The sequence below is a fragment of the Solea solea genome, chromosome 6 (genome assembly GCF_958295425.1).
Source record: "Solea solea chromosome 6, fSolSol10.1, whole genome shotgun sequence".
In the NCBI taxonomy this organism is placed as follows: domain Eukaryota; kingdom Metazoa; phylum Chordata; class Actinopteri; order Pleuronectiformes; family Soleidae; genus Solea; species Solea solea.
The window spans coordinates 21831547-21902437 of NC_081139.1; the positions used below are offsets into that span (position 1 = coordinate 21831547).

Here is a 70891-nt window from a genome sequence, read left to right on the forward strand (position 1 = left end):
CAGTATATATATATATATATATATATATATATATATATATATATTACATATTTAATTAAGTGAATTGTTTCTTTTGGGAACAGATTTTTTAGTTATTTTTATTTCTAAATTGTTCAAGAGAGATAAAGGCAATAAATTAGACACTGATGGCACTGCACTGTGTTTTGCCTTCTTTTTCCCAATCCAAAAGTGCTTGGAATAAATATTTTTTATATATTCATGGCTTCCTCTTTGCATAATACAGTTTCAAGTTGCAGTTTACTAATTGGGCAGGGATTTCCAAAGTACTCCTGAACTCCATCACAGTAGCATGTGTCCATCACAGTAGCATGACTGTTTCTCACATAATCTGCTGAGGGCTCAATGTTCATGCATATTCAGCAACAGTCTCCAATCTTGCAATTTGTCCCAAGAAACATCTTTGAACTGACAGTCAATTATCTGTCTCTTATTCTGTTGCTATCCTTTGTGCTGCTGTGCCAATTAGAATTTCTGCTGCTGTGCTGTGGTAAATCTTTGACACAACATATATATCTTCAATAGCTAAATAACCAACATGTATATCAGTATTATGGGACCTTAGGTGTGAGTGTTCGTCTCTAAATGTTGACCCTGTCATGGACTGCTGACCTGTCCAGGATATACCTCTCCTTTCACCCTATGTCAGCTAGGATTGGCACCAACAGCCCTGCAACCCTCATGTGGAGGATAAACAGTGTTAACAGTTGGCCCAATACACTGCCCTTTCACCTGTTCAAAGCCGGCCCAAGGCACAAGTGGACCTAAGCAGTTGCTCGGGGCCCCTAATAGTGTGTGAAGGAAACATTTTTTGTGAACATAATAAAGAAATCTGGATATCTTTAGATTTATTTAGATATTAGATTTAAAAACCAAAGTCATTAACTGTGTTTACTTGTTCAATTCAAGTTCAGTATCACCACACATAGTGCTTCGCTGTGAATACAAAGTGCAAACTTTACTGCCCTTAAAGGTTAAAAATAAAGTAAGTGACACTGGTTAGGCGTAATTAACACAACTATAATTAATGCAATTTGTAGTGTTACATTTATATCAATAATAGTGAAGAAGCATCGGCTACTCCGAGGTGGTGGGAGGCCCTAAATCACATTAAGCTTAGGGCCCCATAAAGGCTAGAGTCGGTCCTGAGTTTACTTTACATCTTCTCTTCCCTTATTGTTAAACTTAGTTTGTTTTGCCTGATACATTAATAAGTATAGCACATCATTTGTCTGTTTGTTATTATTATTATTATTATTATTATTATTATAATAATAATAGAAGAGGTAGTAGTCTGCATTGCATATCATATTTGTTCATTATGGATCAGATGAACTGTTTCACAGACTGTAACAAACCTTCAGTTTATTATCTTCCTTTGTTTCGCTTTCCTTCTCTTTGCCTATAAATAATTAAACAGAGCAACACCGTTTGCTGTGCTCAGGAATTTTGATGGACGTTACGCAAGCGCATCACCAGCACAGCACCAGCGCCCACACGCACGAAGGCAGTCTACAAACAGCCAGGTAGGGGTAACGTAACACTCAACTCCATTGGTCCACGCAGTCACATGACTGGACTCCTCCACTCCCACGACACCCACCTCCATTCTGCTCACCCACCCCGCCTCCGTCTCTCCAGGTCCAACAATACACCGGCGGGCGGTGGCGCAGTGTCAGCAGCAGCCAGTGTCAGGTGTCTCTCCGGGGTTTCACAGAAAGAGTGAGTCAACGGAAGTTCGCACAGGTAAGACAAGACTCAAGCAAGGGCATGGGAGAATATGTCAAAGACTTTCTGTATTTTGCTCAGAAAGTAGGTGTTTTTGAAAATTCGTTTGTTTGAACTGAGGTGTTATGATTACGCACGTGCGTAAAAAGCGAACTCGACGTCCTTTGGGAGAAAACAGGTGACAGAGTCCTGTAGCTGCTGATAGATCTGTGTCCAGCTCGGGTTGGTATTTTATATCACATCTCAAGACATAAATGCAACGTTGTGGAAGTATGTTTTGTCGCGATAGTTTGAAACCATATTGAAGTCTCAGACGCTCTGAACCAATCATTCACAGTGTTATACACCTGTAATTAAAGTTCGTCAAATAACATGTTGGCCCCTCAGCAGGGAAGCCAGTGTTCACCACAGTTACAGTTTAAGTCTCTGTGTTGCAATGTCTCAGTACTGATCCTCCAGCTCAAACTCTAGCACATTTTCTTCTCACCACTTTTTGACTTTTGTGCCTTAACATGCCTCAGGGTTTTTACACACACAGTGTCAATGGTGCAGAGCAATTTACCACAAATCACATGGTCTGTTTAATTTGAGCTGACAGCCACAACTTTGAAACAAGACAAACAGACTCTCAAACAACAACTGGGAGAGGAACATACGTATATATAAAAACTCTGATATAAAAAGGAAGAGAAAGTTAAAAACTATAACACAGTTGCCTAACTGGTGTATAAAAAGTAGGCTCCTGGGCTTTGTTAAAGATAACATGCTCATATCTGGTGGCAAACTTGATTTGCCTCTACTTCAAGATTATATAAAACATCCCACACCCATTGACGGTAAGATGGCGGAGTAGCCAAATTCCAATTCCACAAAATATGCTGTTGACATGGGAGAGCAGTGAGTGCAACACAGTCACTATTTAGATGTTTTTCTGCCTCGCATGAGCACAATTGATATATGAAAGATATAAAAGATATATGAAAAGCATTTACACATTTGTTGTCCCCCCAAAGAAATTATACCAAAACATGTGAGAAAGAGAGGCTGATTCTGGTTTACATCAAGGATAAATTGGATCAGAATCAGGGAAAACACTGGACCTGTGTCTCCAATGTTCTCTTATAAACAGGATTAGATGGAGCCTATGGATGAAGAATGAATTCCACTTATGATTATGCTATTTTTTCTTTGTTCTCAGTCATTCTCCCAGAGAGATTGTGAAGGTTCTGTGGGCGAGATAAAGGCATTATTAATTCTGAAGATGCTACCTATAGTGTACGGATATAAAATGTCCTCAAGCATAGTTTTAGTTGGGAGAAGTGTGTTTGTTTTTAAATGACACAAGCTGACTTCTCCTTATTTATTTATGACTCATTCCATTTCCAGCTGTGTTTTGGTAACTTCACTTGTTGTTAAGGAGAACTTGACTTAAAGTGTGGGGGTTAAAGGTCGGTACGTACCCTCCTTTCTGCTGATAGCGAGTGATGGGTGAACAAGCTGATGGCGGCGCTTAGGTAATCATTTTTCACATTTCCTGTGATGATTTTAGACTCCACTATTAACGTTTCACACACAGAAGGACACAGTTATGACCTGTAGACTGTGTACAGTGTGTTTTATTAACAAAGACCTAATGAACCAATTATAGTTTAATGCAAACCTCTGTGTTGTTGGACGGTGCAAGCCATTATATGCATTTACTTTAAAGTTGAATCAGTAATTTGTACAGTTTTATTTAATTTTGATGTTTCACAATGAGCGCAGGTGATCCTGTCTCTCCTAAATCAGGCAATATTTGCTTCTAGTGCAATTCTGTGAGGAGGCGTTTTGATCGTTCACTCTCTCACGCTAACGAGGTCATGCAAAAGACAGAGAATGAGAATCTAAAGCATTTGGCCCCACCCTGTTATTCTTTAAAATGAGCTACATTTTCTGATGTTGTTCTCTTGTTACAGCAGCTACTTTTCTTTGTGCACTTGAAGCCAGAAGGGTTTAAAAGTTATTTGGCGAGGACCTCAGGAGTTTCTTCAACTGTCTGTGGTTTGAGGATATGCAAAAAAGACGAGGACTGGTGATTTGTTTGCTCCGTGACACATCGGTGATCTTCACGCGGCGCTCGCAGGGAGAGGCTCTAGGTCTTTGATATTCTGTGACAGGATTAACAGGGTGGAAGGCAAAACTAAATAACGAGGCGTGTTCTCAGTGTCCGTCAGGTTGAAGTGTTTTCGTGCTTCAAAGCTGGTACCTGTTCACTTGTAACTATACACAACAAACAACTGATTAATTGGCAAGGTTAACTAACTGGCCTTTCAGGCTACAGAACCTGTAGCAACAGTGAATAGCCCTGAGCTATTCAGGGACAAGAATAATAATAAAAAAATCCCGTATATGAGTGGATCATCCTTCATATCATTGTGCTGTCTAGTCATTTTGTTAACCTCTTCCTTTTGCCTGTCTTGAAACTCAAAACGTTGCCCAACAGTAAGGGAGCGTAATCACATGTTGTTTGTCTATAATTATGTATGATTAATGTGCAATATGTGTAACTAATTTTATATTAATTTAAAGCTGTCTGTAGGGAATGTTACCATTGTGTTTGACGGTATTTATTGAAGCATCAGGGTTATGTTGAAATGCAGTGTTGGTCCAAAGTCCTTGTGCTACTTGTCGCCAGTATCGCCCTGCAACTCACTGATGATGTAATCGGCACGATAGTGAGAGAAATGATGATTGTCTGACAACTGTGTGCACAGTGGTTTTTTTTCTTCTTCAATCTATTGGTCCTTAAACGTTATCTGTGCACTTATACAGAGATTCATGTTCCGACATTATGATAAATAATCCCTCCACGCACAGGAACTGCATCACAGGCTGATCGTCTCTCAGTAGGACTTTCTGAATAAGTCTTGGGGCTGCACTGTATGTTATGGGATATCGCTGGTCCTCTGTGAACGTTGCCCATAGCGTGTCATCCTCCGATAACGCGCTCACTCTCAGCTCAGCGGTTTCGCAGATTGTGTTTCCATCTCGCAGTCAAGCGACACAAACTTGGAGCACAAGTTGGAGCACGTCGACTTGCGCCTTTGCATGCGTAACCGTATGAGCTCACGTATAGTTTGTGCATGCAGTCATGTCAGGTAGTGGGTGTGTGTCGCTATATAAACTGAAGGGCACATTATAAACTTGTAAATCAGTAATCTTAGACAGCAGCAGACACATACTGTATTCTTCACACACACACACACACACACACACACACACACCTGGACTCTGGCACCAACCGTAGATAGATGTTAGACTTGTTTACTTTTTTAAACAAGGGCTTTATTGTCTGTGTCATTATTGTCTATCAGCTGGGTGGTCTCTATTGTCTAAAGCAGTTATTCCCAGAGACTGGCTCAGGACGCACAGATGGCTTACAGGAATTTCTGTTGGGTCGGCAAATATAATTTCTCAATGTTTGTCGGCATAGTGTTTGGATCTCCTGTTGCCCAGCAACATTCTTGTGCTGCACACAGGAAGTATTTATGTCAAGAAGACAGACGGAGGTAACAGTAATACTGTGCGGGTAAAGCGAGATGATGTGTACATGTTGGAATATGACTGGAAACACAAAGAAGTGTTGAATTCTACAGAAAGTTCAGCAGTTTAATAAGATGAGCACTTCTTATCTCCACCCGCCTCTGCGCTGCAGGTGTACACACACAAGTGTTCCCTCAGTCAGGCCTGATCATATTTGACATGTTTTCAGATGAACGTTACATCAAAGCTTTGCCATTCATACAGTGCAACTACATGCAGTGCGTTTTTTTTTTTTATCACATATCGTTGATACACATTCACACGCTGCCGACACAGTCGTCTGGAGCAATGTGGGGTTCAGTGTTTTGCCGAAGGACACGCTGGCATGTAGAACAGGAGCACTGGGAGTCAAACCCTTGACATTCCAGTTCAAAGACAATTTGCAGAGAAAAAAATCATCAAAAAGTCATCATGGTTTCTGCCATAATAATAATCCACGATTCACACAAGAAATTCATGCTCGGCTCATTAAAGTAGGCTAAACCTAACTAATCTGTACAGAAAGTTAGCATGAGAATGAATCGACTTTTTTTATTACATTAGCAAGGTGTAAGTAAAGTTTATATGCTCCAGATATTCATTTAAATGCATTTATTTGGTCTCCTTCCTGCAGTATTTAGCTTGTATATGTTTCCATATGAATACAATTATGTTGTTATTGATTTATTAAAACATTTCTTGGTTTACCTATTAAAAATGATATTAGGTGGTTAAAGAAATAGCATAAAGAAAGAGTCAGATATTTGCTCTTGTTGGGCCACGGTGGTGTATCATCTTAAAAACAACCTCTCTTACACCACAGTTATATACAGTACCTACGGTGTATATATACACACACCTGTATACATACCGGGGCTTATTGTGAGTGTGTCTGTGTTTCAGGTGCTCAGGGAGCTGCAGAGATGGAGAGCGGTCCATTCAGCCGTCGGTCCTGGGCGACGCAGTCTCTGCGCGTCACCGCCAAGGAGCTGTCACTGGTCAGCGGCCGAGGCAAAAAGACCGCCATCGCTGAACGCTTTTCCAAGTGAGTAACACCTGCTTTTCAGAAATGTTCAGTTATTTGCTACACAAGAAATGTAGTAGTAGAAGAAGAAGAAGCTTCACTTCCTCCTCTGTTGTAAACAAACGCCTTTGTCCCCTGCGTGTCCTCAGATATTTCTCCTTTCCTCGTCTCCTCGTCCTCGTGTACCATCTCCCTCTTGTCCTTTCTCTCCCCCCTCCCCTTTCTGTCCTCCACCTCTCCTCTGTCCCCGATTTTCCTTTCACCCCAACCGGTCGAGGCAGATGACTGCACATTTCTGAGCCTGGTTCTGCCAGAGATTTCTTCCTGTTAAGAGGGAGTTTTTTCTCTCCACTGATGCCTAGTGCTTGCTCATTGTGTGAACTGTTGGGGTTCTCTGCTCTCTTTGATGTTGTCTATGTGCAGTGCCCTGAGATAATGTATGTTATGATTTGGCGCTATACAAATAAAATTGAATTGAATTGAATTGAATTTCATTTCCCTCCTCCCTTGTGTCTGTGTCTTTACTTTCTGTTCTTTCTGTTCTGACCTGCATTGTGTTCCTCAAACTAAATTGTACTTTCTTCTGTTCTCCATAATGAAGCTAACCGTTATGAACGGTTGAGCCTGTCTTCATAAAAAGAGGTGTTCCCACCGAGTGGAACAGTTCGGTTTGGTATAGTAGGGTGCGTTTACTTTTTTTAAATTTCCATTGGGAATAGTACCAAAATAACCAGCTCCAACCATTCCATTCTTTGGCACCCTTCCTTTTGGGGTACCAGAGTAAAATAGTGGTACAATCCAGCTCCACCCACGACAGTCAGCTGATTGAGTGATAGGAAACTTAACTCCCTTGCGACTGGTGTACATGGAAATTGAGGCAAACGCCTACAGTTTCTTCTCATACAAAGCTTGACGTCTTTTTGAGACATAACAGCCACTAACCGAGGTGCTGGATGTCCTCCACTGTTGTCTGCGTGACTGACTCATTTCTAGTATAAAGACTATAACCAAAAATAACACATTGAAACAAGCTAAAAGATACAATTTGATCTAGAATAAAGCATTTCAAATAGTTGTGCATGTTCATAGTGTATGTCCTTGAACACCTCACTAATTTCTGTTCAGTAAAAAAGTGTTGAGTCACTAGAGGTCAGTGTTGTTTCCCTGTGTTCCAGGTACCAAAAAGCTGCTGAGGTTTCCAGTGCAGACAAGAAAAAGGGAGTAAGTATTTCTGTTTCTAGCTTCTGAAAAAACATTTAATTTCCCCGTCTCTTGAGTTTAGAGACATCCCTAACTCTGTGATTATGAAACACTTAAGTACAGCTGTGAGGTTTCTATATGTGAAACGTGAATCCATGATACACCACGAGAAACAGGTGATTAAGCGCAAGTGTAAGTATGTGTTGTACGTCCTGCTTCATTTGCTCAGTCGTTGCCAGTCGTGCTGAACTAATTGCTACATGTTGAGACACACACACACACACACACACACACACAGACTCACCATGCTAACACACACACACACACACACACACACACTGTCTGAACCAAGTGTCTTGTCCTGGCTGACCCTCTCATTGGCCACTTGTTGCAGTGGGCAGACTATCAAAACCATAATCCCACTCGAGTGTAATCCCCTCGCGATGCTCTCTGTGCTTCCAACTGCACGTTAGCTGCTTTGTCCGTGTGAAAGACTGATGAACAAACATTAGTGATCAGATAATACCATGAAGAAACATGAGGTAATGTTGCTGTGGGTGTGTGTAATGTCATCATTTACGCGCATGTGTGTGTGTGTATAGATGTTATGATAGTGTATGGGTATCTCAAACTTAGAATGTGAGGACCAGTCAAATGTCCTCTCTCCCTGTGGATTCTCTCTCCCATTAAAATGGCTTTTTGAGGGTTAAGACTTTTTTTAGGGTTAGGGTTGGAATTGGGTTAAGGTTAAGGTAAGGGTAAGGGTTGAGGTTAGGCATTTAGTTGTGATGGTGATGATTAAAGTTAGGGTAAGGGGCCAGGGAATGTGTTATGTCTATGTCTGTGTGTGTGTGTGTGTGTGTGTGTGTGTGTGTTTTAATCTTTATTTATCCAACCTCTATTTTCATTTTACTCAGCCTTTAAAGCAAAATAGGACTGCAACTTACAGTTATTTTTGTTAATTGATGAATCTGTTGATTATTTTCTCGATTAATCGAGTAGATCCAGAAAATGTCAGAAAATGTTGAAAAGTGTTGTTTTTGTTTCAGTTTTAGTGATTTATTTGTCAAATGGAGCAATGAAACCTGAAAATGTTCACATTTAAGCAGCTGAAAAATCAGAAAGCTTGTTTTAAATATAAAAAAACCCCTTTGAAACCAAATCATTGATTATCAAATTAGTTGACGATTAATATAGTCATCGATTAATAACTGAATAATCGTACAGCAAAGTCACCGTACAATTCAATTTTAATCACATGGCACATGGCAGCTCGTCTGTGTCACTCATATGAAATGTATCATATATTCAACCAGAACTGTCGTCTGTCTGACCACAGTTTGTGTGTTCAGTGAAGAAAATTGTGTCCTAGTTGCAATAAATGTTATTATCACGACATTTTAAGCAAATACTTTTTATTTATATATTTATTAATTTAATAATTTCTATTTAACCACATAGTTAATTATGCTTTTGATATCAATGTTATTGTGCATTGGTGACTTTAGTAACACAGCCCTCCCTCCCTGTATTTTAACATTCTGTAAAAGAAGAAATAAAAACTTATAAAAGTTAGTTTTTTTTGAATTCCCTCAGTATTTTTTCCAAAATTCTTGTCTTGAATTTCAGATTTAGGGTCTTTTAATGAATCCTTGGTTCAGACCAGCAGTATGCAGCTTCAGTGTTAAACAGTATTGTGTGATTCAAGTGTGGAAAAATGTCACAGTCACCACAGCAAACAAAGAGTTAACTTTTCCCTGAATGTATCATTTCCTGCTCTGTTTCCTGGGTTCTCTCTCTCTCTCTCTCTCTCTCTCTCTCTCTCTCTCTCTCTCTCTCTCTCTCTCTCTTTGTCTCTCTCTCTCTCTGTCATTCACTGCCCTGGTGTAAGAGGTTGAGCTAAACTCTTACAAGTAGAGTTTGTGTGGCTGCTGCTGTCTGGGAGAGCGTTACTACCCCTCACACAGTCTCTCGGCTCACTGACCTGTGGAGAAGGACTCTCACTTTCCTTTGACTTTAGTTTTACTTTGTTTTTTCTCTCCATCGCATTCGCTGAGGATTTTTTTTTGTTACATTGGTTAAAAAAAACGAGGAACAATCTTCGTCACTGTCCAGTTCTCTGTCCACCCTGGACTTGCTCCACAAAGACCGTAATTGTGCCTTCTTTTTTTTTTGTCCACTTTGGGGTTTTGTCCCTTTTGTTCAGTCATGTTGTCTTGTGTTATTTGTTTGTGAGTTATGTCATTGTTCCGATAGTTTTGTCACCGAATGGCTGTATTAGTTTCTGTATCTCAAAGTTAAATTTCAAACCTGTTTTGATTTAAATTTGTTATAATCGTATATTTTCCCTGTCCTCAACCAGAAAGCGTTTACACAGATGTATTAGTCGATTAGTTTGCGTAGATGTGTTCTGGTGTCCAGATCCTCTTTCTGTTAACGTGTCATTCCTCTTTTATGATTGAAGGAAGTTCCTGCAGGTCACTCTGCATCACTGTCCCTCCTGTGTTTCTGCGGTTGCTTTCTGCTGCTCCAGCATGTTTCATCATGAATGGTGTGGTACTTTTTTGGTGGAAAAGAGAAGTTTTCTTGTGGCTGAAGAATGCGGCTGCATGCTCAGCTCTGTATCTCCGTCTTTAGCCAGTTGTTGCAAATCAGCAGTGCCAGCAAGGCATCTATTTCTTGGACCAGCTTTGAACAGCTGTTCACCAAATCTGTCACTGAAGACTTATTCAGACTCTGGCACTTCCTTTAGTCCATTGTTCGTGGTATTAGGATTTAAAGCTTGAGTCCATCATCTTTGTTTATTAATCACTTTTTAATGTTATTAGTTGAAATCCTCTCCATGTCTGGATCGTCATCAGTACATAAAGTTATCTAAAAAAAATAGGGTGTAGTAGGAGTCAGTAAAAGGTTGCAATAACAGGCGATGCTGCAATCATTTTTCATCAAAGCTCCGCCCTCAAAACACACTGAACTAACAGTCAGTACGTTTACATGCACTTTAATCGAGCTAAGGAGGAAAAAAAAAAATGATTTATTGGGTGTCTACATCTGACTCTGCCTCCATAGGTGGCGCTGTAGCTCTCTATAAGCTAGTGCATATTCAGTCAGTTTCCTGTTGACGTCACAGAAAACCAAAGAGCGACCAGCGAGAGATGGACTGGGGGGTTTGGACCGTGCTGGGGTTCTGTGTGTTCCATACCTGCTGTACATGTTAATCATGATGCAAATTAGATGGAGCATGGCTCTTGTGGTTGCTGGGTTTTACCAAAAAAAGACACAGCAGCCGCAGTTTGTACGTCGTCTCCTTCTACTTCCGGGTCAAAGACCAGGGAGGACAATTTGGGTGCATGCGCAGAACACCAAGTCCGACTCCAGTCCGACTAAGCGTATACATGCAGGAGTAATCGGACTATGAATCGCATTCTCTCTAGATACAGTATGTTAGCCTGACTAAGACTAGCTCGATTTTAATCGGACTAACGTGTTTACATGACATTAAGAAAACTGAATTATTGTCTTAGTCTACAAGACTACATTTATTCTTTTAACTTTTTATTGATAGAAACAGTGTTTTAGAAACCAGTCACAGGAGTGAATTCCACTGCTCAAAAAACCTGGTAATTTAGCAAATTGATGGGATAAACGCGTATTGTCCCTGCCCCTACTCAGCTGCTGTATACACACAAATGCTCCCTCAGTCAGGTCTGATAGTATTGCGTGACGGAGCCTGTTTTCAGAAGAAGGAAGCAGCATACAAATAACGTCACTTTTCCGTTCACAAAGACCAAAAGTTGCTTACTGCAGCTTTAAGCTGTGTGTTTGGTGCAATTTATGTTTTACCGCTAAACGGAACTACTTTCATGATTTAATATGTATGGAGAATGAAAATATTATATTACTGTATACAGCGTTTGTTATATAATTCAAGTTTTGTTTGAAATGTTTTTGCATGCTCTCAGTTTGAAGTTTTATTTTTCTTCCTCACAGGAAAGTAAGACAGCGTCCCTGCGGTCCGGCAACCTGAGTGCTCTGAAGAAACGCTGGGAGCAAGCTCAGAACCGCGAAGACAAGACTCCTCCCTCTGGCCCACCTGCAAGTGACAGCGGCTCTCACCGTCGACCCCCTGCCCTCACCAGGCTTCCGTCCATCAGGGAGAAACCCCCTCCAGTGAAGAGCCCTGACCTGCTGACCGCTCAGGGAGGACCACAGTCCACAGCCAGTCGCGTCCAGACGTCCACAGCAGCTCCACAGGCGTCCAAATCTGAAGAGCTGACAGGGATGGATAGGGATGAGGTGACAAACGGCAAAATACCTGAAAAGCTTGAAGAGCAAGTTCCGACCAGCCCCCGTGCCTATTATGAGAAACCCAGCGTGCCACTGAACAACCTGAAGATGAGGTTTGAAAGAGGAGAGGACGCCACAGGCAAGGTAAAACATTCAGCTCCTGCAGGGATATTCTATTTTATGGAAATGGTGTTAAATGACAGTTAAAGACGGACATGGTTTAGAGGAGCATGTGATTTATTTTAAATGATCTTTTTATGAGGGAAAAATTGTTTAATGACATTAGTGGAAAAAAGTGCTTAGTACCAAGAGTTCTAGGTTAAAAAAAAGACATCATGGTGATTCCATTCCAGCGGTTTTATTGTCCTTTCATTATTAATTAATCATTAATAATACAGAAACACATGTAGCTGAACCGTTTGCGTCCAGAGAAAAGGAAACGGGTGAGTAAAGGAGAAAATAGGATTGGATGTTCCTTCAATTCACTTTCCTGACAAAATCATGTCTGAAAGGTCTAATAAACCATAGCCATCTTTCCCCAGCACTTTGTGAAATACCCGTCTTTAGGTTTAGAGAGAATGTAATATTTAGCATTAAATATAGATCTATTGTTACGTTCATACAACTAGGATAATTAGTTTTCTGGTGTACTTGAGAAACCATCTGAGGAACACTTGGAAAAGCTTCAATTTCCATTGATATAGTGTATATACATTTAAAATGAAATATTGGTTTTTTTGTAGCTGGAGAATAAGACCTTCATATGTACTTTGGACAAACCAGCCTCTCCCCTGCGTGTGTTTTGCATTTTCGCAGACATCGTGGAATGACTTCTTTTCTGGTATGTGAAGGCCACCGTAGTTCCTTGACACACATGGGAGTCTGCAGTGTCACCAGGAGACTCGTCACTTATTCTTACATGCTGAGAAGCTTTTAGTATTTTCTTAATTCTTGCTCTGACAGTCGTTGAGCAGCATCCATGTTGATGCTGCGGTTTATTTTACTCGTCAGCCTTGTGAAATATTTTCCAAACCCCTCTCAAAAACAGTGGTTTGTTTGAGCTCATGTGGCTAAGTCCAAACTTTCCTAACCACCATTAACTTGCAGATCGAAAAGGAAACCACTTGGATTGTAACTTACAAAAGCCATGACTACGTGCCTTAGAGCACGAAGTCATTTGGTATCTACCATATCCATATCTGTCCCACTTCTTGACTCTGAGGTGTCACTCTCATAGGTGTGCAGGGTTCAAGATTCTCCCCCACTCACTCCCTCACGTCTCTCTCTGTCTCTCTCTGTGTCTTCATCCCTCTCGGCCCCCAAACAACAGACACTCCACTCTTCACCTTCCACCAAAGAGGAATGCAGCAACATTCCTGACCTGTGGCTGTTTCATTCTTCAGAGGATCACCTCTCGAGAGTGACTGTCTTTATCTCACGTTTCATTAGACACAGTGTGTATCCAACTGTTCTGACCTTTATCATGTCATGCAGCAGTACTCGTTGTATGACTAACACCATGAAGTCACCAACAAGGAAGAAAAAAAGTAAAAAAATGTGCTGGTGAAGATTTATAGGCCAGACTCTGAGCTTTATAACACTTGGCGGAGGAAGATGGAGGCACAACGGGACTTGACAGAGAAATGGGCTGTTTTCACTGGCCAAGAACTCTTTTCCATCCGTGTGTGTGTGTGTGTGCGTGCGAGTGCTGGGTAATTGTAGAGAGGAACTGTCTGGTTTCCTCATTAGTGTTGGTGACACGTGGGCACGCACACTCACTCTGTATGTATGAAGCTCCCTTTTTGCAGTACAATGCACTGGAACAGTTCTAGTTCTCATGACTTCAGGTCAAAGGCATGTTGGTGTTTGTCCAGCTCATACTAACAGGTATGAAGTGACTGGAATGGAAATCAACTTCACTTTTGCTGCTCCTCTTCATCTCTCCCTCTCTCTCTTATGCACTTATTATTTAATGCTGAGCTATTTTCCCTGTGTGACTTTGTGAAAAAACAACCACAACAGTGCCTGTCCCATGTTCTGCCAACGTCTCGTTTTTTTTAACGCGACCTCAAACGACTCGTTTCCACTCCCGTGTCACGCAGGCACGGGAAATCGTTCAGGTTAGGCCTGCAGAATTAATCACAAAATAATCGAAATAGCAAAACGACCTTTGACAGTGAGAGACACTGATATATGATGAAGATAAAATGTGTGATGAAATCTTGCAGCGCTGCAGGAATTCAACTGACCTAGAATCTGTCTCTTCAGATGAGAAAATGTGTTTTGTTGACATTTTGGAGCACTTTTTTATTGAAAAATGACAGTTAAGATGGAAAATGATAACTCGCGCTGATGATGAATCTTATCGCAATCAAATTAATATTTTCTTTTTTTGTTTAGCTCTAATTCAGGCTGTGGCAACTTTATCATATGCAACTATAGTGTAAAGCAGGTCCTGCAATTCAAATTAAAGGCCCATTTCTATTTCTATTTCATTGTGTACATCAGAGAGAGACAGGCGTGACAGAGCAATACCATTGGAAATCATGGGGGGGGGCAGTACAGAGTCAATAGTCTCATTTGAATTGCAGGAAAACAACGGAAAATAGTCTATACTGGCAGTTTTTCAAAGAGCGCCTCTGCAGGATGGTGCAGAATTACATCCATCTATATGATGTTATCGAGATGACTTACATTCAGTGGTCACCGCTTGTGTTTGTGTCTATTTCAAATCAAGCACAATAAAATAACCTCTTTAATGGATCGCCATGTTTGTTGATGCCTGATGACATGTCGCTCAACGCTGCCCTCTAGAAGAAGACGTGCAAAAGACGCATGGGGTGGGAATCGCAGGGTATCTCACAATACGATATGCGATACATGGTCAGCGATACCAAAAATATCACGATACGAACAGAATTTATAGGCTGTAAATGAAATTTGAAATTGTGAATGAACTTTTTCTCTGACGCTGATGACATCTCACGGTCATTTGACAAATTAGCACAATACATGTCTTACAACATGGCTGATGGGAGTGAACTCTGGTCATCTTTGTGTCACAGGGCGGCCGGACGATGCTGCGCAGTACGTCATCAGACGACATGGATCAGCAAAAGGGTAAAGAGAAACACACTCATGCTCACACACACACAGACGGACAGACACACACGTTCAGGAGTTTATCAGCTACTGAGATGGTAAAATACAGACATTAACTTTCAACTCTTAGCCTTATTGTCTCAGAAGCACTTGTTTATTGGATCACTAATAAAACTTTGAACTGTTTTCATTTGGTTTTAATGCAGCTGAATCAAACGGTGAACTTGCCTCTTTCTCTCTCTTTAGGTCCATCTGTGTCCGACCGGGTGTTAGAGTCGTCATCACTGAGGGAGAAGATGGCAAAATACCAGGCTGCTGTTTCTAAACAAGGCGTAAGTAAAACAAAAAAGTTAAATCCGACGTTCAGTGTGTTCAGTTTAGCTGAAATCATTTGTGTCTGGCAGAAATTGAAGAAAAAGAATTACACTTGATTACCTCGACTGTTTTAAATATAAATATTTTATATTTACATCATACACTTCATCCTATGTTTAAAGGAAGTGTTTTGTTAGATCCGAATGTTTCAAAGATTCTAAATCTGTCTGTAGCAGTTTAATTCAATGATGACTCTTAACTTGATTGTAATCACAGTTTAAAACCAAAGTCATTTGTTGTCCATGAACATTTACATTTAAGCTAAATGCTTCAATAAATAAAAATTGCATATTACATTGTTTAGTCATTGAATGACTGCATTTTAGTAGTTTTAAGTACCTTTTACACGTTTATAAATGTCTTCAAAGAAACTTCCAGAGGCTGAATAAAATGAATGAACATCACAAATAATACATAGTTTAAACAAAGGTAATAATCAACACAGTTGAAAGTGTAAGACTGTTCAACAATGGCCTACAATAAACTAAATACATTTTTGCTCTCTTCTGTCTTCTAGCGTTTATCTCTCCCTTCCTACTAACTCCACATATCCTATATATAGAGAGAGAAATCCATTCTGGTTTATTATGTAACTGCCAGTTTACATAAGGATTTGTGTTTGTGTTTTTCTCTTGTGTCTTTGCTTCAGGATGAAGCCCCGAAGGCTCCTGCACCTCACAAACACACACCTACACCTGAGTGCAACGGTGAGACTTAAGCGGATAATTGATATACAATTATTTACTTTTCAAGCCCAACATACAGTATGCTCTTATGACATTAATATGGCAACACAAATGTCCACGTTGTGTGTCTTGTGTATTTTAGGTGAGAGCAACGAGTCGTCCAAAGCATCCAGGGTGAGTCAGTCGTGGACACTCAGTCATCAGTAGAAAGTTAAATTAACTCCCTTGTGATGATGGACTAATGTGACTTTTTTTAATGGGTCTGTTTAGAAGTTCTGCCCACCAGCGAGGGAGACATGTGTGGCTTGTTCGAAGACTGTTTACCCCCTGGAGAGACTCATGGCTCAACAGCACGTCTACCACAAAAGCTGCTTCAAATGTACTTTCTGCAACACGAGGCTCAGGTCAGTCTCTTACTGCCAATGTCTTGACCCCTGAACCTTGACCACTGGACTTGACTGATTTATTCACTTTGGGCTTCGATTGTGGTGTTTGGTTTTCTTTGACTGTGGGTTTTCAGTTCAGTTGCACTTTGTTCCCATTTTTTTTGTATCTGTCAGTTTTGTATTTTATTTCTTCCTAGTTTCTACCTGCTGGGTTGGGTTTTACTTCCTGTGTTTGTCCTGTTCGTGCTTCACCTGTGTGCAGTTATCCCTGCCTCCATAGTGATACAGTATAGCATCCATTAGGAATAGTACAAAAAAACCCAGCCCCAACCGTTCAATTCTTTGTCCCCCTGTCCTCTGGGCTACTAGATTAAAACGGTAAGGCAAGGCCAGGATGGAGCTAGACCGACTCCATCCTCGAGCTGTCATTGCACCGGTACGGTGTCACAGTAAAGGTACAGTCTGGTTCCCTGTTCCTGCTTTTCTTTAGGTATTTTTGGAATTTCCATTTTCACCTGTAGGCCTGGGTCAAACTTTCTGTATTTTCACGTCCACACCGGGGTCAGTGTGACACAAGTTCCACGCATTTCTGCAGTCTGGTCTGCATGGACCACAGGGGTTAGGGTAGAAAGAGGAGCGACTGAGTGGGGTTGCTGTGAGAAATGAATGTTTTTCCTTGTATTCACCTTAAAGGTGACAGATTAAGTTTAAATAGCAAAGAACACAACAAAAGCCTTTGTAACAGTTGATGACCTTCCTTGATAAACGTTTACATTCATGAATGTCTGCAGATCATGTAACAACATTTATGTGTAGTACGACAAGGGTAAAAAAAAACAAAACACATTATATTAACTGACTAGTGTAATGCATAGCATCCAACGCTAAATAAGCATTTTAGTAAAAGGAAGCAGCGCCCGCTACCTGGTTTAGGAATAAACCATGGACCCTATCCAGACAAACACAAGCACCACCTGTAGTTTGTACATGCTGACTGCACATAGTCCCTGTAGCACAACACTTTCCAGTCCAGTAGGTAGCGTGCTCAAAAAAAGACAACAAAGACGACGGTAACCATGGAAACTTGGTACCCACACATGAACAACTCGGCTCTCAAAGAATACAAGGAAATACGGAAGAGGGCGTTGAGAAATCACTGCCACTGGAACGGAATGCAAGATCAAGTACACATGGGAACAACACCAGACTGACATAGACCCTTGATTAGTATGAAGTGAAGTGCAGGCGTGTACGAGCAGGCAGCTGAATGCAGAAACAATGACCTTTACCTCTCCTGCTGCTTTGGTCTGCGTTTGCCTTATGTGTTTGTTTTAAACATAATGCATTTGTCGTTTATCATTCTTATTTGGCATTTCATGATTTGATGATGTGTATATTATAATCTTCTCCTGAGGCAAAAAAATAACGTGTCTCTCTCTGTTTCTAGCCTGGGGACCTTTGCCTCTCTGCATGGGAACGTCTACTGCAAGCCCCATTTCAGCCAGCTGTTCAAAACCAAGGGCAACTATGACGAGGGCTTCGGCCACCGTCCTCACAAAGAGCAGTGGGAACCTCGAGTAAATGGAGGAGAAGAAGAAGAAGAAAAAGAAGAACGAGCAGGTGAAGAAGTGGCAAAGCCCAAAGAACGAGAGCAACCACAACTCCAAGTGATGCGTTCAACTGAGGACACCTCAGACACGGAGCCCGCCCCGGATGTGGAACCGTCCTCACAGCTGAAGGTTACAGATGTGGCTGCCCTACTGGAGACACGCGCGCAGACGCACGCCACCTCCGCCGAGAAACAATCTACAGAGAAGCCAGCTGAGATGCGCAGGCTGAGGATCGCATGGCCTCCTCCTGCTGGTGAGGGCCAGGCTGTGAAGGGACCACTGAGTCCACTTACAGAGGAGGTGGCTTCAATCCGACCAGGAAGAGCCAAGTGGCCCCCAGACGACGAGGAGGCATCGTCCTTCCAGAGCTCAGAGCGGGTTGAACTGAAGAGTCTGAGGAGGAGCCATTCTCTAAAGGAGCGCAGTAGGCCTTTCACTCTCGTGGCTAAGTCCAACCCTGCGCCCAGTCTGGGGCCCAGGGAGCGTCGACGCCCCCTCAAGTCCCTTCTGGATTGGAGAGCGTCATTTGAGGAAAAAAACCCATCCGATAAAGAAAATAAACCAGAGGAGCAGCAGGAGAAGAAGAAAGAGCATGTGATGCCTAGTAAAGACGCAGCACATGAGAGGAAGAGCGTCTCAGAGGACGAGGCCACTGTGTCCAAGCAGCAGGAAGACGGAGACGAACAAGAACACAAAGAAAGTGTTGCAGCAGCAGCAGCAGCAGAGGACGCCTCTCTGAGGAGCAGCAGCTCTCCAGACCTCTCTCCCTCCTCTTCTCCACCTTTGCAGCCAAAAGAGAACCGCGCCTCCCAGGATGTGGGCTTCTGGGAGGAGGAGAAAGAAGGAAGTGACAACGAGGAGCCAAGTGCCGAGGATATAATCAAGAGGAACCGCTACTATGACGAGGAGGATTCTGACTCATAGGAACAAGTCAATGTCTTACTGTCACGCACACTCACCATTGTTAGTCTTTTCAGGTCTTCGTAGCCCACAAATGTAGTTATGCCACTTTGCAAATATGTGTAATCGGTGCGTGTGCAAATTTTTTTGACGATTGCCTTTAATCACCAAAATAAAACCTTTTTTTTTTTTTTTTTTTACATTTTAATTATATACTGAAAAACATCTTTTATATCTGATTATACTGGAAGATGGAATTCTATTAAAGTCAATCAGTGCATTTGTGCATCTCATGTTCTGATAATTATATGTATTATCAGTGCTGGTATCAAAGCATCACTTAACTGTATAAGTGCTTTCTAATCACAGACACAAGGAGACTGCGTCAAGAAAAACAGTCATTATGTGTATTTTGCTCCCAGTAGAACAAAGAATGAGCATAAATATGCTGTAAACCAAAGAGCAAACATCGGCACTGTGTTTTTAAGATGTTAATATGTGCTGTATATTTTTAGGTTTGTCCCTGACTACAAATTGTAATTTGAATAAAAAGACAAAAGCCACATGAGTTTGTTCTGGATTAGGATCCAAACACACTGTACATACTCTTCTCTCATGGTTGAAGACCTTATTACATGCACACTTACTTCCCTCTGCTTCACCTGTGTCACTGAACCTTTACTAAGATCCAGCACACAGAGTCTTTACCTTTTCTTAGCAGCTAAATAATAACACACACAAACAACAAGCAGTACTTTTCCATAAAGGCTTGACATTACAGTTCCATTACATTTTTATCTCATCATCTCTTTCGGGTCTTTGTGTTTTTCATGTTCAAATGTGATCTGAATTATATTACAGGTAAAACCCGCTTATACTCTGTAATGTGCCATGGAATAAATTAATATTTTTAATCCTATTTTATAAGAAAATCAGATTTGATTGAAATATCTCATTTCGATTTGAGAAATGGAAAACCAGGACCCACATTTAGTCAAAGATTTTCACTCTCAACTTGACATATGGCTAAATAATGGTTCTCAAACTATGGTACGCAAGCTTCCTCTGGTGGCACTTAGAGGAAAATCAGAATTACTGTTCGACTGTATATACCAGGGTATGTGATCGGAGTGGAGCTGAGGAATTTTGATTGCGTAGAAAATTAAACAAATAACAAAAAATGTATAATAAATTAAAGAATTAGAGTCACCTTATCTCTCGCTCCTTCTTAATCTAATGTCACTATACCAGTGTGTGAAGTATATGTGAGGAAGAGGAGGATGATGAGAGAGTAAATTATCTTATTGGGAATAAATCTGCCTCCTGTATAAAGTCTGTAGCTGACTTTGCTCGACCTATTTACACCACTGTATTTTAACGTTGGTGATAACGGTTTGACTTTGAGAGCTCAATATTTTCTCAGGTGGTTCTTGTTTAACTGTCTTAGACACTCTGTATTGTATTCCCAGATTATGCAGTGCTTACTGTTAATTTGCAAGTCATTATATTGTAGTTAAAACTGTTTAAATAAACACAATGTTGACGACAAAGATCTCAATAAACCAAAAATGATGAAATAAATCACATTTGTCTCAGAGCATAAATAAAGAGCTTAGACTTTCCTGCACTTAAAAAAACAACAACTTTTTCCACTGTTAAATTCATCAAACTGGTGAAAGTAGAGTCAGACGTGCAATAAATGTGAATATTCTTTTAATTATATTTGGCATGTTTTTTGTGTTTCTTTCTTTCTGATTGCTCCGAAAGTAAAGAGGCAGAATGAAAAGGAGAAGAAACAATAAAAACAAAAACATACAAGACATTTATGTGCAAGACCAGGAGCTGATTCAAGATCCCAATTATTTTGTATTTGATTTATGATTAACACCAACTGGATGATGTGTGATCACCAAAAACTGGACAATGAAAACAGTTTTGCTACACAGGGACATTTCATGGATATAATTCAACCTTATTCATATCCATGTTGGATCTATTTCTTAGATTTTTAATCTTTTCAGTGATCTGCAGTGTACAGACATGTGACATGAACACTTCCCTCACCTACCTGGAGCCTACTAATGGTGCATTATTTAATAAAGTGCAAAATATGAACTGTTTTTGGAAATAAAACAAAACACACAGACACACATATGGGTAGCTCAGCATAGAAACCAGTTGTAAGTGTGGCCTGCACTGATGCCAGAGCAGCATTGTGTGAAAAAAATTGGTGTCACAAAACAAAAGGGGGAACTCAAACGTTTTAAATGGACTGATATTAAAAAGACAAAAAAGAACAATAGCTAGGTTTGCAGAAACAAAATCCTGACAGGTCAGCAACAACAATGCCTGAATCTGATGTACAGAACAAAAAAAAGATGTTAGACAAGACAACGTGAATATGATTTTCAAATATGTTCATTTACAACATTCAGACCTTAAATAAAATATTCAGACATTTCTGACCAAAATGTGTAGCCATTAACTGTTCTTGTCCTGAGAGTGTGATACTGGTTATTTTCCCTTTTATGTAAAGAACTTACAGTGTCTTTTGTGTTGTTTGTTTTTCAGATCATTAACAGGATTCATATTCAGACAGCATGTGAAGCATTAATCATTACAGTTTGTTTGTTTTCTGACATGGATTTGGTTTTTCTTCACAAATCAACAAACATATATTTCTTTATGACAGATCAGTAAAATAAATATTAAAATCATACTCAATTGGGGAAAAAAGCGAGTTATAAACGTAAAAAAAAAAATCTATTTTGAATTGTGATTTTGCTTTAAAAAATAAGAAGAGAGTCAAAAAAAGATGGTCTGGATTATATTCATGCAGCAATATCTCCATGTCAGAACAAGCATCTACACTCATACAGGTGACTGAGCTGGTTTAACAGTGGAGTAAACCTACGGTTAATTCAGTGGACTACTGTTTTCTTTGGAAGACTCATAACTGAGCGTGTTCTCTTCACTTCTCACTCTCACCACTGGGTGTCAGTAAAACACCATCCACAGGCTAAAGCGCAGTATGGCTGGCTGCAGGCTGAGAGAGAGCGGTGCTACATGTTTGCTGATCATATGGACAAACGAGCTGGCACACTTCCTGATTGTTTCTCTAAATTAAATATGATGGCAAGACACTTTTTGGCATTTTTCTTTTAAACTTTACAGAGTGCAGTTAATACTCAATGATAGTGTTTTACCCTTCAAACTCTTGTTTTACAGTATTAAAAAAAAAATCTATATCTTTATAAAGTGATTTAAAGGCACATGTGTCATTTTAAAGCTGCCGTCAGTGATATTGTCTTTTGGCTTGTGGTTCTCTAACACTAACCCCTCCTCCCTACATCACCTCATGAACCTGTTGGTGGACGTTTATTAACTCACGGGCAGAGAGGACTTCCTCTTTGTCCAGTTCTTACGTGTTGTAGAATACTGGAAAGGCTTCTCCTACTTTTACTGTCAGACCCCGGAGACGGAGAGAAACCACGTCACCGACCACACACTCTAGTACAGTGATAGCTGTCAGAGGAGAGAAGAGGGCTGTCACTTTTTCCAAAGATCAAGTTCAAACATGAATTATGTGACACACTACTCCTTCAAAGATATTGAGATATTCCCCCTGCCCACCCATCCATCCGCACGCACACACACACACACGTGAATATATTGTTTGTTATTTCTCTTGCTGTTAGTCATGCAAGGTTAAGCACTTGTTGCCCTGCCCATCTGTGATCCAGTGGGGGGGTTTTCCCGTGCAGGTTCACAGATTTGAAAAGTGAAGCACAGTAAGTAGGACGGAAGTAGTAGCATTTAGCCACCAGGGGGCGACTCCATTTGAACGGAGGTCTATGTATAATAAGACCTTACTTTTCACTTGATTTATAACGTCAGTAAACATTTTCCTGAGGGGTCTCAATCTCAAGTTTCTGATCTTCTTCAATAGAACATGAGATTTTGAGGAAAAAGACAAACCACAGCTCAAAACAGGAGTTTGTTTGGCAACCAGGAGACGACGTCCAATTTTGTGCAGTCTATGAGTAGACCCTGAAATACTTGAGCTTGTGTCCACGATTTTCACAGCAAAACAACATACGGTCACAATTGTTTTCCTGGTTTTTAGTTTGAACTACACCCACTGGAAGATTAAATGGAGAAAAAAAAAAAGTGACAGCCCTATTAAGGCACTACTAAATGTGTCATTTGACACAATTATTTCACTGACAGCAGCTTCAACAAACATTATTATTGATAAATCTTAATAAAGTAAAATCTACCAGCATGTTAAATAATCCTTACAGCTTGAGGGAGCCACAGTGAACCTCTACACTGAATATGATATCTGAATAACAGCGTAGAACCTGCGAATATGGAGGTAATATTTATTGTCTGTTCTCCAAAATGTACCTGAGCTCAATAAGTCGTCCTTTGCTCTGATTTCATTACTTCACCATTTTTTTTAATTTCCTCCACTCTGCTCAACCACTGAGGGGGTGCAGGTCCACTTTGACCTTCTCCCCAGCACTCATCATGCCAATAGTGGGGTAGAATCCTCCAACCGGTAAGGGCACTTCTCTCCGCCCCACCACCTTTCCATTTCGTGTGAAGAACACCTTTCAAACCCAAGACGACAGCACATAGATTATTTAACTGCTTGCCACCACACTTAAAGAGTTTTATATTCATAGACTCTGAGAGCAACTCACTGTGACCTTCCTGCCCTCCAAATCCTCTCCTTCATCCTCATCTTCATCTTCATTGTTTGCATACAAGGCATTCTGAACCTCGCAGGGCTTCGGAAGGACGTCGAGGTCCCAGTCGTCAACGTCATCTGAAAGAATCCACACACAGATTAAGAAGACGAGACACTTGGAGGCTGCGCCATAAAAGAGAGAGACAACATGAAAGATGTTCACCTCCAGTATCAGGGTTAAAGTCGCGTGGAAACATGATGCCGCAGCCCATAATGTCGCCTTCAAAGCAGCGTGGCCCAAATGCATCACCGACACCGCTGCCCTGAAACAGCTTTCCATCATCTATAAAGAACAACAGAGGGAAACCCATTACTGCTTTATGGCTGCGTTCAGATTACAAGGCTGAAGTGACTCATACCCGATTTTTTCGGCTGATGTGATTTAACGTGACAAATAATGTTTTAAAAAGTTCCACATTTCTACAATAGCATCCATGTCATGTCACCCACAGACTCAAACAAGGCGGGGACAAAGCCAAAAGACCCTGGTAAGGGGCATCAGAGGAGAGGAGATTACACCATCATTAATAGAGAATCTTATTGGGGCAAATGACATGGAAACTATTGAAAAAGAAAACCTGCAGACTCCAAAACCAAATTGTATTACTCTTCTAGACGTACAGGACACCTTTCACACCTCAGCCTGAACATTATTAGCCAGTACTCACCTGCGTGATAAGCTATTGACCCTCTGCTCCAACCTGGATGTCTGTTTTTTGGGTAGTCCTGTGAATCGAGACAGAGAGTGAGGGAGGGAGAGAGAGAGAGTGTAATTTTTAGAGTACATCACAATTACTGTCCAGTTCACAATGAGATGGCGATCAGCCAAATCACCTCTTAACTGCAGATACCTTCACTGAAAGGAGGCATTCTTGAAATAGATTTCAGACAATAAAGCAGACGTAATTCTACGAGTTTTAATGTGAGGACGGCCACAGCAACAGGTGGGAAACCGACGCCTGTTGAGGGGAAAGCATGACAAAATAAGACAGAGAGAGCGAGAGAGAGATATGCACCTTTGTTTTGATTTGAGTAGAGGTTATGATGTTATGGTTCCCATCATCAGACTGATGTGTCTTGCAGGAGATGACGGGGGTTGGAACAAAACCTCAGTAATGACCGGTTAATGGATTTATAATGCTCATTCAAAACCACAGACATGCTGAGGAAAACAATTCCGGGAAAACAACAGTGAAATGACAGACGTCTGTTCTCCACACAGGTCTAACCTGAGGGTGCAACATGCCCACACAGTAACTGATAGGAGGAGGAGTCAATGGGGGGAGAATGAAGTTGAGGATGAAAGCAAAACTGAACAGCCCACCTCACAGTCAATGGTCACAGCTGGCAAAACAGCAGCACGATTAGTCTGACACTCGATCATTTCACTTCCAGTAAAACAGTGATCACCAGCAGAAAACAACAATATCGGAACCACACTTCATTTCAGATCTGTCACTTAAATGACACAATGACTGTGGCCTCAGCAATTACAACTCTGCTGTATTATATTAAACAGGATGTACAGGATTTCATTTGAGGCCAATGGCAGCTGATTGTGTCTGATGTATGAACATCCAACAAGCCTTTCAGACCAAACTTTATCTACAAAATATGGATCACTACTTGCTGTCATTCTGATTAGATGCTACCTAAGAAATTAAGAATATCAAACTTAATTGCTTAGCCTGAGCACTGAGACACACATGCATTTGTGCAGTTAACATGATAGGTTAGCATGTATCTGGAACCTGCTTTCTATGGAAACTCAGACGTTGGGTAAAATGAAACAATATTTTTTCTGTTAGCTTTTCCTCTTTTGGTCATCCATCACTTAGACTGGAAACAGTGAGAGCAGTGGTGTGTAGGAGGAATTGGGCTGACAAGGTGCGACAGCATTGAAAGACAAGTTTACTCTAAGTAACATGGCCTCTCAATGACAATGGCATGTGATCATTACAGCGATGACTAAAACAAGGAGGCCCTCACCCTGCGTGCCAGACCCAGGGCGATGTAACACTTCTCTCCAGCATCTGTGATTTCCAGCTCATAGTAGTGGAAACGTGTGTTGAGAGGCCGACGGGCCTGAGCCAAGCCCACGTCCACAATGCTCTTCCCTTTGCCCACGTACTCCAGCAGCTGAGGAAAAGACACACATGCACCTGTTATGAGTGTATTAATATTTAAATCAGTGTTAAGCTTGTCAAATTTAATCACTCAAAAAAAAAGGATCAGTGATGAACAGAACATTATTTCCAACTAGTGTAAAACACAGCATGTAAAATCCTGATTTAAAGCTTTAATCAGCTAATTATAATTAAAGCTGCACTAATCAATATCTTTGACATTAATGACATTAAGGCTGTGTTCACCCTTGGATGCATGAGCAGTGCGTCTGCAGCACAAAATGCATCACTTTTGATTTTAGAACGAGAGAGAGAGAGCCTCAACAGACGCATGGCTCAAGTGCAAGTGAGCCGCACTTTTACATACTTACTGTGGCGTTTTAATTACCTGAACCATTATTGCGAAATATGTTCATGATCGATGGATGCACGACTTCTTACTAAGTAAGTCCTGGAATTTTAGTTGAGTACAAGTATTTTTGTATGATTTTCAAAGGCAAAACGTATGTAAAGTTGACTCCACAGCAGCTCCAATAAGCTCTGCTGTCCTTCATGCATTGCACCCATATCCAGCCTAAGACTCACTTGTCACTTTAAAAGGTAATCTTGTTAGCACAAATCTCTAATCAGCCAATCAAATGGCAGGAAACAAATGATTTTAGGCATGTTAACATGGTTCAGACAACAGCTTAAAAAAATCGAGCATCAGAATGGAGAAGAAAGGTGATTTAAGTGACTTTGGACATGGCTGAGCATGGTTGTTGGTGCCAGACAGACTAATCTGAGTACTTCAGAGACTGCTGTTCTACTTGGATTTTCACACACAACCATCTCTATGATTTACTGAGAATGGTAAAGAGAAAATATCCAGGGAGCTGCAGTTTTTTGGGCTTTAATGCAAGAGGTCAAAGAAGAATGACCAGACTGGTTTGAGACAAAAAAAAATGTAAAACCTGGTCAAATCTGATATGACCAGTTGTTTTAAGTGGCTAATGTAAGATAAATATACTGTATAATATACTGTCTGTACTCACAAAACAATTACACCTTTAGCTTCCATTATGACACATACTGACTGTGGCATTATTGTGGTAATGCCAAAACATTTACCTCAACTACTACTTTGCATCAATCTTTTACAAAGATCTTGTACTTGAGGTGGATCGCTGTGTTAGGTTCGGCACAGTCAAAGGATTCTTGACTCTGATTCAACTCTGTTGTGAAAATGATGCATCATGTTCCTGGAATCACTCACTCACTCAATCTCATTTTGCCAGATGAATCCTGGCTTTGTTATCTTGGTATATAAAAGCTGGTCATTCAGTATATTTAGGTCAGCTGATCTCACTTTTGGGCACATAACGTTGCCGAACCTTGACCTGAAGCAAAACCAGATTGTAACACAAACTACAGTAGGTACCAAATAAATATTATGGTATGTGCCCTTTTTTTAACTGGACAATTTTTAATAGAACATTACCGAGTAAGTTAGCGGAATTTATGAGTCTTCACTACTGCGCTACTGTTTTAGCATTTAACGAGAACCCTTTATTATCTCTTCGCTGTAGCTACAGTGGCTGACATTTTGGAACATTACACAGGCTCACTACAAGCAGCTTTGCTGGCCCATAGAAAACCCAATGTCCTGCCCCATTTCCAAAGTAGCTTCAGTTCCACTAGCCTTCAATTTGATTTTCCAACAGAATGCAGAGGCTAAGGAGGCTTCAATTAGACGTTCTGTAATACTGACGGATTAATTCCATTCTATTGCATTTTAGCAGGTGATTAGACTTACTGTATTTAGGCGTGTTAGGTTCACTAATCATGAGTCAACAACATAATACTTCTTAAAAACAGAGCACATTTCAATGCTAGTGAGAGCATGTCAGGTCTTTGTACCGACATGGCTGCTCCGTCCCCAAGTCGAGACAGTCAAGACTCCAACAAGATGAGAGGGCATGTTTTATTCACACGTTACCCTATTAGAGTTGTTAGGTAATGAGATGGAAAAATTGCTTCCAAGCAACATCATGTAGTTTTTCTTTCTAGAAAAATAGGAAAAGGTCTGGCTTCATCAATCCTGCACCACGCTGTCTGGGAACCAAATGCAACAACATCACTGTTTATGACATACAGCAAAGGGAATGATCAATGCCAAAACAGAATCCTCTCCAGAGTTACTACCACAAAAGTGACATGATCATAACTTCACCATCTGAACATGAATACATTAAACAACAAACTGCTATGATTTTTAGTATTTAATGAGTTCCCAAGCTGCCAATTTTAAATTGATTAAATTTTCTGAAATGACTGGAGGTTCTAAAAGTAGACCAATGGTGTTTGTGCGTGATTGATTACCACATTAAACCCAACCACTGTCACTTCAACATGTAAGATACACATTTACATCCACAGAATTCTGATGTCATATTTAAAACTCTACGAAGTTAAGTGTTTTTTTCATTCAAACCATTGTCAAACAAGTTCACATGATGCTGATTAAGCCTGTCAGCTCCATGCGACAGTGTTTCTCAGTATAGCAGTGTTTAAATCAGTGACATTCCCATGTTGCACACAGGAAGCGATTCCTTTTATGGAGTATGTAAACACAAATAAGCACTCCAAAAAATGGTCGTTCAACAGTTTGCATAATACAAGTACATTGTTTCTGTTATAGGCAAAATAATAACAAGAAAAAACAGCAAAAGCTACACACTGCAGCTTTAATTCCCCTTTTAGGCTGATTTATTTCTGTTCTGGTCGACTTGAATTGTATGAGAGCAGACAGTGAATCACTAAATAAATAATATCTGAACAGCTGCGCCAGTTCTTGTTAATTAACTTGAAATGTAATATTGCCTAAAAATAGTGATTACCACACCTGCATGACCTGCATAACCTTTCAGGTTTTGTTTTTTCCAAGTCAGTATGTACAATAGCAAAGGACACACGTGTTATGTGTTGAGATGCAGTGTGTTCAGACTGTGGTCTGTGGTTCCTGCCTTCACACAGGACAGAGCCAGATTTGTGCAAATAAAGGATAACTAAATGTGCATGTGGCATGCACTTTATCTGTTCCAGCCTGAGGGCTGCTCAGCAGTGATCTCCTCCCATTCCTTTTTTTCAGTTCGGGTTTTCGTGTGCATCAGCCCTGAGTCACACACACACAAACACTGCAGCACTGCTGTCACAGGGAGGTTGTTAGAGACCCAAACAGATGCAGAGGTGGAGCTGATCAATGACCAACTCAGAGAAATCTCTCCCTCTATCTTTAATTTTTTAACAGCAGCTAAAATTTACAGTGTGTGATTATCTGTATCAGCTATCAAGACCTGGTTTACAAGCGGGACAGCACACAGCTTTGTTTCGAATTTGACACAGATCCACTAAATCCAAAGAAACAACATCCATAAAATAACTGAGAAGTTTGAGGTCCTACCGAAAGTGTCATGGATATGAGTAATCCACATAGTCTGCTTTTCTTAAAAATAAAAATGCAGCAGAAGTAGAAATTGATTCTTTTTTATTACACACTTTCTTAGCAACAAAAAAAAGCCATCAGCTTTACCCACAATGCAACGGTTAACAGCCAGCAGCAGTTTGATATGAGTGATGGAGGGACACAAGGAGTCAGTGAGCAGCCAACCTTAATTAAACCTCTCTGAAGTATTCTGGTTCAATAACCTGGCATGTGCAATTTTTCATTTCCTCCCAATGATGCCAGTCATTACACAGCATGAACTTTTATGAGGAAGACAACCTTTTAAATTGTATGTTTGCTTTATTTGCAGTTAAAAAATTAATAGGACTTACCATCCCAGTCACCTTGACATCATGGAGACGGCTCCAGTCCTCTTCATGACTGTCCACAATCATCTGTCCATCATCCTCCTCCATCCCCCATTCAGCATTCAGATCCAGCAGAACTTCCTCCCCCAAAGAGTGCATTCCCACAGCGGGGTAGAGTGCTTCCGGAGAACCTGGGATTTCTACGCTGCCCACCTGAGCACACGTTCACAAACACAACGTTTACGCAAACCATAAAAAGATACGCAACATTGAGCTGGTTTAAAATATTCTGTGTCATGCAAAACAAGGACACTGGAAAACTTACTTCTTTACCATTCTTGGTAAAAAACACAGACAGCTGTCCATCGTCAGATTCAAGGGATATTCCACAGCCGATTCTGTCACCTCTGCAACACTTGGAACCAAACTGCTGTCCCACAGTGTTTCCATTAAACAGCCTGAAAAAGAGATATGTTCAAGCGACTGAAAGGCTGATCATGATCATTGTCACAGTTAGCAGGAATACTTCAAAGGACACTGATAAAAGTATTAAATGGTGCATAATCCGCCTCTACCGATAACAGGCATGTCCAAAGTCCGGCCGAAGGACCAATCCTACTCAGTATTCACATAACAATATATTATTCATGGCCAGTAAGGGACTGGGACAGAAAACCGGCCTTGGAATTTTGGCATTTTTCTACACATAATCATGCACACAGATTTTAAACACCACTATAACAAGAGGAATGCACTGTCCTCATTAGCTCAGCTGGTAATGAGTTGCGCTCTAAAACCACAGTGGAGATTCTGACAGCAAAATTGTTTTTGCGTTTAAGTACTTTGACCTGCAGATAAAGAACTGCAAACTGTGATTAAGAACTTCAAACTGAGGAGGGCAGCAGTGCACCTCTGAGTGTAAAAGCCTGCTGGAAATTATTAGAAGAAGAAAATAAAATATGTTTGTGTTTGCAAAACCTGGGGTTTGCGCTGCATCATATTTTGACCTCGACGTTTGTATAATTTAATTCTTAGTCAGCTTTATCACACTGATAAATTCCAGATTTCTAAATAAAAATCTCAATTATTGAAAGCGGCCTGGTGACCTAAGGGCGTTAAGGTTTGATGTAATTTCCACTGTCTAAGTTCTAATGAAGGCATAAAAAATAATCACCCTAAACTTCATTACACTTGAAACCTACAGCACTTGTGTGATATTAGTTTCCAGGACTGTGTGACCTTTTCAAGGGGAAGTTGTACAGTGTTGTAATGGATTTGCATCAATATACAGCAGAGTAAAGTGGGTCATTCTGGCACAAAAGAGTCAGCCTACAAAACTACAGAGGGTTACCGAAACATCTGACTAAGTATTATATTCTGACATGAGAGAAAATGCTTTTTAAAAAGCCGTACATGGTCTCTGACAACTGAACATTAAATACTGTAAAATTGTGCTCTATGTCACACTTTCACAAATTTGTCTCAGTATTTGACTGACCTCTTCATATAGACAAAACTCTTCTCTCAGTTCCTTCATCTATACAGTCTATCTACACCACTTATATAGGTGGAAGTGTTCTGTGGGGGTTGTGTGTGAAACCTACAGGATATAGATAAAAATGTACATGTCATAAGAACATGTTCAGAAATTCATCAGCAGTGACACATACTTTCCATCATCAGCATGAAAAGCCACAGAATGAGGAAGCCAGCCTGGCTGATGGTCCAGTTTGTAGAGCTGAGGCACCAAACCAACCGCAATCGTCCCCCTCACCCCCGTATCAACGATGGTCACCTGCACACACCAGACACATTTGTGGTCAACAAACAGCAAAGGTTAAAATCCCCTTCCTTTTGAATGAACTCTTTGGGTTTTGAAAGTGCTCCTACCATGAAAACCTTCTTTCAATGTAGAACACTTATTTCACCAGACTTTGACTGGTCAAAATATTTATATCTATAGCTTTTGGCTATCAGTTATTTAGACAAGATAAGTTAAAAGACACCCAAAAGCAACATTCTACATAATCTGAAGGGGGATGTGTAGTAAAGACAGAATAAGGGAGTGCGTATTTTTTGTGGTGGATGTTGTCAGAAAAGGGTGAGTCAGTTAGGTTAATGTACACTATCACCAAGTTACGTTCACAAATAAATAGGCTTCAAGAAAGAAACATGTATACAACCTCTTTAAGTTGCATAATGACGTCAGCCATGTAGCATTAAAAAGAGGTGAGGCTCTTGGGACTAATTTTGGTTTTATATGTTTTTAAGTACTGGAAAAAAATACAGTGTTTATGGCAGCAGCGGTGCACATGCTGGTGGATCACTGTAGTCAGAGAGATTTATATTTTGTGACCCTGGCCATGAGATAACTCAGTCTGGAGCAAAATGGTGGACTGTAATGTACCCCCTTGTTATGAGTTTTACAGATTTGATGGCAGGAAAATCAGGCTCCACCCTTAATTTTAATATGCCATTACAGTGTATTTTGCTTTTGGGTTGCCACAGCTCCTTTATTCACTTCACGGAGTTTCCAAACCAACCTGGAACTTCACAGTATCACTTTTGTACAACACCACATGATGGTTTAAAGTGAAAACCCCCGAAGCAACGAGCTGGCCTGCACCACTGTTATCATAACTGAATACTGAACTTATGACATCATCCCCGGGGAGCCGTAGATGGACACGCTGCAACTGGAGCACTGCTGGCAAATCCAGGGCAAGGAGGAGGACATTTTCAAGTTCTTTCCCATGACCTCAACCTTGGTCTCTTGAGAAGAAATCCCCCCCCCCCCATGAGTGCATAACCTGTAAAATATACCGTCACATCTACAAGCAGCATTCACATCAGTGTCACGTATTAGCTCATATGTCCATTTTACGTAAATTGCTTCCTCCCTACCCCCTTCATGACTCCCACAAAAATGAGTCACGAGGATGAAGCACACATGAATATAAAGGTTGAGAGTGTTAGTTACCGTTTGACTGCAGGTCAGACCAAAGCATGATTGTGTGCGTTATGCAAGTTTGAACATGGCTTCCTCTAAGGAACAGTTACTGTGCTGAGATGCTTGTGCACATCAGAGTCTACATCACTGAGAGTGAGAGGATAAACAAACCGGCACATTTGTAATGAGCAATGACTTCCTCTGTGAAATCAATCTGTCAGGGGCAGGATGAGAAAACTCCTTGTAACAAAACTGCATCTGCAGACACACACAGATTAAAAAACACCAGTGTGACTCAACCAGTGTCTGTGTCTGTGTGTGCTGCAGCTGTTATAGGTCCAGTGTGTAACAATTAGGATGTATTGGCAGATAATGTGTATACTAACAATTAGTATGTTTGCATACATATAATTTTAAGATAAAAATTGTGAAGTTTTCATAGGGAGTACTTTAAGCAGGAGCCTTGCTTTGTGGAGGTTACCATCTTATGCCACCATGTTTCTAAAGCAGCCAGAACGGACAAACCAGCCAGACTGTGCATATTGTGTTTTGAAGCTTAAACCCAAATAAATACAAACAGCTCTGTCCATATTAACCCAATGAATAAACCAACAAAAACAATGGAGAGAACGACCGAAAGAGTGGAAGAGAGAGTTTTCACCCTTCCAGTTATATCAGGCCCACAGCTGTTCCCTGACATGCTTGGGAAAGGTAGGGATGATTGAAGGAGTCCTCTGTTTTTTTACAATCTGCAGCAGTTTGACGTTCACGTTTTGTTCCATTTCTGTTTGGATATGGCCTTAGTGGTCTCAATCATTAAGCTCTTCTCAGCGCATGATTATAACCCTAACCCATTAATCGATTAATGGATTATTTATGGACTACTTAATTGATTGTCAAGTATTTTGATGATCAATTAATCGGTTTGCAGCTTTTTTCATGATTAAAACAAGATTTCTGATTGTTTTAGCGTCTTAAGTGAATATTTTCTTAATTTCTTTGCTCCATACAACAAATAAATCATTAAAAGTGAATCATATTAGTTTGTAGACAAAACAAGACATTTGAGAACATCATAATTTCCAGGTTTGACAAACACGGATCAACATTGTTTTCTGATATTTTATGGACCAAACGATTACTCGATTAATCGTGAAAATAATCGACAGATGAATCCATTATGAAAATAATCATTAGTTGCAGCTCTACACATGATGTCAGTTTTGTAAATAACCAATAAAGCACAGCTCGTATAGTGGACACTGTTTGACAGTTGGTATCCCCAAACCTATTATACATACACAGTTTATGTGACGGCCTCTGGCTGAAGCAATTCCAAAAAAAAGGGTCAGAAACTAGGCCCATTTTTGTCAACAGTAAAGTCTGTGCATTGATTGTGGGTAAGTAGGTACCAACATTTTAATTGTTTCCTAGTTCCAGACTGAACAGGGAAAACCCCTAATGTTTGCATGTAGCATGGCTGTACTGCTTCACTCTTGTTGATTACTTTCATTGTGGTACATAAAGGAAAATCCAGCAGAGGAGGGACTGAAGCTCAGATAGTGTGGGCCAAGCAAATGATGCAGAGTCAAACAGTTAAGCCAGGAAACTTTCATGAAAACCAAATCATCAAATCATTACTATAGTCGTGACCTTTTGTGATTTTTTTTTTCTACTGTCACTTCTTTGTGAAATTATGAGACGAAAATAATGAACACTTACTTCAAAGTAGCGATTTCTTCTTGATAATGGCCTGGCCGCCACATAACAGCCAACTTCATCTGAATTCCCATGATACCTACAAAAAAGATCCAAAAAGAAACACAAGAATATAACAATCATAATAACCTGCCAGATGCAAACAAAAGAAGGGCTCTGGTATCAGGTATAAAATGATGTAATTATCCACAGGACTAATGACTTGGCATTGCTACTACGCGTTACCTGAGAATGTCGCCATCTCTGAGCATCCTCTTGAGGCGCTCCTTGTATCGCACAGCTCGCACCTCACGAATTTCTCGGATGCGCCTCCTCCAGTTCAGAAAGCGATAATGAAGGTTTATGTCTTCCATGTCTAAAAATCATTACAAACTGGGGAAAACAGGGAAACATGTAAAAAAAACAATTTGAGAACATTGCCATTAAAAACAGGCCAACTAACATTAATCATATATTCACATTCTCATTTTTGTACCTCATTTGTACCTGATGACTCTAATGATTATCCGGGCAAGCGTGATTTAAAGCAAAAGAAAATCCATTAGTTAAACTGTATTGCACAAGATGCACTCTAATAAATCTGTTTTTTTCTTCAGCGATGCCTCCATTGTTGACACACACAGCGAGCACAGCAACCGTGATAAACAACTCGAGAACAATTAAATGTTAGTGCGGTCATAAAAGCCGTAAGCAGAGGGAGAGCAAACATCTCTGACCTCAACATGATTACCACTGTTGGGTTTGATCCCTTAGGCCAAACTCTTCTCCTTTTGTGTGTTTGTATTTTTCCATTTACACTAAATCCCACATTCCACAGACAAGCAAAGGCCTGGACAGTGACTGAACGCTGCCCAAAGGCGTGAACGCAAATCCCATATTTGTGGTAGCCCTATGATGGTCAGGTGCCTCCCATGGGTTCCTTCCAAGGTTCAAGACTCAAGAAGACTTAATTGTCACGGTACTGCAGTGCACACGCAACAAAAACAGGTAAGCATCTCCAAGTTTTCAAACAATAGATAAACACAACACAGACGAGGAAGAAACAATGCTTGAGATACCAGATCTCAAAAGGAGAGCTAATCTAAGGACATTTAGATTGGATCCTCATTTGAGATCAGAGTACAGGCGACACTCAGACTGTGCTGTATATTTCAAGTCTTTATAGTCCAAAGCTAAATACCTACATTGAAGACCTCACCGACATGAGGCTGCAAGTAATTACTATCTTCACTGATTATGATAATTATTTAATGATGAAGTTCAGCCGCAGACTCAGACTTCACAGCTGGAGGGAAAGTTAAGCAAAAACCTAAATGACAAACTAGTTAATGCCTCACCACTGATTAAAACTCATTTCCAGATTAGTAGAAATCATTATTTGCGCAAGGGAAAAAGTAAAGGTCAGTCTTTTTCCTCCATCCAGATCACATTGGACCAACCAGTGTACCTGGACTTGCCAACCCAGATTTGGCATTAAACCAGATAGACAGACTTGTTGACACTGATTCATATTTCTGGTTTTATTTACAAACAGTGGATTTTAAACTGTACCTTCTTGGATGTTTGATAGAGGAAAAATAAAACTAAGTAATACTTTTTAAAACTAATAACTAATAAGTTTTTTGGTTAATTTTGTTCATATTTGACAGGTAAATTTGTCAGATAAAAAACAATAAAAAAAAACATTAAAAGGCCTAATGAAACTAGCATGCCACAAGAAAAGACCCGTTTAGGTCATCTTATTCAAAAGGATCATTGCTGCAGGGATGAAGCTGTTCACGTAGAGCTTTGTCTTTGACCTCAAGACTTTAAATCTCCGACCAGAAGGAAAGTGCTGAAATTCACTAAATAAGGGATGGGAGTCATCATTACAGATGAAGCTGGCTAGCCGCTGTAACTGTCTGGTATACAGTGACTCCGGGCACAGCTGTGACACAGCTCCCTAATCAGCCAACTGGACCATTTGACAATCTGGTTCAGTGTGTTCTTGTCTCTTTAAGGCAGGTTTCCAAACCATGACACAAGGCAGAAAGCTAAGACCGATTCAATAAAAGCATGGTAAAAAAGTGTCATCATGGTTCTGTGTATATGGAATTGGGACAACTTCCGAAGACAGAACAGACACTGGTGTCCCTTCCTTTACACAGCTTTGCAATTTTCCTTAAAATTGAGTGCAGAATCAATAATGGTCCAGAGTCTGTTAACTGATAAATATTTATCTTCATCAAGGAGGTTAGGCATTTGAGGGTACGTTATAGGCCAAACAAAAATATTTTAGATTTTGGTGGTTTGTGTTTTCCTTTTTACATTTAATAAAAAATATAATTTTGCTTAAAACAATACAAAACAATTATTAACATAAATACATATTTACTGAGCAACACTCAGTTGTGTATATTTGTATATTTCTATATTTCCACTCATTCATAGATTATTAATAAAACGTGAGGTATAAACACATTATTAAAAACATGAAAGGGGTAAACAAAAACCTCTCTTTCAACTACATTTTTGATAAATATAACATTTTACAGAACTTTTATTAAGCATTAATTAAGTTTGAAAATTCTGCAAAGTAATAGTATAAAGGCAAACGTGAAGGTGAGTTATATGTTAGATTTCTCTTTTTTGTTTTTGATTTGATGGATATGCATTTACTTTTTCCATTTGTAATTAAAAATACTTTCACTTTAAAACTGAAAACATGGCTCTTACGTATGGCAAAGTCTGGCAGTATATGTTTTTTTTTTTAATAAAGTAAAAGACTACTGTTTTTTTCACCATTGTGTCTCTTCCTGTCAGGCGGTGAATACGCCAAGTGACTCAGGTGAACGCACCTTTAGTTGCCAAAGGTAAAAGTTAGTCAATTCAGTTGAAATCCATCATTCAGCACTTGACGATATTACTGGTTGGTGTTTTTATTCCACTGGCTCAATGGTGGATCGATCATTACTGTGGTACGGAGTCGTTTTGGTATCACACAGACTCAAGAGGTACAAAATAAACATTCCGTTTCAAGTGACATAAAAAGTTCCCCTTAGGCAGCGAAAGGAAAATATTCGTTCACGTTAGCAGCCCGAATGCGACTGAATAAATGGCTTAGTGAATAAAGAACATGGATACAAACTTAAGCAAACAAAATAAGCGAGCTTTCGTCTGAAATGGTTGTTTATTTCGTCTTTAGTTGTAAAGTGTACGAGCCGATATTAAACGCAGCACCACGTTTCCCATACAGACAGGACTCGACTGGCCGGCTAGCTGCTTTCAGCGGCTTAACGTCGCCCCGCTGTTTGACGAAGAAGACAAACATAAATGTGAGTAAAGCTCAGGTTACACCCATATTATTCAAAGCCCTTTTGTCTTACGTTGATTCCTTACTGTTTTTAAACTTGTAACGCGGTGTCCTTCGCTTTTTCTTCCAAGTTTTAGGAGGTGAAGTCTGTCACTTAACGTCCAACCTACGCTACCGGAAGTCCCGTCCTCTCAGCCTTCAGCCAATCACGTGAGAGGATGAATACAGCAACCTGTGCGCGCGTGTGTGCGTGCATGTGGGTGTGCATGTGTGTGTTCTTTGGGTACTTTTCTGGCATACACATTAGAAACTGAAAAAAACTAAATGTACTTTAAAAAAAACAACCCACTATTATTTCAGCTTGATGGTTTGCTTTAGTAAAAAAATGAGGCTGTTTGGTATTACATTATGTTGTAATGTTACAAAAAGATATTACTAATGCTAGTAAAAAACATTATGTTACCAACATTTTTTTTTTTCCAAAATGTTGTAATGTTCCCACAATATAAGGATACATATTTTGAAATTACATTTTTATGTGAAGAATGAGAAATTTAATATAAGTTCTTACTGTATGTTGAGATGAGGGGGCATTTTCAAGTCAGTCACGCGAAATATGAATGAGTCACAATTATCCTGATGATGGAAATGTACCACTATCAGCTTACGGTCAGTGCTTTGTCATTGTGATGCACATTCATTTCCTATATTGCCCCATCCCTACAGGAGAATACATGTACAGTCCCTAAATATATGCATAGTAATACATGTGTATCAACTAAATTATCATCACTGTTGGTGACTATGCCAATCAATTTCTTAATTAATCTCTAAATATTATTATTATTTCAACTTTAAGACATATTAACATTTAGTAAATTGTGCACAAGTGAAAAAATGTATTTGCTTCCTGTGAAAAATCATGGTACTGCCATTTGATCACTAAACTATATTATCAGACCTGACACAATACACTGGCTGTGAGTGATAATAAGTGAAGTCACATACTATGAGTATAACTGAATGTGCTTGCATTAGATGTTCTTATACCTGCTTGTGACAGTGAGGCTCTTTTCAGATAGTGTATTCTCACAGGCTTTATCTGAGACGAAGTGGCAGCCTGGATATTAATGATATATCAAGTTCGAAGACAAGCTGCCAGATTTTTTGTCATCCTGTCTCCTAATTTAATGTGTCCGTGACTCACACGTGGAATTTACAGGGTGGGAGTTTCTGCCCGTGGCTATTAATGTATTAGTCATCCAGCTTTGAGTGGCACACCTTCAGCCTCTTATTGTCAGCCAATTCATGTGAATCTCCAGCCCTGCAGTTACAGAGTGTGCAGGCATTCTTTTAACAAAGTTCACCGGTTACCATTTAAGAAAAGTCCGACTGTCATAAACAAGGAGAACAAGTGTGGACGCGACAAGCTGTTTGCTCCTGTTTCATGGAGCAGGCTATTGATATTTTTACCTGTATTGTGAGAACATTTAATTATTTTTGCTCAATGAGTTTAACTGAACTGCTGGCAGCTTAATAACTGCTCATAACTGAAGCCAAATTACATTTTAATAGCACACTTGGGGGAGATGAAGCTATGTGTATTCATATCCAGAAATCATATTGTAACCACAGTAGCCTAAAAAGTACCACGTTTGCCTTTGAATCATTGATTATATACCACGGCAGCTGATTATAAGACAAATTCAAATAAATCCTGATGTCTTTAACATGTTTTTATGATAAACAGCTATAATTATAAAAAACTGAGGAGTGAAATCAGTAGGTCACATGACACACTTTTAGAGTGGGGGGAGCAATGGAGCAGCATACACAGCTCACATGTGATTTATTTCAGTGTAGAAAACATTACTATCCTGCGGGATGACAGACAACAAATGGTATGAGCATGTATAAGTGTGTGTGTGTGTGTGTGTTCGTCAGAAACGGGGTGTGCTCGACTGTGTGGAAATGAGAGAGAAAGCTAAGATTCTCCATCACGTACCCTCCCTTACCTTTCCCTGCTGCTTTGGACTCTTTATAAGCCGCCGCCAGTTTTGTCTGTCAGCCTCATTATCACTCTGTCTTGGCTCGAGGGAATTGTACGGCCATTCTGACACAGACATAGTGCACTTTGTGGAAATTGGCTAAGGGAAAAGAGAGGGAACACAGTTAGAATTTGAAACCTATTAGTGGACAACTTTTCAGTGGGAGATGCTTCTGTATTTGAACCTCCTGGTGCTGCTCCTCCTGCACACGACTCTGTCGAGCCCACTGACCACACCATCCAGAGGATGTGCTGCCTGCAAAACAAATCCCTCACCGAGTCAGACACTGGCAGATTCGAGTGTCTCCGCTCCGGCTGTTGGAGCAGCGTGTGGGGTGTACACTCTGAGCTGTGCCCACGGTCTGCGGTGCACACCTCCAGAGGATGAGGCCAGGCCTCTCCGTGCCCTGCTGGAGGGCAGAGGCGTCTGCCGCAACATCACCAGTGTCAGCCCGACTGAGCAGCTCAGCGTTAGAGGTAAGCCTCACACATGCAGTCTGGAGGACGAAATCAATGAATGGTGGATTTTAGACAAATGGACAGACAGCTCATCTTCCTATTGAACAGCTTTGATCTTAAAGCACCACACTGAACTCACAGCAGATAAAGCAAATCATTTTTGCAATATTTCATTTTTTAAGGCATATATATGATTTACGTTTTATTTATATACTATGCTCTGTTTTAACCAGTGCACTGACTTTTAATGTATAATAGATTATAAAAAGATCATTCATTTGTGAATGTCAAGATGAAATGTTTTTCTTCAGCTGCTCAACACTGCACACGCTGTCATTCTTTTTTTAAATTTTTTTAAAGATTGAAATTTAAAGGTGATTTTTATGAACAATGTTGCCATGACTCAGTGGCAGCTCTACACAGCCACAGGTTCTCTTAATGGTTCTGTTCGTATTTATTCCATTATTTAAAATTTAACCAGTTTGTGTTTTTCTATATCCAATCTTTAGAAATCAGCGTTTTTCTGTTTTCTCCCCTTCATTTGATAAGATATAACACTTTAATAATATCAAATCATACAGAAAATAGCTTAACTTAAGCAAACATGCACAGAACAACACTGGGTTTAAAATCCAGAGCAAATACACAAAAACATTTACTTTAGGAGGAAAAAACATTATTTTGTTTGATGGCAATAATCAACCACCTCCACAAAAACTGTAGCTGACCTTTTTCATATAGTAATAAGTGATGATTGATTACGCCTTTATTTGATCCTACAGATCCAACACCCGGCGCTGATCCAGATGAGGTAAAATCACATCTGACTCGGTTCAACAGCTCATCACTGACCTGAAATCAGGGAGTTCCTCACCGTCTACGCCTCTGTTTACTTTTTATCCTACAGGCTCCATGTCGTAAACTGCTGACCACACTGATCCATGGTCTCGATGCCCATTTATTTAAGTCACACCATGATATCTACATGCCCAACTGTGACAGGCGAGGTTTCTTCAGAAAGAAGCAGGTGAGTTTGAGTCAGTGAGGTGGATCTCAGGTCACAGAGATCATTGTAACGTATGGTGGTTTGTTCTGTTTGTGCAGTGCTGGTCATCTCGGGGTAAACAGCGTGGCAGGTGCTGGTGCGTGAATGAGAACGGCATGCCGGTCTCTTCAAACGCCAAACAGAAAGGCAGCCTGAGCTGCTGAGACGCAGGAGGTTGTGTGACGTAAAGATGAAGGGTCACCAGAGCCCACATTGTCTCCCATTTCATTCTCCATCCACCAGAAGCAGCTTCCCAACATTGAAAATGTCCTCTGTAACTTTGTCTCCTTGCGCCCTCTACTGAACGCAGTTAAGGCTGAAAATATTCCATGCATCACTTTTGGACTCACAGGAACCACACACAGTTTGCTTTGCACATATTACACTAAAAGATTATAATTTTGTGTTCAAAGTATTATGCAATTTTAAAGTAGGAACAGTTTTTTTTCACACTGTTGAAAACTTACTACACATAAGGTGTAATTAGGTATTTAGTATGCACTCAATATGTCCTATTTATATACAGTATTTTTTTATACTTTGAAACTGTAATTATATCACTGATACACTTTGTACATAATCCATAGATGCAATCTTATTTATGCTACTTTGAATATATTTTATTTATCTTAATATAACTGATCATTTGTATAGTCCACGAGAGCAAACACTTGTGGTATTATTTAAAAAATAACCTGACATCCTCATGTTTTTCAACATAAACATATACGGCGACAAAGTATTTTTGATCCTTTGACTTAAATTAAGGACTCACTTTTTAAACCATCTGAGAATTATTATTATTATTATTATTTTAAATCAAATTTCTGTGACAGACTTCATGTTTATAACGCCAGAAAAGCACTGTGTTACAATGTTTTGGAAATAAATTTTTATCCTCACAAAATGAATCTATCTTTTCGGTTTATTGAATGACCCTGTTTGAAAAAGAAGAAGACAAATTTTTGGTATAAGGGTCTCACAGGTAGTATTTGTCTTATGCATAATGCAAGTCAACAGATTATATACAGTATGTCATGAGTCCACAGGACAAATATTAAAGGGATAGTTCAGTGTTTTTGAAGTGTGGTAATATGAGTAACTGACACATTGCCCCTCATCAATATGGACAAGGACGCTTGCTTTGACTGACAAAATGGCTGTTTTTAGCCGCTTAACTAAAGGCTTTTACTTTGTTCTGTACGTTTCTGTTATTTTGGGAGAAATCTAAACAAAAAGTCAGAAAATAAGACATTTCATCGCTCTGATTATAAATTGAAATATGCATTGATCAAAATCGGTGGACTAGTGACACTGAGCTTTCAATAATTGAACATAAACATGAATACTACTTTCTGTATGAAATGGAGCAGACAGAAGAAAGAATCTGCCCCTCATTCACAAAGCTTATTAACTTAATTCTCCAAAGGAGCAAACATTTGCACCCCCCTGTCAACATTGCATAACTAGCTCTACTTAAGTGTGAACATTGTTGATTTATTTTTATTAGGAGTGGGTCAAAATATCGATTTGGTGATATATCGCCAGTGCAAATATCGATATGTTAATTAATAAGTTAAGACGCCCCAAAGTTTACAGTCTCTGCCTTCTCTGGCTGAAGAAGAGGGAGTTTACAGCGGGATAATAGTGGAGAAAGCTACATTAACAGATGCTCCATCTACGTTCAATACATAGACTTTATGTACTTTGTTCTCTATGTTGTGAATAAATGAAATCCAGCAGGAGCCAACTTTTCACGTTCATGTTTTTGTTTTCTTCAGTTAGTCAGACTTCATGATGTATCGTGCAATATACTGATTATCACAGAATCGCTGTATCATGATATTATTATAATCGTGGACCATGTATTGTGTTTCTTGCTGTGAGCTACCCTGTGAGTCCCACCCTACTTTTTTTATTATGTCATTATGTCATACATGTTTTTACCTCATATACTGTATGATTATACTGTGTTTTAGTTTAAATATTACATCTGTATAAAGTCAATCAGCATGGATAAAATGTGACACAAAAAAACTAAATTCACACATACCCCCACCCAAATACAATATTTACAAAGGTATCAACAGTTGTTGGTCCACTTAGTGCAAAAAAATGTGCAAATCAGAATTATTTGCGTCATATATTATTTGCATAATACATATTCACGCATGTTTTAAAGCATTATAATGTTTATCATATATGTTTAACCTATAGAGTTATACATAAATATTACATTTGTGTTAAGGCAACAGATTATTGTTTGCTGGGCTTGCACTATATTGTTTAAGGCGTTTCATTTCGACCAAATGGACTAAAAAACGACCAACAGTGGTCGGTGCGGTGCGGCAGGTGCTGGTTCACAGTGGCTGCTGCTGCAGAGAGTCCAGGATGAAGGGCGGACTTCAGGCTGCTTTACATACACAGAGCGGCACGGATGACAGCAGCAGTCCACACTTTTACACACTTAGACACGGACATACTTATATATAGTACAGTATATACACCTGTGAGAGAACGATGTCTTCTCCTCCCACTGTCACCTCCAGCGCTCTCAGCGCTCTGGCGCCGAAAAGGAAAACCAAGAAGAAACACTTCGTGCAGCAGAAAGTGGAGGTTTTCAGAGCCAGTGACCCCGTGGTGAGCGTGCTGATGTGGGGGGTCAACCACTCGGTAGGTGTGTGTGAGTGAGTGTGAGTCAGTGTGAGTGTGTGTGTGTGTTGTTATTTTTGTTTTTTTTATCCATATGATATGTAAACATACTCAACTGCCACTTTATTAGGTACAGATGACAGACAGTACAGTTTTACAGTGTTACACTGACACTAAAATAGTCATTTTAACACCAATGCCAATAAGGACAAATTACACTTTGGAATAGTGTCTCATTTAACTCTTTTGGTGTTAATGTTTATTCTAAATCTATTTCAGGCTGAGCTGCTGTTAAATTGACTTCAAAACTTTAAAAGCTGCACATTTTACTGTGGCAGGAGTTTGTACCCAGTGTAGTGTTCAGCTGCTGTTGCTCATCTGCTTTAAGCTGGGTTGTAATGAGGGGTGATTATTTGAATCACAAGCATTATAAAGCCTTTTTTTTGTTTTGTCCGGAGAAATGCTGCTGCTCAAACCGTTCTCTGTCAACTTCAGAGATGGTTGTGCATGAAAATCTCAGTGGATCAGCTGTTTCTGAAATACTCCGTCTAATATCCAACAACTATTCCACATTAAAAGTCACATAAATCAACTCATTTCCATGCTCATTCTAAACTTCAGGCCTAAATGCACTGACTTGCCGCCATATGAATGGCTTATTATATATTTGCATTAAAGGGCAGGTGTGAACAGGTGTACCTAATTTAGTGGCTGGTGAGTGAATCCTATGTGTTTGTGTTTGTGTCAGCTTGGGTCCATGTGTGTATAAGCTGTGTATATTCACCACTGATCCACCATCACCTGCAGATCAATGACCTGAGCCAGGTTCCTGTCCCCGTCATGCTGCTTCCAGACAACTTTAAAGCCTGCGCCAAGATAAAAGTCAGCAACCACCTCTTCAACAAGTACTGTGCTCGTCCCAGCTCCGTCCACCTCCCCCCTGCCTCCTGCCATTTGCACAGATTTGTGTGACAATTATTACACCTCGGCACAAGCTTATCAGAAACTGCAGACGCCCCTTCTTAGTTCTCCACCGACAATAACTCCATCCATAACTACAGCTGCAGTTGTTACCACAGACAATAACAGTGACATTGAGCTTGCGTGGACTGTGATATGAAGTACGGCCTCACAGCAATGCAGAAGAATGATAATAGTGCGAAATAATGCAGCACAATTCTCGCCCAATGAGCCGCTTCAGAGGCTGCGTATCAGGAATATTAACAAGTGCCAGAGGAATAATAAAAGTTGATGAACTCATCTGAAAATATTTAAGGGCTCACGGAGCGTGACTGTCAGTCAGACACCGTGTGAGACAGACTATGTTAGAAAATAATAAAGCTTTATGAGAGCAGCGCCATACGCACTCGTCCACGAGGTTCATTTTCTGTGAGGATTTCAGTCCAGAAAACTTAGTGGCTTTTAATAATCCTTTAATCCATCCAGGAATCCAGGTTGTGTAAAGACTTATAAACAGAGTTGGGAAGAACAAGAAACTACTGTATGTTTTTTTCCTCATAGAGTGGTTTCCAGTCAAGGGCAATGAAGAGCTCAGGCAAATGATATGAATAAATTATACACAGTCAGTGATGCAAGTGTCGAGTAAATAATTCAAAAGTTCACACGGGATTATAAAGTTTCGATTTTATACAGTAACTCTGTTTTATTCACATTGGCTGAATATTTAAAAACCCATCTTTCTACGTCTGAGGGCAACGCTAGCTTTGTTGTTTTTATATCTGTCAAATTCTGTGATTATAGTCATTTGGATTAGAATAATGTGACCGAAAGTTGGTTTTAAATATTAGCAAACTGTCGTACAACATGTGTCTGCAATGATCGAGCATGTCCAGCATAAATAAAAATGGTGTAATAGTTGACATGAAACAGTAGGACAAACCGCTCCAGGTTTAAGATGTATGTGTTCCAATAAAGTGACTGAGAAATACTTACTTTAGCAGTGCTAAAACAACAAATCTTAGACATTTGCACAACACTGTATATGAAGATGCACTGTGTTTTCCTATTATGTTGTCGATCTAATATATGAAAACTGTCTTTGTTCCTCAGAGAGAATCTTCCCGCACAGTTCAAATTCAAAGAGTACTGTCCGCAGGTGTTCAGAAACCTGAGGGAGCATTTTGGCATCGATGACCACGATTTCCAGGTATGAGTGAAAACTTACTGTGGAGCAAAAATCTTGTTAGAAGAATAAAAACAAAACATTTTCTTATGATGTATAGACCTGCTGGCTGCCTTCTAAATTTGAATTTCTGTGTGTGACATTTGCATGTGTCAGGTGACACAGAGTCAGCAGACTGCACATTTGCTTAGCAGATGAATACATGAGGGAAGTTGTGTGTGTCCAGTCTGCAGTGCCTGGAAAATTGAACAGTCACACAACCTTAAAAAGAATCCATGCAAAGTGCTTACATGTTCGACAGTGAACCATTTTAAAAGAAATGTCTTATATTCTGTTGGAGAGACCGTGCAGTGTGTGCTCACGGTGCTGTCCTCTCACTCGCCAACAGGTGTCTCTGGCCCACTGTCCTCCGCACAAAGACGAGGAGGGGCACCGCGTGGGTCTGCTGCTGACATCATATGACCGCACTTTGGTGGTGAAAGAAATCTCCAGTGAGGAGGTGGAGGATATGCACAGCATCCTCTCCGAGTATCACCAGGTATGAGTGGCGTCGAGAGGAAACACTGACAACTGATGTCCTTTGACAGTGAACTGTGAAATGGGTCTGCTTGTCTTTATGAGTCGTCTTAAAAACTATGAACTGACATCATGGAGGATTGTGGGTGCATGGGAGAGCTGGACGGTTAGCTTCACCAAGGAGGTGTTTTGTTTTTGTCTGTTTGTCTGTGAGCAGCAGAACTAAAAAGTAAAGGACACATCTGTTTGATATTTTCGGGGTGCGTACAGTAAGTTATGGCCCCAAGAAGGAATGATTAGATTTAGGTTGTGACTCAGATATGACTGAACGGCCTCGGAGGACGACTCTCACCAGATCTGTTGTGGATTTATCGCGGTTAGAGTTCATTCAGAGTTTTCATTCAGAGTTGAAAAAACTATTTCAAACGCAATAAATATGATTTTTAAAATGTAAAATATATCGCCTTAAAGGTACACTGTATATGGATCAGTGACAGCTAATGGAGAGACTGCAAACTGGAACAGACAGAGTTCTGTTTGTGCATGTGCGAAAGTGCAACTACTGCTAATGTACACACACAGTTGTGGAAAGACATAAAGCCTGTATTTTTTTTCATAGAATTAACTAATACAATGATATATACTATAACAACATGTTTTTATTTGATAAGAACCACAAATGTTAGCTATACGGAACGGGTGGTGTTTGGACCCAGTTGCCGCACACTGACAAGCTAGTTAAGTTCTCAGTAAGCTTTTTAATACAATGAAGAAAAGCAAACACACAGTTCAGGACTTGTCGGCAACAATACCGTTGGTGAGTAAGAGTATAAAACCAGGTAAACAGTCAAATCCAAAGGGAACAGGCAGAAGTGTTGTTGAGGAGGGAAGCCATGCAGTCGGAAATCCAATTGTTTCGACAGGAAGTAGTCACACTTCGCACATGCTTTTCGTGTGTCCGGGAACTTCACATACCAGACACAATGTCAATCTTCCTTTTTTCCGTGTAAGATTCTGTTTCAAAATTGACATCCTACCTGATTTTTCCATTTGGGCTACTGTAGAAACATGGCAACATGGCATGGGCTACAAAAGCCTCATTTTTATTTATTAAAGCGATTATACACATACGCAAACATACATATGGGCGGTATATTCAATTTCTGCCATGAAAAAAACTCTCCTACATGTTACATGCTGGACCTTTAAAATGTATTTGGAATAAAAGTGTAAAATGTAAGGCCTTAAAATTAGATAATTATTCTGTGTGCTGGTTGTGTCTGCGTGCTGTGTTATTTGGTATTTTGGTATCGTGGGTCACATGATGACGCAGTGATGGATGGTGGCATTGTGGGTCAGAGTCGACATGGATGCATGGATGCATGGATGAGCTGTGCTAAAGAAAGCTCGTCTATACATGGTCCCAGAGGCACTCCCTGTTCTTGTCCTGGATTTGTTGTTCATAATACTAGATACATCAGTGTTTTATTTTTGTTATTTTCTGCTGCCTTCATATATTTCTGTTGCTGGGCTCTAAATGAGAGACTTTGCAAATTTAGGTCATTTTTTAAAATGAACTGTTCTGTTTTCAACAGTCCTTCACCTTTCTGTGGGTTTCTTCAGTGTTTCCCCCACTTGTAGTTAAACAGTGTGAAAACACTCATAGAAATGTGCGGCTTGTAACTCACACTCACATTTGCACCTCGAGAGAAAAACAAAATAGTAAATGCCTCCACAGGGTTTTTATGTCAATCTAAGCCGTATTTGTGTTGTTTTGCTGTAACTGGACAGTAAAGAATCACCTGGTATTTAAGCAAAGACATCAGCACCATCTCCCACTGCTGTTAATGAACTCAGCGCTGTTCTCTCTTCCAGTATATTGTTACGTGCCACGGCAGCACGCTGCTCCCTCAGTTGTTGGCCATGTACAGAGTGACGGTGGAGAGCGAGGACACCTACCTGTTAGTCATGAGAAACGTCTTCAGCCACACACTGCACGTGCACAGGAAGTACGACCTCAAGGTAACGCCTGCACATAACAGAAATACTCCAGAATTCCCATTCAATCTGATTTGTTCATTTGGACTACTGTAGAAACATGGCAACGCAAGATGGCAGTCTTCATTAAGGAAGGTTCTTGCCTAAATGACATGTAAAACGCTTATTCTAAGGCTACAATAGCCTAATTTTTTATTTTTAAAGCAAATATACAGACATATGGGTAGTATATTCACTTTCTAACAAAGTGTCATGCAACACTTTATCTTGAAAAAGAAAATCTGCGTTCTGGTCTACTGCTGCCTCTTTGGTAAGCTTTGGTTACTTATAACACAAATGGAGGATTTCAAAAACTGATATCACAAAACAACACATAAATGTACAAATGGAGGCAGCAATGAACATGAACAGCGCCAGTGTGCTATACCATTAAAATCTTTGATTTTTCCTATGGACATTGGTGCAGGGAGTGAGTGATTTAGAAAGTGACACAGACACAGGAGAAAGATGATGTACACAGAGGATTTCATTGTCAGATGTTCAGTTATTCATTAATGTGTGATGTCTTCAGCGATTGTGATGGAGAGAAATGATCAGCAACAATAATCAGTGACTGTCTTTTTCTTTCCTCAGGGCTCCCTGGTGTCACGTGAAGCAAGTTTTAAAGAGAGGGTGAGATCAGAATTCCAACATTAATTCCTCTTTGTGACTGTCCATTTAAAATGTATTTTTCAGTGACACATGTTGTGTTGAAGGCTCCAAAGGAACATTAACTTGAATTGGTTGATATTTATTATCAGCCTGTTTTATTTGATGCAGTTTGACTCTGACTCACAAAACAAATAAGGAAGTAAAAAGTGCTCTGAGAACACCGACACTGAAATCCACATCATTATTTGGATTCACACCAGACTGTACCTCTTCATAGGTATAAGCACTTTATTACCTTGATTTATTTTTGTAATAACAAGAAATTCCTCCTAAAAAATAACACCCTATCTTATGATGTTAAATAAACAATTTCTGAATCCACCCTCTGTAAGGAGAAGTAATTCCGAGTTGTGTGACTGTGACTGACACACACGTATACAATTTGTTTATATACAAGAAGGAAAAAATGATTTAGCCACTACCCGGGTTCATTAACTAGTTTCATCAAATAAAAAAACCCATGCCTGAGCAGAAACTGAAGTTTGTTTTGCTTTTGTACTGTAAGCCGTTCGTTCCCCCTCGTCAAAGTCCATATCCAGATTTATTTTATCCTGGCACACAGGAGTTGTTGATCCATTGCTTCCTACATTTTAAAAATCAAATATGTTAAGTTGTAAGTTTCTAGTTGGAAAAAGCCTTTTAACGTTAAGATAAAGCAGAAAGCACCTTCTTAACTCTTAGAACATGGAGCATTTCAGCTGCTTTTTACTATGTTACTATGTTTAAACATACAGTATATACAGAGGCGATAATGCAATATATGGCCCTTTTCCACTGTGGTCCCAGCTCGCCTCACCACAGCACGGCACGGTTTGGAGATGAACCCACGGTTTTAGGATTGTTAAGTCTTTTTAACTGATCTACAGTTTGGCATTGTTCGGCTTGACCAATCAGTGGCCGGCAGTCTGACGACGTCATGCATAGTATCTACTTAGCTCGCTTGGAACCTTGCCAGAGCAGATACTAAAAAAGTACCAGGTATCAGGTATCAGGTACTATGCTAGTGGAAACACAAAATTCTTATATCGTTTTTTTCAGCACAACCTCTGCAATCTGATGAAACATTTATTTCATTTTCACCAACTATATAAACACACCTAAGAAAAAAGTACTCCAAATGTTTAAAATCGGATTGAATTTGTAAAATCTGGAAATCTGTCCTCGTTTTTATGAATGAAAAGAAAAGAAAAATTGTCTCTTTTTTTCTGCAGAATTATTGGTACTTTATGTCACTACTAAAAATTAGATATAAAATGAATCATAACTTTGACTCAACAACAAACTGAATATGTGATCTATAAACACCCCCCCCCAGGATGTCTATATAAGGAGTTGTTTACGACAATTTGCCATGGGTGCACCTGCCGCATGAGCACTAAGGGTTAAACAGGACAGTCTGACATCTGTTCTACCTGGTGTCCCTTCTGGCTGCCATGTGGTCAGTCCGAGCAAGGCTCTGTGTCTCAGGATGGTTTCCAAACAAAGCAGCATGTTGAGTTAAGTCAGTGCTGACATTCCTTAAAATACCCTTCAAATTAAAAAAGGAAAAGTCATGACATTAATGGGATCCACTGGGATCCACTGTTTTCCTTTGGTCATGCCCCACACTGCCATAAAATTGAATATAAATGGATTCATTTATGAGTAAACACAGACAAACATTACTGAAGACAAACTGATTGTGTGAGCACAGTGTGGACACCACAGCTTTTCTGGAGGTGTGGATGTGGAGTGTGTTCAAGTCGATTCCCACACTGTGCCACTTACACCAACTATGAAATTAGACTTTTATTTATTGTATGTACTGTAGGTGTTCGGTTTTACCTGTGCTGCACCACATAGATGACGTTAAAGCCCTTTACAAAGTAAGTCAAGTTAAGTTAAGAGTTCCCATAATTAGAAAGTAGTCGGCGTCGGAGAGTGGAGCATAAAAAGAATCTCCATTGTGTGTGACAAATTTGTTTTTCAGAGACTTCAGGAGTGCTTTTACTGAAAAATGACTTATCAAATGACTTTAAATAACATCAGACGCTCTGTGTTTGGCCTGCAGCTACTCTGACCTAGAAAACATGCTGTTAAAGAGCTGGCTGAATGGATCGAGTTTAAACGGCACGCACTGCAGGGGCGTGGAAATCTTTGATGTTGTGCGATTCGGAAAAAGCAGTTTCTGGGGCAATATTGTTTTCCTTTTATGTGACAGGAAACATGAGGACTGATGAAAACATGATTATTGTGTGATTTTTCTTTTTTTGACCGTGAATGTAGTTCAGTTCATCTTTGCTCTGTTTGCAGGTGAAAGAGTTGCCCACATATAAAGACGTAGACTTCAGGAATACGATGCAAAAGGTTTATGTGAGTGAAGAGGAGAAGGAGAAGATTTTGGACAAGCTTCACAGAGACACAGAGGTAAAGAGGAGAGTTTAAAGTTTCCGTGTGTCGTGTTTCCATTGAATGGAATGATTTGGTACAGTATGGTACTTTTTTAATTAAAAAAGTTAATATTAGTTAATATTACCAAAATAACAGCCCCAACCGTTCCATTATTTGGCACCCTTCCCTTGGGGTGCCAGAGTAAAATGGCAGACCTGCTGATTGCATTAAGTACTCCATTTGAATGGAAGTCTATTTTGCTGAGGAATAAATAGTCTAAATCACTCGTTTCACCTTCACTCCAATAGAATATGATTTAATCCAATCCAACTTTATTAATAAAGCATGTTAAAGACAACACAGTCGGCCAAAGTGCTGTACACAGACAAGACAAATAAAACATGTAAAAAACAATAAAAGACAGTAAAACAATAAAAGAAAAAGAAAATGTAAATGCCAACCTCCCAAACTGAGTTAAAAGCCAAAGAGGAAAAAAAACATGTTTTAATAGATGATTTAAAAAAAGTGAAGTCCAATCCAATCCAACTCTATGTAAAGCATTTTAAAACAACCACAGTGAACCTTAGTGCTGTACAGCAGAATAAATAAAACACACAATAAATGAAAGGCATAATAGCATGCGATAAGATGCATCTAAAACAACTAAAATAAATTAAAGTACATAAAAAACGTGGATAAAAACCATAATAAAACAGATCAAATAAAATAAATAAAACTGTATGCTAGTATTGAATGGTTTCTTTGTTTATAAGTCTCTCTTGGGTCTGCCTCCTTCATATCTTCAGGTCTGCATTCATCAGAACAGTACAGGCTTACAGTTACTGTCTTTGATTACAGTATTTAATCCTATTGTCACTTCAGGGTTCATACTGAATTACTGTTCAAATTTAAAATTTAAAAAATGCACAATCTGTTGTTCATGCACGACTGCAGTGGTTTTCTAAATAAACATTTTTGTTTTTCTTCATTTTGAATTGCTAAAGCAGTATTTTGACATGCAATCAATCTTAAATAACTGCCAGATATTGGAAGTTATTCTGGAAAAATGGGCAAAAGCACTTAGTTACAGGATAGTCTCTGGTCCTTTCATGGTTAAAATAAGCAGACGGACATGAGGGTTAGGTGTTAAAGGGTTAATCCTTGTTAAATAAAGGTTATAATAATAACCTTTAAAGGTACCAGTGTCGTCATGGTTTTCCTTTTGTTAAGACGTGTGCATGTGTGTCCTCTCTCTACAGTTTCTGGTGCGGATGAGGATGATGGACTACAGCCTGCTGCTGGGCATCCATGATGTGAAGCGGGCTGAGAGGGAGGAAGAGGAGGAGGAAGAGGAGGTTGATGAGGAGTTGCCATACGAAGAGGAAGAAGATGATGAAAATGGGCTGGCCCCTGCCCCGCATTCCACATCGCCTCAGGGCATCGCAGGCTACATGAACTCCTTCAAACCAATGGGTCCTGGGGAGTTTGACCCTTACGTGGATGTGTACGCTGTTCAGAGCGCCGTAGGTGAGTCCTGACAGCCGAGATTTCTCTGATGAATTAAAATATGTTCCGGGAGCTCAAGGCTGTGATATCACCTCACACTGGGCTCAAGCAGTTGAGATCAATATCCCCAACTAAATGCTGTAAATCACCCCCGTGTAGGTGCGCCCCAGAGAGAGGTGTATTTCATGGGTCTGATTGACGTGCTGACACAGTACGACGCCAAGAAGAAAGCTGCTCACGCTGCCAAGGCTGTCAAACACGGGGTGAGAGATCAGTGCTCGGTGAAGGAAGCGCTTAGCACACACTCTGCATGCTTCACATCTCGAGTCTGGAAAAGTGGAACTGACTGCTTTCACTTATGTTTTTGTATTTTTGCAGGCGGGAGCAGAAATCTCAACGGTTCATCCCGAGCAGTACGCCAAACGGTTCAGAGAGTTCATCACTCAGATCCTGGCATAGTTCAACGAGTCTTATCATACAGTACAGTTCTTACACCACATCCCCAAGATGCATTCAAAACTTATGGAAACAATCTCTGTGAAGACCTTATGTAAAGCACATTGATAGTCTACTATAATGCACTCATAATGCTTCATGACATATGGAATTAGATTTGTGTCAATATGAAGCAAAATAGCCATTTAATCATTCTAAAATATTGTATTTTATTGTTTGAAAATACACTTGTTCTTTGTGTTGTGGTTTTTTGTTTGTGGGCGGGCCTTAGGAAGCTACCTGCTGATTGGCTACTGAGTTTTGGAATGACAGCTCAATGGACCAAAGTCACTCTCCATGTGGAACTCCTGTCAACATCCAACAAAATTACAGTATCAAGCGTTTGTCAGATTATAAATGTTAGATACTTACAATTATTTTATCAAAGAACAAGAGAGGGAGCGCAAAGAACAAGTGTATTTTCAAACAATATATATTTTCTTACCACACTTTAAAACAACTGAACTATCCCTTTAATTTAGCATGATATTAACCTAAATCTTTAAGCACATAAAAGAAAAATGTAACAATCAAAAGTCTTTTCATTTGAAACGTTGGTAATATTGAGGAAATATTGTCTGTTTTTGATTACATGAATTAAAACTAACATTTGCTTAAATGATTAAAGACTGAACTCTAACATTAGTCGACTGTAAATTCATCACTGACTGTAAACAGGTGAGTTCAATTCTTTAGCTAGCCTCAGCATTAAGCTCAAATCATCACATTTTATTTTTATCTTACATGATTCAATTAGAACATTATACATGTTGTATAATATATTCTCAGTGACGAAGCATTGGTGTTTGTCCTTATTTTATTTTATTTTTTGTCTTCTCCCTCGTCCCAGTCCTCGTGGCACACATTCCTGAATCTCCCTCTCAGATAATTATGAGGATTTCCCTGTGGACGGACAGCTGAGTGGACAAACAGAGGCAGACGAGGGACAAAAGAACCAGGAGAAATGTGGTTGTCAGGGCAAAGAAGAGTGTGAGGATTGACATTGAGAATATGGAGATTATTTTAACTATTTATTTAGAAAAAAACAAAGAGAAAACGGACAAATCACAGCAGCATTGTTTTTATTTTGTAGGATGAAAGTGATAATCTCTGCTAGTTATTATTGTTCATTCACTCTTAGATTATTTTCTCTCAAAACAGAAATGAGACTCTGCTGTTGGACCAGTGTTCCCTCAGTCTCTCTTTTTTTTTTCTCCTCTTATCAAACGCGGCGCAGAGCAGTTTTGTGTTGACATATAAAAATGGTCCAAAATGGACCAAGATAAACACCAGTACTCACATTATGTCAAGCAGTAAACTTCCAAAAAAGCATAGAAAGCCCAACAAAAACGGATCCATTGCACTAAACCTTTGTCCAACATTAACATTAAACTTTGCAATATTTTTGTTTTTATTTTTTATAAGACATTCACAATCATGATTACAAATGTGTGATCCATGAACCTCTGGAGTTGTTCCAGAGCTGAGGTCGATGTGTGTGAGGGTTTTTACTGCATGTTACAGGTGGATGGAGTCGGTCCTCTTTCATACACTGCAATCTATAACACACACATAAACAATATATTGATTTCATTTGCACCTATAGCTCCCCCAAAAATAGTAGACTTTAACCAGGGTTGGCCCAAGACTTTATGGGGCCCTAAGATGAATTTTATTTGGGGGTCCCCCTCCCACCCCCTTTGAGTAGCCTGTTTTTTAACATTAGAGGGCAGTAAAATCACAAACGTGGCCTAGTATTCATTTTTAATACTTTAATCTATTGTACTTTAATATAAGTGTGGTTTTACTGAACTTGAATTAAACAAGTAAACCAGTTTATTGGCTTTAGTTTTCAAAATTAATACAAGTAAAGTCAGTTAGATTTCTTTAATATGTTAAAGTGTTTGGCGATCAGGGTACACCAAGCTTTTGCCTCGAGTTTAACACGGGTTTACTGGATGTGGCGCAAATCAATCAAAGTATAATCTGCAAACGTAGATTCAGTGAATTATGTTTTTTTTATCAATGGTGCTGTTCAATGGAAAAAATTAGAAGTGATCGATGGTAAATCTTTCTACACTTTATTTTCATATTTTCAGGACTAAATTATTTTATTATACATCTATATTATGTCTATATATCATTCAAATATCACCGTTCCATTTCATACATAAACCTCTTTTTTAATATATATATATATATATATTTATTTATTTTTTTTAATATGGTTTCAGAACATCAACATCTATAAATCATCAAACCATCACTTTATTTATTGGCATCACTTCTGATGTTGCCTTGGAGTTATTATTGTTATTGTTATTGTTGTTATTGTGTGTGTGTGTGTGTGTGTGTGTGTGTGTGTGTGTGTTTGCCCAGAGACATCACTTTACGAGTGTGAGGCCGTGAAAGTGAAACCACCTCAGAGATAGTGTGATGGAATAAAAATGACTCCTCTCCATAGAAATTACTTTGACCCAGATAAAAGTAGGTCAAAGCCATAAAGCTGGTGTGGGGGCCTTTAATAAGAGCCGGTCTGATGCAGGAGTTTTAATGTTCTAATGCTAAAAAGAATGTTAAGTTATGGCCAGCAGCCACAGGAGGAATCGCACCTGTTAACGTACGACAAAACAAAGCAAACCTTCTGCCTGCTTTTCTGCTGGAGCCTCACTTAACCTCCCTGCAGCAAATTCATACAGTTTAAATGTATCCATACATATTTTGATATAAACCGTATACATGTTTGCTCAGAGAAACAAAAACTGTTCAAACACAAAAGCTTAGGTAGCAGCCTCGGTGTGTCGATAACGACTTCCCTATTAATCATTCCATGAGTATAAAAATACAAATGGAGACATATGATTACATCACAGACACATATACACGCAGCAGAGTCTTCAGATCAACACAAAAATACACACAGTACTGCAGGATGGTTTAGGTTTATGCCCTTTTATAAATAATAATAACTGGGGCAACATTCCTTCATTTCTCCCATTTTAGTCACTTGTAAATATAATAATAATAATAATAATCATTCATGGCCCGGGTTTATAGATCAGATTCTTTGATCTATTAATCACAGCAGGAGCGTTAATTCCTCATAAAACACTCTAACGCGCAGCACTGTCTGGGAAACCAGTGCTCCGCTCTGAAAATAATAAACCTTGTATACATTCAGTCACGACCAAGCCACGCCAACGCCCTCTGTTTACATGGCGAGCGCTGAGCTTCGCCGCGAAGATGAGCTGCTGTCATGAAGCGTCAGGTACAGTGTTGACGTCGCACACAGTGATACAGACATGACACAGAAATCTCAGTCTGGGATGTCAAAGTGTTAATCAGGTGGTTTTCAAAGGAAAATCCACACCGAGAGGCTGTGCAGTAAATCTCTGAACAACGATAAGTAACCCTTTGTTTTCTATACACGGAACCAACTGTACAAAATCATACAAGAGCAATCTGGAAAATGGAGCACTTCTTCTTCTTCTTCTTTTTTTTTCTTTAGAATATTATACTATTTTTATCAGTTCATCTCTTTACACTTCATTTAGCTATCTTTAAATCAGCCTTTGTTAATCAACCTCAGTAAAGTTTAGGATTTTTTTCCACACTGCAGTGAACAACCAGCTGTGCAGAGCATAACACGGCACACGCACACGCACACACACACACGCTCACACACACTCACAGAATTTAAAACTGACATTCATGGTCTATAAAGGTAGGAAGAAGAATGGATGCGTCGGACACTGAGATTTCAAGCGAGACAGATCAGAAAATAGAGGTGTCAGTTTATCAAATAGTAAACTTATTGCAGTCTTCTTACCTCTGGGCTCTTAGCGCTCACTTTGAGAAAAGGCAGATTTCCATTGTTAACAGAGTGAATATACTGGTATTTGATAATTAAACACGGTAGGATATTGACTGCGCGATGTATAATATGAATCATACCAGCTGGTAAACAGTGCAATACATTCCTATTAAAATCTAATGCCATGTCATGTGTAGCCAAGAAAAGTTCTCTTTTTGTTTTGGTTAAGTCATTCCAAGCACACACACACACATACACACACACACATACACTTACTCATTATACTGCACTATGTTTTCATTATGACACTGCTCTCCTTGAAGTGCTGTAGCTCAAGCTGGTGCCTCCACTCTTGTGCGAGATTTTGAGTGTCGTGGCAACTGTGGGACCCGGCGCCATGGCAACAGGGAAGCTGGACGTCGTGGCTGCTGCGAAGCCGACTGCCGTGGCAATGGAGGGGGCCGCCTCATTGGGGCATCCGTACTGTAGCAAGATGTCGACACACTCCTGGCTGCCAGCGCTGCGAGCCAGAGCCAGCGCCGTCAGGCCCTGAGCGTCGCGGTACCGAACATCACAGCCATACTGGAGAAAGTCAAAGAGACAGAGAACATTAAAAACCTGGAGAAGATTACAGTCTGCATCTTAAAGGGACACCTTTAGAGTTTCAGGGTTAGAGCCAATACAAGTGAAGTAAATGGTGATCACTACCCACACAAGCACTCTTTGCTGTGTGCATTGTAAACATAGGTGTGCAGCTATTGCGAGGTCTTACTCATCTAGTCTCTTGTGCTGGAGGCTGAAATGAACATTACCACAGTAAAGATGGTGTAAATGAAGCTGTTTTAAGTTTAATCTGAATGTATTGGGGCTGTCAGACACTTGGCCGGCACGGTCGGAGGTAAATAGTGATCGGTGAACACCAACGAAAGAAAGAAAAACAAAAGAAGGACAGTTGTACTCGTTTCATTCTGGAGTTATCTGTTGTTGTCACTAGTGGGCGCTGTGTTGTGTTGTGTTGATGAACTGAACTGTGTTCAGGCTGAATGAAGAGGAATCTTTGCTTGTGGAAACAGGTATTTTCCTTTTAATAACAGTCTGTACGTAGGTGAAATATGGAACGGTCAGATATTTTGTGAGGACCACCCTGAGGTGGTCTACTATCAGTGCTAAGTTATAGTAGTCAATTGTGAGTCAATTTCAGAGGGCTTTTGTTTGGATGTATCTAACAGGTTTAATCCCTGCACCCATGTCGCTCACAGCACCACACAGGGGTCTCCATTTTCTTCTGCTGTATTGTTTTGGCTGCAGCTCTGACACTCCAGTAGGTATGGGATGGTGCGAGATTGTGACGGCAAGCAAAACTATCACGGTATCGTGATGCTGCAACTTCCGGCAGTGAAATGTCACCTTCAGCCGTCACAGCACGAAAAACACAGCTGACTGACGTCTTGCACCGGTTCAGAGGGGGAATGCAACTCTGCATAACATCTGAGGGATTTCTGCAGTCTGTTTCTGATGAGTCATGAAAAACAGCTCATACATATGGAGCTATATGACGATGAGGATTTTAGCGTTTTTAATCCCTTGAGTAAGAAGTTTAATCACATGTAGAGTGAATGGTGTGTGTTCCCCGAGGCCTAAAACCCGATATGGTATTCCCTCACATGTACAGTAAATCTGTTTGACTAATCTGCTGAGTCCTCTGATTCAGTGCTTTGCTGTTCCCTGATGCATTTATCACTTACAGGTTATTGAGGGGTATTTTTCCTTCTGCCAGTTTTACATGAAACACGGAGGTCTCCGCTGGATAAAATCTAAACTCTTGTCAGACCGAGTTGATTCCCGACCTTCACTGCTTCCTTATCTCAAAACACCACAGCACTGCAGTGCTGTGGTGTTTTGTGGCTTCCTTTATCACCACTGACAGAACCACAGGGAAGATAAACATACGCACCCAAACAAGAAGCTGCGTCATCACCACATCACCCTGCTGACAGGCGGCATGCAAGGCAGAGCCGGGCAGTCGCAGTGCTAAGAGCGACCTGGAGGAGAGGGCCAGGCTGAGCGGTGCATTAATGTCCTCCTTAGTGCAGTGGGCCAAAAGGAGCAGCAGCTTTGGGAGGTTGTGCTCCATCACTGCCAACAGAAGACGGCCAGAGAGTGTGATGTCTGGACCCTCACCGGGAGTGGGAGGAGGCAACGGTGCCACAAACAGTTTCTGCTCATATTTGGCTCTGATCCACGACTCCCGCTCCTCTCTGTAAACAAAGAAAGCAAAGAGATTGCAGCTTCTTGTGCTTGTGAGGAAACATTTGTGACATATACAGGGGTTTACAGGCAGACATTTGACATACCACTCCTAAGTATTTTTGTTTAACAATGTAGCCTAAGGAACGTAGCTTTGAAATATCAACAAATGTCTGCTCCATTCAAACTATTGTCATATGAGTTCCCACAACACTGATTAATGCCTATCAGCCCCACATGACTCTGTCTGTGTGTGAGGGGTTTTGTTGGTTAAGTGTCACCTGGCAACAGTCCCACACTGCACCCACGGTGATGGAGGCGAGGAACATGGTAGCTACATAGTGCTAGTAAAGCGTGACGGCTGCATTAGCCGAACTATGGCTTAGAATCCAAAGAAGTGTTAAAAAAAGTTAGAAGTGGATTCTACTGCAAACAGTGCCAGCACAAGGCTTTATGGGGCCCTAAGCAGAATCTGATTTGGGGCCCCCTCCCACCACCACAGAGTCATCAGTGCTTGACTATTATTGATTTGTTGTGGCTTTTGTTGTTAAAAGGTAAATGTTTTTCTAGTCTTGATGACCACTCAAAGCTGATTTACGCTACAGTTTTGCCATTCACTCATTCACACACACTTTCATAGCCAGGAGCAACGTGGGGTTAGCAAAGGTCACATTAGCATGCCGGGAATCAAACCCAAAACCTTCAAGTTGAAAGACGACTCGCTCCACCACTGAGCTACTGTCACCCTAATTGTGCGCTAAATGTGCAATATTCAGCTACGAAATAAAATCAAATAACTTGAAATAAACACTATTTCCATATCTAAATATATCTAAAATCATGTAGATATTATTTAATTAATATGTTAAAAGTTTTTGTTCCTCATTCTATTGGAGGCCCCCTGATGAACAATAGGCCCCAAGTAGCTGCTAACCCTAACACTAAGCACCCTAAACACCCTGCACAATCACATCTGAATCACAACCACAAGTTTGGCTTCTTGTGATTAAATGAACCCAAGTTTTCTGCAAAAAAACAATGTCAAGCAAATCCTCGCTAAACATTTGCCTGACTGTGAGCTGCTGCTGTTCTGCACAACGCAGCTCCAAGGTTCCTGAAAGCAGTCTGGACAAATCACTAAAAAATAATATAAACAAATGCACTCAGAATAAAAAATAGTGCTGTTTTGAAAAGAAAACAGTTTCTGCTCATATTTGGCTCTGATCTGTGACTCCCTCTCCTCTCTATAAAGAAAGAAAACATGTTCACTCTCTTCACTTTACAGATACTAATATGACCATGTAGGACTATTACACAGCATAATTGCACTTGAACTGTTAAACACATATAATGTGCGTATAAAATGAAATGTAATTGCACAGAGAAAATCCTATTGTGTGACATAGAAATTACAGCCATTAATCACCAGCAACAACTAGTGAAATCCAGTGGTTTCCTTGGGTCTGGGACACTCTGGCCCATCTCTATGCTGACAGTGGTCCTTTGTGGGATTCTAGGTGCAGTCCAGAGTTTCCCTCTTTAGTGCAAAGTAGGTTTTAAGTATTGAGTTCTCGGTAATGATGTGTTTGTATACAGAGATGTGCATAAAGCATGGTGCAGATAATGCAGGAGTATACATCTCTCTATGTGTCTCGCTCTTATGGAGCCCCAGACATGACAGGACAGGGGGGGGGAAACTGTATTTCGTGGCCACAAAATACTAATTAAATACTGCACAAGCAAAACGGGGCGCAAGAGGGCTGAAGCTGCACGATGGACAGAGATAATGTGACTGAGTTTTATTTTAGGTTTGGGAATGAGTTATAAAGATACCCTCAAAGCCTGGGATTGCAAGGAATCATTATTAACAAAGTAAACTTACAAAAGATATTTAACAGCTTCGAACTTCCACAATCCATAACATTGAAACGAAACATTGTTGAAACAGAGGCGAAACATTATTTTCAATCATAGCGATGTAGACAACATGGTAGAACATTCATTTTCATAACAAAGGTAAAGGAAAACTTACTATTGTCTAAAAAAATTAACCAAAAAAAAAAAGTTCCATCAGAATATATAGTGAACTTTCACAACATAGAGCCGTCTTCCATTCTGTAAATGTCTCAGTGGTACCGTACATGATAATACACTGTCATAATACACCATCTATGTAGTTTCCCCAGTTCTTTTTGATGAAAATTATTAATTAAATTGTAGCTTGTACACATGACGTATGATGTATAAAGTTTTTTTGTCATGTCTGGGGCTCTGTACTGTCTCTATTTGTGTCCCACAAACACTAAACCAATGCACAAATCTAATAATGGCTGATGAGGTCTTTGTTTGTTGCAATCTGCAGTCTCACCATTAGAGGTCACTAAATCTTACTCACTGGACCTATTAACTGAAGCAGCGTTGCATCAGTAACAGCATTACTGACACATCTGCTCTTTTTGTTCTCACCGTGAAGCATCAGGTGCCGGTTTACGTCGGCCCAGTGTGCGCGCCTCCCATATGCTGTTGACCATGTGGTTGCCGATGGCGCTGAGAACCAGCGTCAGCTCCCGGGGAAGATCGTCCAGGTCCAGTGAGCGAACGCGCGTCAGATGAGTCCCCAAGTTTCTGTGGATCCCCGAACATTCGATGCAAATGAGAGCACCCAGGTTCAGACTGGCCCAGGTTGGATCTTAGGAGAGGGAGAACGCACACAGCAAATCAGACGGATGCTTTACTTGGAGCGGAACTTCAGTATGTGTCTGCGACTGAATGTAAATCTGCATCCGGTGTGCCAAACTCATTCCCCTGAAGTGTTTCAGCATCAGTGGGACATTCACATTTAAATAGTCTGTGATTTCTGTAATATTCCACCAACAAAGGCTCATCTTAATGTTCGCTCTGTGCCCTCGTTTCCTGTGTCGGACTGAAATCAGGCACATAAAAATATCTCTCAGTGGCTTTATTTACCTCCGTCCTAACGTCTGGGTTAGTTCTTTGGCAGATCATTTTACTAACGTCAGTGAAAATTTATTCCAAGGCCTCCTGGATGACAACTCAATTTAGATCCAATAATGCATTTAGCTAATGAGATGTCTTTGAATGAGTCAGCATGTTTTGTTTCAACTTGCCTTTGATTGAAATCTAGAAATGATAAAATACTGACAAATGAATCTCCTTTCTCTTGTGCACATGAAACACACAACTATGTTGACCATCAAATTACCAAAATGTGAGTGGTCTCACTGTCAATCTGTGAATGATTCATCGTTTTAGTGCATGTACACCAGGCACTATCTCTGGTCTCAATCCTGTTTGATTCTTGTAGATTGAATTAATGGGGACACATATGTGGTTTAAATGAGAATAGATGGGTAATGTACCAAAACAAGACACATATGGACATTTACAGAGCGGGAAAAAAGTCGTGTTACTAACTCGGGGCGTCGCAGTCGACACAGAAGCTGTTGCCCTTTGCGTTGCGGATTGCCTGCAGAGCCACTGCGTCGCTCTGGCTGTTCCTGCGAGCCTGTGGACACACACACACACACACACACAAAGTATATGCTTAAAACTGTAGCTCTGCCGACTGCTACATGATTATCATTTTCTAATGTCCCAGTGAAAAATCAATGGGGGAAAATGAATAACACAAACACGGGAGAGGGCAGGCTTTTTTTCACATTTTGCAGAAGAGGTGATTAAAGTTAAAACAAACAAACAGATAATACATAAAATAACGATAAGGACACTTTAACAACAGTAACAGTTGTTGCCCCTTTAAGAGAAAACTGCTCAGGAGTCCCAGGGTGCAAATACACAGCTCACAATTAGATTATGCGGCAAATAATGTCACTTTTAAATAACACTATGTGAGTAGTGAGATAATGAAAGAGCCTCATTCTACTCCCAAACATGGGAAAATGAAAACGATACCACCCACTATTATAATCTGTCTCTTCCTAACTAATATAGGATTTACTGAACGGTAAAATAATAGTTTGTGGGTTCTAAATAAATAAGTGAATGCTCTTTAAAAACAAAAGTGTCGTTTTTATCGTCTTCATAAACCTCGGATCTTATCCTGCAGACACGTCCTGTGCCCGCGGTGATTTTATTCAGTGTTTTCCTCTGACAGCTGAAGTTAAACCGTCGACTTGGAATAAGAGGCGGTCTGAGCAGATGGAAACACAGATGCAATTTCATGCCAATGTGAGTATATTGTGCCGCGGCGCCTGCTTTGCATAACAAACCTCAGGTGTATGTCTAACCCACCATCAGTGGAAGCAGGTACATTTTAAACCACATAATAAAAAAAAAGAGAAGGCGAATCTCAAGTTGTTATGATATTCATGATTCTTTTGCGTTTCGTTTGTTGATGAATTATAACGCGACTGCGGAACGACGCCGAGCTGTTTCTAATGTCTTCAGTGTGGGGCAATATTTTGGTTTGGTGGAGCAGAATGCTTGAAGGGAACACATCTGTGTGCCTATTGTTCTTGCTTGCCTTGTTTTTGCTGCTCTCGCACAGCTGCAGACTGGCCAGGATCTGGCTCTCGATGGCTTGGACCCAGGAATCCCTCTCCTCCACACTCTGGGCTTCAAAGTGCCACGTTTGGCCGGTGCTCGACACGACGAGGAAGTCAAAGTTGTCCTCATCTGAACACACGCAAAGGAGATTTTACAAGTTGTATCATCATGATAACAACAATTCTAAATATCAAACAATGGTGGTGTAAATCATGTCCTGCATGCACACGTGTCAGTTGAAAGAATATTAATTACATTTTAAAGAGTCTCTGTGGTGTGTAAGATGCAGTGTTGACAAATCAACATTACCTGTCTTGCTTACGTTTCTTAAGCTACCAAAGCTTTTAAGTTTCCACATTTTGCGCTTGGCTATGTGAAAAAAAGGAAAGAGAACAATTTTAAATCACATTATTCAAGTTCAATAGAAAGCTTCAGTTAAATTTACAATAATTAACATAATGATAAGGCTGGGTATTGTTTAATCATTTTCAATAACATTTTGATATCGATATCTGGACTTCTGTACTGATTCCTGAACGATACTTATTTTCTATACCAATGTTATTAAAACATTTAAAAAACGATGGTTAAGTGTTTTAGTATTAGCTGGCCTGTCTGTCTTCTTGCAGTCAGACATGGAGCAACTTTCTGCTCTCATATCTATTCCATGGACTTTAGATTTCAGTCACACGCACACGTTAAGCCCCGCCTCCCTCTACTCCTTTTGCGAATGAGCTCCATCTCTAGGCGTAAGGTCCTGCACCTCTTTAGAGAGCCAATCATGAACATGGATTTGTTAGCTGTTACCATCAGCTTGACCAGGGGCAGCGTCTCCTTTCTGGTTCATGCTCTTCTTCCTGCGATGCTTCTTCCTGTCGGTCACTGGTGAGGCACAGCCTACATCTTTGGTGGAGGAGGAGCTGGAGACTCCTTCAACTGCAGAGTCTAAAGAAGAGAACGCATTTATTACTGTACAGTACTGTAAGAAAGAACTAGGTAAGAAAAGACGTGTCTGATTGTAAGTCGTGCACATATGGAGATCTGTGTTGCTCACCAACAGTTTGCGCGTGGTTGGATAAAGTGGAGGGGCACCGCTGCACGCCTCTGTTAGTCCTCAGGAAGAGTGCGCCCCCCAGCCCCTCCATCTCCTCCACCTGTAGGAGGCCACTGGCACTTACAGGCACTAAAGAGACGAGAGCGAGCACGTACTTAGCAACTGAGTAATTTAGTCAAACACTGAGTGTCAACGTAAGCTCTTGAGATCGACATTTGATTGAGTTCTGTATGAACGCCTATCAAAATAAAAGATGAAGAAGTCTTTAGTAAAAATCCCTTTTGGCGCTCTTTTGCAAAGACTTTATTTTATTTTTTGTCAACACAGAGGATGCACTCATTGAAAAACCAAAGCCGTGCATTTAAAGTAGCTCTGAGCCACTCGTTCTTTTTAAATCTGCTTTAAACCTTTTGTGTACTTGGTTAGAATTCAGTTTTAAAGCAGAACTAGGCAGGATTTTAATCCTAATTTAACAGCGGGGAGATTGGGAGCTGTCTTCACTCCCCCAATGTAGGGGTGTCCAAACTTATTTTCTAATGAAATGTGATCAAAACTGATGTCCCACTGTCCCGCTCCTGACACGGGCCATGATGAAAAACACATTATAAAACCGAAGATGTGGGCCATACAAAATCTTACCGAGGGCCGCAGTTGGCCCACGGGCCGGACTTTGGATATGCCTGCCCTACTGTCTGTTAACGCAAAACCAGCCTTGCAAGATCGCAAGATCAGGAGTTCTCGCAAAGCCTTGGGTCTTGCTAGAAACACGAATGTCTTCACAGCACTACACACACCCTTGCTAACAATGCTGAACTGTAGATCAGTTCAAAACACTTGAAAAGCCTGAAAACATGCGTTTTTCTCCAACATTTAGCAAGGAAATGTCTAAATATCTCAATATTTAACAGAGTCTGGTGTATATAGCGACAGCACTGCTGAAAGCCGGCGACTGGGAGCTGAATCACAACCGTTCAGCCGTGCTGAAGAGCAGAGAGAGGTATGAAGGAATATTTACATCCTTTCTGATATGTAAAGGCCACCGTAGTTTGCTGATGGGCTCACAAAAGGGAGGTCTGAGCAGAAGAGTCCACCATGTTACATTGCAGTCTCATCATGTGACTAATGTCACTAATTCTAATGCCCTTGACCTTCAATTATAGACATTATGTGTGTTGCCAGACCTGGACTGACACCCTCAGGTCCCGGCACGTCTTTGACCCGGCCATTGAGCCCGGCTGGAGGACCACAGGCGGGAACAGCGCGAGGCGGTCGCTTTCCAGGCACCTTCACCGTCACTCGCAGCAGGTCCATCTCTTTCCCCGGGGTGTTGAGCATGTAGTCCTGCAGAGCCAGACATCAGCCAGTTACCATCAACCACAAACCGGGCATCAGTGGTTCTTTACAGCATCCTGTCAACACACTGACTCACGTTGACACTGGAGTGATAGGACAGTATGCCATCGTTGGACAGCGTGACATACTTCTTCTTCCACTCCTTGTTGAGCGAGCTCCCGCTGCGCTTCAGCAAGATGCCCTGACGGAGGTGACAAAAGTGGAAAGTGAGACTTTGTTGGCAGCTGCGTCGTGTGTTCATCTCACAGAGCTGAGCCTCATGAAGACCACCAGCTGCCACACACACACACACACACACCCACCAGCTATTCAACCGACCAACTTCACAACACTTCATCACTCGGCGTGATGAAACTGGCTTCACACGCTCACTGTCATGTTACCGCTGGTGTGATGTCCAAAGCAGAGGGTCGGTCGTTACATTACACCACATACTCCTGTACCTGTTTGATGGGAATGGAGCGTCCGATGCCCAGATCTCCCTTGTAGTCGCCACTTTTTCTGTTTGAGTCGCTGCCTCTCCGGCCCTAGACGAACAAAAGTGAAGAATCAGCCGATTGTTTCCAGATCATAATAAAGGGCGTGAAAAGAAAGAGCTTTCCATGTGAAGTAATGTGCATAGAAATTCTTTTTTTAATTGTTTCATATAAAACCTATATAAAGTCTTATCGGAGAAACAAATTCAGTTCCATTTACCTAAAAACTGCATTAATCTATGTTTTTTTTAATATAACAATGGATGAATTGATAACACTTCAAAATAACACACCTATAGATTCATCCCCCAGCACTGCAGGTCCTCACAGCTCTGGAGGAACATTTTACTTTTAAGGCACTCAATTTTAATTTGTTAATCCAACCAGGATTTTTTTTTTTCCACTTTAGAAACATGCAGACCAAATGTGCGACCAGTTGTTGAATGGAATGAAGCCTCGAGCACAACAGAGACAGGAAGAGTTTGCTCCGGAGAGAACACAAGAGTGAGGAGAAAACAAATAAATATCCAGAAGAATGGATATGTTACTCCATATATCCTACGTAATGTCAGGCTACTTAGCCAAGTTTTTATTCCCCTATCAATTTTGATCACTGATTAAAAAACATGACATAACCTCAGACAATACCAGACTATTGTCTTTCTTTTTTATTCCCCTCCTTTTCTCCATCCCTATCACAGTGAATGTGGTTGTACCAATTATGAAGAATTGGTAAAGAATGTGCAGTATAATCAAAGCAACAAAGACGAGACAAAACAAAAATAGACAAAGCCAAAAAGGTTTGATCAGTCACCGAGAATCGAGGGGTGCGTCTCCGGGTGGCGCTGCGGACTGACCCCGGCGTGGCACTGTCCTGTTTCTCTCCTCTCGCTGTCCTGCCAATCTCCTTATGACTGATGACAGGAGTGGAGGGAAGTGATGAGGAGTAGTCACTGCTCTGACCACCATTACTGGCCTGAGCAGAGGAAAGAGCCAGAGCAGCAGGAGAGGGTGGAGGCAGCGGGTGCAGGGTGAGGATGATGAATAAACCGGAGAGGGACATATTTCAAAAAACAGTAAATCTTCAACGTAAAATACGGCCAGTAAAAAAACAATTTAATGGTCCAGTTTGTACTATTTATTCAGACGGTGTTACCTGTCCTGGAAAGATGCCCGACACTGGGGTGGAGCCTCCAGAATGACTGGGCGAGTTGGGGAGAGATTTACAGGAGGCCAGCAGAGCAGCTTGCTTCTTGGCTGCCATGATCTTCTGAGCAGCTGTGAAACAAAAACCAAATATGATCCTTTTCAACAGACAAAAAACCTTCAGAATCCTGCTCTTGCTTCTGTGGCACACAAGCCCACAACAGGAAACACATACCATCATTGAAGACTCGGTTCACGTTGAGGCCGTATGTCGCGCAGGTCTCATAATAAGTGCAGCGCCGCACGTCTGAGCACAGCTGTCTGGCCCTGGCATCGTCGATCACTCTGGGATTGGTGCTGCTGATCTTATCTACAAAGATAACTCCAATTAAGGACAAAGGCAGCGCATCTCTGCAAATATTTGACGTGAAAGCACGGGGGTGCTGGTGTGTTACCCTGAGTGCCAACTACTACGAAAGGTATCTCAGCGATAGGCCGGTGGACTGCAAGCTGGTGGTAGAATTTGTAAACTTCCTGAAAGCTGGCCTCATTTTCCAGACTGAAAACGAGGACAACTGCATCCACCCAACCTGCAAACTAAGAAAAAAACAAAGAAGAACAGCACTCACTCAATACATGACGCTGCACTAAAGGTGTCCAACATATTAGAGTGTCTGCTCAGGTCTCTGAACTCACCTGAGCATCTGGCAGTTCTGTCTCCTCTCTGATTATCAAAAGGTGACTCTGTCCATCAACGAGGACGTCCTTAAAGCACTGCCGTCCTGCACACACAGCGACAACAACAACAACGACAGCTATTATAGTTTCTCATTGGTCACAGGGGAAGGCATGTGTTTAACATGTACAAAAACATGGTTTTGTGTGTATGAGAAGCCACAATGTCATGAAGCCTTATTGTTAATAAGTGTGTACTGTGACAGTGACACAGAAAAACACACACAACAGCTGTAGATGACGACGTGAAAAACCAACCCTCAGCGTTTTCCAGAGGCAGGTAACTTCCTGTCAGGTGTCTGTGGACCAGAGCCGACTTCCCACTGCACAGACCTCCCAAAACCCCCTGGAAACCACACAGACAGACAGACAGACAGACAGACAGACAGAGAGGTTATTACAAAATCTTACTCGACTGTATAATCATGGGCTGCTTCTAACCACATTCACTTGGCAGCATTTAGTCTTGTAGACATGGTCAAGACGACTGAGTTCAAACTGAGCGTCAGAATGTGTAAGATAGGTAATTTAACCCTTTAACACCAAGCGTATCGCAAACAACACGTTTGCGTAAGTGCACTTTGCATAACCGCAGTTATATGACATTTTGTGTTATCGGAAAAATTCTGATTCTGAAAGGTTTCTGAAAGCTGAGCAGTTGCACGTCAAAAGCCAACACATGGTTATTACAGTCATTTCACTTGCGCTGGTGCAGGACGCTGGCCTGTTTTTAGAAATTGAGACGAAAACTCAAACAAATGTTATTGTAAATATGTTTTATACTGTTCAAATTTCAAATTTGACACACAAAATCTGGTGTTCATGTACAACGACAGTGTTTTTACTAAATAAAACTAAAATTGTCAAAAGACTATTTCAACATGCAGTAAATAACTGCCATGTATTGGAAGTTATTCTGGAAAAATGGGCAAAGGCACTTAGTTACAGGACATTTTCTGGCCCTTTTATGGTTAAAATTAGCAAAAAGGTCCAGACCGACATTTTGAGGCTTAGGTGACTTTGCACAATCAATTCGATAATGGTAGACCGAGTCGTCTTTAAACTGGAAGGTTGTGGGTTTATTTCCCGGCTCTACTTGTCTACATGCCAATGTATCCTTGGGCAAGACACTTAACCCGACCATTTATCATTTACATGGTGGTGCCAGATGGATTGGTCTGATGATTTCAGATGTCAGAAGTCAACTGGGATTTTCCAGCACAACCAACTCTAGAGTTTAGAGCACACATGGGCAACATATGGCCCTGGATCCGGCCCTCAAACCAGCTTTCTGTGATACGCTGTGATATTAGCAGTTGTGATGACAGAATCAGAGCTAAGATGAGAAACAGCCTCAGAAACACAAAAGTTTGCTAGAGTCTGTTCGAAGTCTGATATGGTGAGTAGAGCTGAAACGATTAATCGATGAATCGATTATTAATCGATTACTAAATTAATCGACAACTATTTTGATAATCGATTAATCGGTTTGAAGCTTTTTTCATGATTAAAACAAGATTTCTGATTGTTTCAGCTTCTTAAATATGAATATTTTCTTCATTTCTTTGCTCTGGATAACAAATTAATTATTAAAAGTCAATCATTTTGGTTTGTGGACAAAACAAGACATTTGAGAACATCATCATTTCCAGATTTGACGAAACACCAATCAACATTTTTTATGGTTTTCTGATATTTTATGGACCAAACGATTCATCGATTAATCCAGAAAATAATCGACATATTAATCGATTATGAAAATAATCGTTAGTTGCAGCTCTAATGGTGAGACACATGAAGAGACATTTCAGATTTGCACCGTCACATTAATAGCATTTAACTGATGAAACACAGCCAGACTTTTATTTTGAAAGAACACAGAGCAGGAAATGGATCAGTCAATGTCAAAAACATGTCCATTTTGTATTTTTACAGCATTTTAACTATTAAAATGTAAATGCTGTGCATGTTGAATATAAAGATGGGTTTAATGAGTATTATTTCTTTAAAACCTTTTATTTGTGGCCCTTTAATTGTTTCCTGTGGCTCTGTGGAACAGTTTTTACCCCCCACTGCTTTAGAAAA

The 70891-nt window shown here is 40.3% G+C and overlaps 5 protein-coding genes across 8 annotated transcripts in view; 3 read left to right on the top strand and 2 right to left on the bottom strand.

Annotated features, from left to right (window-relative positions):
* The first annotated feature begins 1656 nt into the window (after positions 1 to 1656).
* Positions 1657 to 20461, top strand: LOC131460361 (LIM domain and actin-binding protein 1-like). Of its 2 annotated transcripts, none has more exons than XM_058630781.1 (10): positions 1657 to 1764; positions 6211 to 6352; positions 7507 to 7552; positions 11522 to 11962; positions 14884 to 14938; positions 15167 to 15252; positions 15945 to 16002; positions 16124 to 16155; positions 16252 to 16385; positions 17815 to 20461. In XM_058630781.1, the coding sequence occupies exons 2-10, from the start codon at positions 6231 to 6233 to the stop codon at positions 18899 to 18901; spliced, it is 2061 nt and encodes a 686-aa protein (XP_058486764.1). In that variant the 5' UTR covers positions 1657 to 1764; positions 6211 to 6230; the 3' UTR covers positions 18902 to 20461. The 2 variants fall into 2 exon arrangements, with proteins under 2 accessions (XP_058486764.1, XP_058486765.1); XM_058630782.1 differs by having other exon boundaries at positions 15945 to 15990.
* A 112-nt stretch (positions 20462 to 20573) lies between these two features.
* LOC131460362 (SPRY domain-containing protein 3-like) lies at positions 20574 to 37701 on the bottom strand. Of its 2 annotated transcripts, none has more exons than XM_058630783.1 (11): positions 37599 to 37701; positions 34446 to 34592; positions 34224 to 34299; positions 31222 to 31346; positions 29877 to 30009; positions 29576 to 29764; positions 25623 to 25772; positions 24302 to 24359; positions 23797 to 23916; positions 23587 to 23711; positions 20574 to 23493 (listed from the first exon to the last, which is right to left on the bottom strand). In XM_058630783.1, the coding sequence occupies exons 2-11, from the start codon at positions 34571 to 34573 to the stop codon at positions 23359 to 23361; spliced, it is 1239 nt and encodes a 412-aa protein (XP_058486766.1). In that variant the 5' UTR covers positions 34574 to 34592; positions 37599 to 37701; the 3' UTR covers positions 20574 to 23358. The 2 variants fall into 2 exon arrangements, with proteins under 2 accessions (XP_058486766.1, XP_058486767.1); XM_058630784.1 differs by having other exon boundaries at positions 37586 to 37701.
* LOC131460363 (insulin-like growth factor-binding protein 3) lies at positions 37257 to 41922 on the top strand. Its single transcript, XM_058630785.1, has 5 exons — positions 37257 to 37534; positions 37644 to 40036; positions 40801 to 40829; positions 40926 to 41045; positions 41123 to 41922. The coding sequence occupies exons 2-5, from the start codon at positions 39727 to 39729 to the stop codon at positions 41225 to 41227; spliced, it is 564 nt and encodes a 187-aa protein (XP_058486768.1). The 5' UTR covers positions 37257 to 37534; positions 37644 to 39726; the 3' UTR covers positions 41228 to 41922.
* A 1579-nt stretch (positions 41923 to 43501) lies between these two features.
* On the top strand, positions 43502 to 54441 carry LOC131460613 (phosphatidylinositol 5-phosphate 4-kinase type-2 gamma-like). The gene is made up of 10 exons (XM_058631241.1): positions 43502 to 43736; positions 44523 to 44620; positions 45786 to 45882; positions 46247 to 46396; positions 48250 to 48396; positions 49006 to 49044; positions 51376 to 51489; positions 52713 to 52980; positions 53119 to 53222; positions 53338 to 54441. Exons 1-10 carry the CDS (start codon positions 43584 to 43586, stop codon positions 53416 to 53418), a joined length of 1251 nt encoding a protein of 416 aa, XP_058487224.1. The 5' UTR covers positions 43502 to 43583; the 3' UTR covers positions 53419 to 54441.
* A 155-nt stretch (positions 54442 to 54596) lies between these two features.
* Positions 54597 to 70891, bottom strand: part of LOC131460612 (arf-GAP with GTPase, ANK repeat and PH domain-containing protein 1-like) — a 26379-nt gene continuing 10084 nt past the window's right edge. The window contains exons 4-21 of one of the 2 annotated variants that reach the window (XM_058631240.1): positions 69065 to 69152; positions 68768 to 68853; positions 68527 to 68668; positions 68307 to 68441; positions 68082 to 68203; positions 67740 to 67901; positions 66893 to 66976; positions 66526 to 66630; positions 66278 to 66437; positions 65097 to 65225; positions 64850 to 64987; positions 64352 to 64411; positions 64020 to 64171; positions 62951 to 63041; positions 61982 to 62204; positions 59223 to 59526; positions 57545 to 57850; positions 54597 to 55013 (exon numbers count right to left, since the gene is read on the bottom strand). In XM_058631240.1, coding sequence (XP_058487223.1) covers positions 57569 to 57850; positions 59223 to 59526; positions 61982 to 62204; positions 62951 to 63041; positions 64020 to 64171; positions 64352 to 64411; positions 64850 to 64987; positions 65097 to 65225; positions 66278 to 66437; positions 66526 to 66630; positions 66893 to 66976; positions 67740 to 67901; positions 68082 to 68203; positions 68307 to 68441; positions 68527 to 68668; positions 68768 to 68853; positions 69065 to 69152 — 2463 coding nt within the window. In that variant the 3' untranslated portion in view covers positions 54597 to 55013; positions 57545 to 57568. Of the gene's footprint in view, positions 55014 to 55644; positions 57851 to 59222; positions 59527 to 61981; positions 62205 to 62950; positions 63042 to 64019; positions 64172 to 64351; positions 64412 to 64849; positions 64988 to 65096; positions 65226 to 66277; positions 66438 to 66525; positions 66631 to 66892; positions 66977 to 67739; positions 67902 to 68081; positions 68204 to 68306; positions 68442 to 68526; positions 68669 to 68767; positions 68854 to 69064; positions 69153 to 70891 lie in introns of those variants that run through there. The other variant, XM_058631239.1, reaches the window with a different exon arrangement.

Coding starts and splice junctions, on each gene's coding strand:
- LOC131460613 (XM_058631241.1), top strand. CDS start 43,584: ATGTCTTCTCCTCCCACTGTCACCTCCAGCGCTCTCAGCGCTCTGGCG. Junction 43,737..44,522: donor TGTGGGGGGTCAACCACTCG/GTAGGTGTGTGT, acceptor CATCACCTGCAG/ATCAATGACCTGAGCCAGGT. Junction 46,397..48,249: donor TCCTCTCCGAGTATCACCAG/GTATGAGTGGCG, acceptor TCTCTCTTCCAG/TATATTGTTACGTGCCACGG.
- LOC131460361 (XM_058630781.1), top strand. CDS start 6,231: ATGGAGAGCGGTCCATTCAGCCGTCGGTCCTGGGCGACGCAGTCTCTG. Junction 7,553..11,521: donor GTGCAGACAAGAAAAAGGGA/GTAAGTATTTCT, acceptor TCTTCCTCACAG/GAAAGTAAGACAGCGTCCCT. Junction 16,156..16,251: donor AGTCGTCCAAAGCATCCAGG/GTGAGTCAGTCG, acceptor GGGTCTGTTTAG/AAGTTCTGCCCACCAGCGAG.
- LOC131460363 (XM_058630785.1), top strand. CDS start 39,727: ATGCTTCTGTATTTGAACCTCCTGGTGCTGCTCCTCCTGCACACGACT. Junction 40,037..40,800: donor TGAGCAGCTCAGCGTTAGAG/GTAAGCCTCACA, acceptor TTGATCCTACAG/ATCCAACACCCGGCGCTGAT. Junction 40,830..40,925: donor CCGGCGCTGATCCAGATGAG/GTAAAATCACAT, acceptor TTTATCCTACAG/GCTCCATGTCGTAAACTGCT.
- LOC131460362 (XM_058630783.1), bottom strand. CDS start 34,573: ATGGAAGACATAAACCTTCATTATCGCTTTCTGAACTGGAGGAGGCGC. Junction 24,360..25,622: donor CCCTGGGTCTGGCACGCAGG/GTGAGGGCCTCC, acceptor CTCGATTCACAG/GACTACCCAAAAAACAGACA. Junction 23,494..23,586: donor TGGAGGGCAGGAAGGTCACA/GTGAGTTGCTCT, acceptor TGGGTTTGAAAG/GTGTTCTTCACACGAAATGG.